We start from the raw sequence: 72,089 nt of genomic DNA, 5'->3' as shown, positions 1-72,089 counted from the left end.
ATTACACAACAGTGCAAATTTCGGGTCAACAGCTATTTATTTGCCTCCAGTTCCCTTGTGTCCGCTACATTTCTTTAAAACAAGCAGAACTGCTGGCAAATGATATAACCGCAAAACAGATCAGAACTCAGGTACATGGGTGGTCCACATGCTAAGTTATGCAGGAAATACAGCTAATGTGTGGTGTTTAGGTAAGCAAAATTAATACATGGTGCAAAGTCAAAGGTCAACTCTGCTTATTTTCTACTGTCTGCAGCACTGTAGTTTATAAATGTACTGTGTGATGGTAAAGCAGAGAAGGTGGCGGATCGTGTTCCAGTTAGGAAACCTGTGCATGTAGTCCATGAGTTTTATATAATATTATAATATTTCCTCTAATGGTTATTTATTAATTAAATAATGTATTTGTTTTAATTCAAATTCAGTTTAATTGACTGCAGGTTGAAATATACATCTTAAAACAGTGATAGATTCTGAAGAAACTTAAGTAGGCAAACAATTTTGCTAATGTGTTAATAATAATAATAATAATAATAATAATAATAATAATAATAATACATACATACATACATACATACATACATACATACATACATACATACATTTTTATTCATAGGTGGTAAAGCTATATTTGACAAAACCAAGAGTGTCACATTTAACACTCATTACAACCTGGTATCAGATTGTGGATAATTCAGACTCGACAGTACTGACACCCCATGTATTGGAAGAGCACAGATCCTCCTCTATGGGAGTTCTCACGCACCTGGGATATCTCATACGGAGTCAAATTATTTGCTGTAAGAAAAGTATTTGGTAAGTTCTCTGCAACTTTGAGATCTGTTTTATTGTGTTTCATTTGCATATAAATTATCGGGGTCACAGCATGTGTAAACATTACTTAAACATTGTATCAGGAATACAGGAGGAACGCACTGATTGCTTGATTATTGAATGAAGGTCATGTTGTAACTCCTCTAATCCCTTAATTTATTGCTGAAAATGTGGGAATGTGTAAAGCAATCTATACATCTATTTATTTAAACGTGTGTGCATATTGGCCGTTATACACCATCAAACTGACATTTTAGGGTTTGTATTTATCCCCAATATGAAAAGAAAAGTAAACAGAAATGCTGATGAAATCTGATGTCAAACTGCATGTTGGCATGACCCATGACTCATGTATTTATTCAACAAAAGTTAGCTTTCACATACTCCTCTTTGTGTTACAGGAAAAGGACTCCAGGCAGTGATTGGTGTTATCCACTCAGACTGTAGGTTCTTCACTATAAAATGGGTTATATCTGAAATCTTATAAAAGTAACCTATTGTATGTATCCGGATGTATGTACAGTACTTTTTTTGTTAATAGCTTTCAGTGGAGCACTGTGGAGTGGGTTTTGCCACTGAATGTTTCCTATTATTTCTTGAATCGGAAATAGTTCTCAAGAAAAGCTGTAAACTGGAGTTCAGTGCTGTGGGCACCCATGTCAGGAAATTGTTATGACATGATCTTAAAATGAAAGGGTTCATCATCATTCCTCTTGTAATTTTCAGTACTGTAACTGCTTAACTGGATATAGCAGATTGAATGTGATTCTTTTTAAAGATGCTGAGCTATATTTATAAATATTACATTACCAGTAAATGAAGTACAAATGTGAAAACTGTGTTATACTGTATATACTGTATACTTTTTCAAAAACTAGGGAGTGTATTGGGTGTTTAATGAAAAATAAATCTCCTGAGTGTACTGCATAATCACAGATAGGTGTTTTTGCCCAAGTCCTCATAGATACAGGGGTAGGTTCATATATTTTTGGGGTACACCAGTCAAATTGTGAAAGGAGCTCTGTTTTCTGCCCTTACTTTCAGTTCGTCATGCACTTCCGTGGTTATTTCACCCATTTAGCTCCTTATTTTCTGTCATCCTAATGACTGACTTGTTTTGCAACCAATGACCCCTTAAGCACCGCTGAGGTGAAATGACCTAGAAAGTGAAATGGTAACCGACAACTAGAAAAAAAAGATAAGATAACCTACTAGTGTGGTACCAGATTGTGACGGGGTGCACCCCGTCCCTTTGCATATTATGTTTTATATTTTGTATTTTTTGTATTATTATTTAAAAATGTATTGATTAATTTGTATAAACTACAATGTTTTGTTGTTGTCGTTGTTTTTGAAGCATGGACGGGGTTAAACTTCCCCATCCATGCTAAACCCGTCCAGAATGTGACCGTCTCCAGATTGATTGATTAATTTATTATTATTTTGGAGATGGTCACATGCATATATACCCGCAGCTTTGGCTGATTGGGGTAGAGTGTGTTCAGAGTGGAGAACGGGAGAGACGTGAGTGAAACAGAAACTAAAAACATAACAGTTGCTGCCCGTGCTGGATTTGGACCAGCACGATGCTTGTTTGTTCAGTGTTTGTTTGCTGTATTGTCTGTTTCTTTTGGCCAACGTGCCGTTTTGTTTTGTATCAGTGTTTTGTTCTGTTTAAACCTTTTCTTTTATTTAATAAATACACACATCAGCGCATTTTATACCCCAGTCTACTCTTGTGTCGATTTTCTTCCTGGCCTGACGTCATCCACAAAGCCATCATCTGCCACACAGATATAATTTACTAAAGGAAAATAGATTTGTATAACATTTACTTTCCTTCAAAACACACATTTGAGACCTATTATTAAACTGAATTCATGGAATGATTTTGTTTGCTAAAACTGTTTTAAGCAGGTGGTTTGGTGCAATATTTTGAGTGCCCAGTTGGTTGCTATAGAGATATCAAAAACTGTCAATGTGGTACTGTACGATATGTGTTAACCCTCTAAAAAAGTGATTGATACAATTTCAAAGACTGTGGGCTTTATTTAAATGATATTTCATAACACAGGTTAAATATATATATATATATATTGCACCCTTTTTACAAATGTATCGTATATTGTGTTTTTTGATAGTACATGATGCATGTTATACAAGAGTTGTAACTCACAGCAGATTGTGCACATACTTGTACTAGCACATTGCATTCAAGCTTCATATCCACCTATCTTATGACGTAAAAAGACTTTCCTCAGTTTACATTGGTGGCATTTACAGCTCAGAAGAATGGCATCAAGTAGAGTGAGAAGCCATCAAAACAAGTTCTTTCCATAACAGACACGAAAAGCGGGGTAAACCAAGGATCAATTGCAAATAAATTCCATAAATAGCTAACAGTCTTGCTGACAGTGTACACATTGATATACTGTGCATAGATTGTGTTGATTACTGACTTTTTAAAAATTTGTTTTAAGCATAGTAGTACAATAATGACTACAGTAGATATCATATTGATGGATTTTTCTCACCAAGTTTAGGGTCTGTAAATATGTACAAAATGGCATGCAATTCATTGATAACAAGTCTATTTCCTCATCTGTATCTTTAACACATAGTGAAGTTGGACATGAAATGCATTTAACTTTAAAATATGTTCTATGTGCCAACTTGTTTTTCTATTTTCGTTTTAAAGTTGTTACATAGTATTAAAACAATGACAGACTGTGACAGGCTGACCAAGGTAAGGAGACTCAGAGTCAGGATGTGCAGGGAAAATAAAAGACTTTTAATTAAGCAAAATAAAAAACAAAAGGCACGATGACCAACCAAAAAGACAAACACAAAAACAGGCTCTAAACAAACTATACCAAAAATATCCACTCTCTCACTCTCTCACTCTCTCACTCTCTCACTCTCTCACTCTCTCACTCTCTCACTCTCTCATACAGGTCTTCTCACTCTCACAAACACTCACCAACTAACATACCCAACCACTCCCTTTTATACAGGTGCCGGGGCTAATTGGACAATTCGCACCTCATTAGCCCAGGCACATTCCACACATTCCTCACACAAACTTACTCACTGAACCACACCCCAATCTCACTCATATCCACTCTAAACAATACAAAAAACACAAAACCACCACAAAATAGGCTGCACCCCATCACACAGACTTTCTTATTTTCTATTGTGTAATATACAAGTAATATAAAATGCATGAAAGACCATTCACCATTTTTCACAGGCGTAAAGGTTCTTGTTAACCTGTCTTCATAAAACATATTGATGCTTTGTAATAAACTGGTATTTGCCACAAATCCAATTCTTTTGAAAAGGACAGAGTGTACATTTTGAAAGGGCTTTCAACTTTGAGCGTTCAGTTGTAGTTCAGAAAGTAAGTGTAATTTCTGAGGGAGCATGTTGGAGCTAAGCGAGCGACATTGATAAATTTCCTCTACCAAGCAATCGATAAACCTCACTCAATCAAACCATACTCTCCTCCCCTTTAGTCCAGGGACATAATTACATTGTCAAAAGATCTTGCTGTGTGGATTGACCACAGCCCCCTACTAAACTGACATTTGACTGGCAAGCAGTTTACGAGTGGCTTGGTCTGAGTGACAGCTGTGTTAGCTAAAGCCAAAGGCAACACTGAAACCCCTGAATCTGTACCAACCACTCCAGCTCGGTCTGTCACTCACTGGGAATTCTGGGACCTTGCTGTCACATTAACATATCAAAGTGATCTTCTGAAAGGAACACTAAACAGTTTTAACTCAACCGTAGCCAGGAACATTTCAAACTTAGTCATGATAAAAAACAAATAACATTTTTTAAAAAAAAAATTCTGAGAAGGTCCCACCTTGTTTACTTAATGATTTGTAACAGTGATAAAGGAAAAAAAAAATGACATGAACCACAATGTGTTTTAATGTAGTTAATTTCTATGAAATTAAAACCAGAGAAATACAATTACATCTGACTCACAAACTTTGATCTCACCGCAAACATAATTGATAGTCACAGATGAATTGGTTCTATTTAGGCACATATTTCCTTAATGCACTGTATACCAGTACATGTTGAACTGCATTCAAATGCAAATATCCAGTGATTGGAAGAGGTGTGTTTCAAATATTATCGTTTGCTAAAAAAACCCCACTTTATCTCATTGTGTGCCTTTCTTGCACGAAAGTAAAGAGGGGCAAATATTTTGTTTTCACTAGAAATGAAAAACATACAAATTGGTTCTTTTTGCATACATCTTTGATCTTTATTTTTATTTTTTTTAAGCTGGAGATACAAGATAATATGTTAGTGTTAATAGAAATACATTTTGGCTGATAATTCCAGGAGAACATTTTGTACCATACCCCCAGTCGACCTCTCCGCTCATCCTGCACTAGAAGACTGGCTCTACCTCCTCTACGCTCCCCTGCCTCCAGAGCCCGCTCCTTCTCCACCCTCTTCCCGCAGTGGTGGAATGACCTTCCTACAGATGTCAGGACTGTCTAGTCCCTGACCATCTTCCGGCGCCTCCTCAAGACTCACCTCTTCAGACAGCACCTGTAGAACTCCTCTTTTCCCTCTGGACACTTATCACTCTTCCTTAAATGCGCTTTACTTACTCTTATCTGCTACCTATTTTACTGCATTTACTCCTGTACTTTAGAGTACTGTAATCTGTCAAGTGTTATTTAATCTGTAGTATGTTGTGTTTAATTATATCCTGATATAACTATCACTGACACTGTTATCTGCTCCGTTATTGAATCGTATTTTGTCATATACTTCTACTTCCTAGAACCAAAGTCATTGTATTTTATCTTGCTCTTAATTGTATTAATACTTGTACTATGATTCTTGAAATGTATTTTTGTTTACGACTGTAAGTCGCCCTGGATAAGGGTGTCTGCTAATAAATTAATAAATAAATAAATAAATAAATAAATAAATAATAATAGAAACAGAAATGAGAAACAAACAGTTCATGTATCAGTACAAATTGATGAATAATAACCAAATGCAAAGAAACCTTTTTTATATACAGTATCTATTTCCATGGTGGAAGGGATTCATAGAAAGGATTTTGTTTTCTTACCATAGTTTGTGTGCCCAATGTGACTTTTACACAACTTCATGCTCCAGCGATGATGAATGATAACGTCTTAGTCCTAATAGAGCCTGTTGACTGGCAGACTGGAGTGGAAATTGTGATCAGTGGGCCGGGACTTGGAAATACAGAAACACAAGAAGAATTGGTCACTGTGGAGGCTGTGAATGGTTCTGAAATTTGTATTACCCCTCCAGTTAGGTATGATGAAAACAATTATAATTGCTGAATTTTTTAGGGTTAGTAATTTGATACTGCATCAGCACTATGCCATTGTTATAACTAACTGGCAACACAACTGGCTCAACAGACATGCAATAAAGATACTGTAGCATGCACGGGGGTAGTGGTCAAAGCTGGTAGGTGACGCAATCAAATATGAAGACATAAGCCCGATACCAGCTATTTTGTACAGCGGTATCGCCGCTATGCTTCAGAGAGGGAGGTTCCGGGTTTGCGTCTGAGCTCCACCTATGAGAAGCCCCTGCCTGCGAGAACCACAGTTCCCCACAATACGTTCGATACCTGTGGTTTTGACAGCTTTATATACAGTAATGTCAAATATCCAAGGTTCTTAGAGATATTTAAAAAGATATCCCTTAACAAAAAAAAAACAACCCTGTAGTTGTTTACAAGCAATGCAAAGTAAACTTACAATAGCTTCCAGCATAGGCAGCATTTATTTAATAGACAAAACTGCAGTGACCCCTTAACTCTACATTTTAACTTGCCATTTAGTAGTTCTCACGTGCCTAAATAAATTAAATCTGAACACGTAAAAGACAGGATTTTACAAGGAAGGTAAACTGATATTTCAAATTTATGAGCCACAAAAAGCTAGACTATTTGTTGTGTGCAGTCACTAAACAAGCTAATAGCTGTGAATGTGCTTGTCTATTTAAGAATGTACAGCTGAATTATACAACAACATTCTATCCATAAAGTTAGGATAAGATACGAGGTAGGATAAGATACTCAGATTTTGAAATCATGTTTCCCAATATACCCGCATGCTTGTGCTGTGTGTTTATTAAAAATGCAGCAAAGCTACTTGCTTACTTGTTTTAGACACACCAGTTTCCACATCGCTGGTTGAAAATACAATTGCTTTCTGTTAATCTTGCACCTCAACTTTATTTTTATTTCTGTGTTGCACATGGTTTAGAACTTTTATTGATCAAAAATTATATTGATAATATACCAATACATGTTTTACCAAACCAGTATTTTATGAATACTGATAAATGCAATGCCTTTCTATGTCCAGGTTTTTTAATACTACTTTCAAGTAGTATTGTGATTAATTTACTAAGAATGAAAATATTAAATCCTGAATAAGAAAGTCGTGAATTACCCTTAACATCCATACACATGACTGTGATATCTACAGCACACTATTTTCATTATGGATTTGGATATATGGATTATGGATATATCCTATGTACCATCCTCTGACTACCATAGCAGGATTTTAGTGCCTGGGATCAACATTGCAGAAAATATAGCTGCACTTCTGCATTTTCTAGCTTATTAGTGGGACACATATACCCACAGGTGAGTTGTACCGTATCATGTTTTTTTTTCTGTTAGAAAGTGTTTATCTTTATGCAATAATTCTTTCTTTTTCTTTCAGATGATAAATGTTACCTAACACAGTAACATGGTAACCTGGTTTACACTTACTGTACCAGTGGAGACAAAAACTTGTTTTGATCTCATATTAGTTCATTTAATACTGTATATAATACCTACATTGGATGACACAATAAAAGCTGAATCTGCTACTAGTCCCAGCGATACCGTTATAGAATAGGCATTATAAGTCTCTCTCTATGGGCTTTAAACTGTATCCCTCTTTATATATCAGGTTGCAGGCTCTATGCCAGCAGGACTGAAGATGCCAAAGAGATACCAGCTATTTGTTGCCAACACAACATTTGTGAATTTTGATCTGAGACGTGGCAGTGGAATTGTTACATGGCTGAAGGTATATGCTTTTGTGTGTGTGTGTGTGTGTTAGGCTGTAATAACATACTGTAACCCAATAAACACAAACACAAAATCTGTATCAGTGATTTAGAGGATGCTTTTAGGTACACAAGATCATACAGTAGAGCATATGCATTATACATGTGCTCAAGGTGAAAACAAAAAATAAATAAAAAGAATGTCATTTGTAACCAACTGTAAACATGTTGCCAATAACATAGTTCTTAAAAATGTCACACACTAGATTGTCTTTTCTTGATATCACACACTAGTTGTCTTTTCTTGATGATTTGAAAGATATTTACATATTGAACTGCACTTAAAAAAAATAAGATCATTCACTCCATTAACATTCATAGTTAAGCATGGGAATGGAAATTTGTACTTAAAATCACGGAGCAGTCACTGTAAATTCGTTCAAAATCACGGAGGAAGGGGGAAATGGTTTCCGAAGTCACAGGGATGAAAATTCAAGTATGTTTTTTTTTTTTTAATACAATATACCGACATACAATATACCTATAAGTAGGAAAAAGGGAAAATTAATCTAAATCATTTTTTATTTATTACAGCAAACAAAAACTGTAGGTTTTACATGCCTTTAAAAAATAATGTTTGAAGTTCAAAAGGAACGTCTCAGTGTGCATTTGTTGCTTCTGCTGTTGTTCAGTTTGCAGTTATTTTACTTTGTTTGTTTGTTTGTTTGTTTGTTTGTTTGTTTGTTTGTTTACATACTATTTTGATACAACATGTTGTACATTTAGAGGTTTGATGCTCTTAGAGTGCCGATCATCCCAAAGTACATTTTTGTATGCAGAAAATGATCTTTCTGCGTCAACACTATTTACTGGTACTGTCAAGCACCTCACAGCAATTACAGGAAGAGCTGGGAATCTCGTTTCCATGTTTTTCCAGAACTGGTAAACTGGTTAATTTTTTTGTAGTAAGCACGGTATTCACGCTGTGCTATACATCCAGAACTCTGCTGCCCGCCTGGTGTTCTCTCTGCCTCGCTTCGCCCACGCTACTCCACTACTCTGCTCGCTCCACTGGCTCCCGATCACCGCTCGCATCCAGTTCAAGACTCTTGTACTAGCCTACAGATGCCTTGACCAGACTGCACCCAGCTACCTCCAGACCCTCATCTCTCCCTACACCCCCACTCGACCTCTCCGCTCCGCCTGCACTAGAAGACTAGCTCTACCTCCGCTACGCTCCCCTGCCTCCAGAGCCCGCTCCTTCTCCACCCTTGCTCCGCAGTGGTGGAATGACCTTCCTACAGATGTCAGGACTGCCCAGTCCCTGACCACATTCCGGCACCTCCTTAAGACTCACCTCTTCAAACAGCACCTGTAGAACTCCTCTGTTTGTATCCTGGGACACTATCACCCTTCATGTAAATGTGCTTTATTTTGCTCTTATCTGCCCCCTATTTTACTGCATGTAATCCTGTACTTCAGAATACTGTAATCTGCCAAGTGTTTAACCTGTAGTATTTTGTACTTAATCATATCCTGATGTAACTATCACTATTATCTGCTGTATTATTGAATTGTGGTTTGTCACACTTGAACAAAAGTTATTGTATTTCTTGCTCTTATTGTATTACTTGTATTGTAACACTTGAAATGTATTTGCTTACGATTGTAAGTCGCCCTGGATAAGGGCGTCTGCTAAGAAATAAATGATAATAATAATAATAATAATACAGTCATCTTCAAACAGTGGAATGGCCTCAAACCGTTTCCCTTTCAAGTCGAAAATAACCATCAAGGTATGGGATATTGCCGTCAGGCAGTAGGGATTGGCTGAGCTTTATAGCAAAGTTGCCGATAGGCCTCTGCGTGAGCTGCCGTGTAAGCCCGCCCCCCTGGGAGCTTACTATACTCAGCGCGCAGAGACTCATTTCCTCTTTTGCCTTCAGCATCAGTAGCGGTAGGACGTAGAGCTTAAATAACTGTCTGTACTCCATAAGCTTAGGCTTGAGAAGCTGTTTTTTCCCCTTCTCTGAGTTGATTTCAGTTATATTCCTTGTGTTTATTATTATATTTGTGTCGTAGGATTATATATTGTTTTACTTTATATTTTCCTCTCGTGTTACTTAGGCATCGCTTTTCTTTGTTTCGTTAAAAAAAATTACGTCTGTCCTCTGTTAATTACTATATAATTATTCTTGTTGTGTTTTTGGGTTATTTCGATATATATATATATATATATATATATATATATATATATATATAAACAACACCAGTTGTGGCGTATATCAACCGCCAGGGCGGATTGCGATCCCCCAGCCTTCATCGGATGGTAACACAGATGTTGCTATGGGCACAACCGCATTTAACCTCTTTGCGTGCAGTTCACCTACCGGGCAGAGTCAATTACGCAGCGGATCTCCTATCCAGAGGAGGCCCTCTTGCGGGTGAATGGCGTCTTCACCCTCAGGTGGTAGAGCGCGTTTGGGAATGGTTCGGGTCAGCGCAAGTAGATCTCTTCACTTCGTGAGAGACCACGCATTGCCCCCTGTGGTTCTCGGTGAAGTACCTCGACAGCCCCCTAGGAGTCGATGCACTGGCGCACGAATGGCCGCCAGGGCTCCTATATGCATTTCCACCGATTCCGATGCTCCCCGCCTTCTTAGAGAAGGTCAGGTTGTCTAAACAACGCTTTTCCCATTGGATAGTGGATGCTATTAAATTAGCGTATGAATCTGCAGGCCTTCTGCCACCAGGGCAGTTGAAGGCACATTCCACTAGGGGTATGGCGACATCCTGGGCCCTCTTTAGAGGGGTGCCGGTGTCTGACATTTGCGCTGCAGCCAGTTGGGTTACACCACATACTTTTACGAGGTTTTACCGGTTGAATGTACTGGATTCCTCTGCTCCATTGTTTGGAGCATCGGTGCTACACTCTATGACGCCTCAGGATGCGGACATATAGAGTGGTTGACAATATGATGTTGACTGTTCCACCTTGGGACAGGTGTCATTGCGAGCATAGACGCTGAGGCGCGGCTCCGCATATGCGTAGATGTATTGCCTACGCAGTTGCGTTATGACGTAAGTCTGTCCTACTGCCGAGAATCCTCCCTCGCGACGGCTTGGGTACACTGTTCCCATACCTTGATGGTTATTTTCGACTTGAAAGGGAACTATAAGTTACGGATGCAACCCCGGTTCCCTGAAAGAGAAAATAACCATCAAGCCGTGAGGTCGCTCCGGAAGCCTTCTCGGCCTGAAGAGCAAAAGAGGAAATGAGTCTCTACGCGCTGCGTATAGTAAGCTCCCAGAGGGGCGGGCTTACATGGCAGCTTTGCTATAAAGCTCAGCCAATCCCTACTGCCTGACGGCAATATCCCATACCTTGATGGTTATTTTCTCTTTCAGGGAACCGGGGTTGCATCCGCAACCTGTCGTTTTTCAGCGCTGTCAATTGATTTAAAGTGTGACCGACTACATTGCAAAGTAAGGCAATGGAGCTGGTTCAACATTATTACTGCAATTGTGAAAAAGCATTTCACGGAAATCGTGAAAATTGTTAATTTGAGCAAAAGTCTGTGAAATCTTGGAAATGGATGTAAAAACACATTTGATCAGACACTTCCTTCATTTTCTTTCAAAAATGTAGTACCTCTGTCATGCACTGAAAATACAAATCTGCAAGTATGTGTAAATTCTTTGGTTTTGTATGTACGCATCATTTACGTGTAGCTATATAGTTGTATAGCACTTTTTATACAAAAGTATTACAAAGCACGGTACGGTACATTGCAGAACAAAAGAACTAACCACAATACATTTATATAGCATGTCACACATACAACTGCCACAGTCAGACCATGTAAATAACAGTATACACAATACAAAAGCAGCAATTTTAAAGTTACATTAAAACCCACTAGATAAGAAATGTTATAAAAGTGCAGTTTTAGTCTTGACTTGAAAACAGTAACGGTCCCAGCTTCCCTGACAAACGAAGGCAGAGCATTCCATAATTTAGGAGCTCTACAAGAAAAAGCCCTACCTACCAGCAGCCTGCATCCTGTGATCTCAGAGTGCGGTTTGGAAGATACAGATACGTGGTCAGTAACTCTTGGAAATAACTAGGTGCTAATCAATTCAGGGTCTTGTAAATTAACAGCAACATCTTAAAATCAATTCTATACTGCACAGGGAGCCAGTGTGAAAACAGGGGGAATATGTTCACTTTTCCTGGTTTTAGTCAGATTTCTAGCGGCGGTATTCTGAACAAGCTGCAAGTGGGATACCACACGTTTTGGGACACCAGAAAAAAGTGCATTACAATAATCAATTCTAGATGAAACAAAGGCATGCATTAGTCTCTCGGCATCAGATACAGAAATAATTGGTTTAAGTTTGGCTTTATTGCTCAAATGGTAAAAAGATACTTTAGTAACTTCCCTAATATGAGTGGCAAATGAGAGATCAGGATCAAAGATGATGCCCAAACTCTTAATTTCTAGTTTAAGTTTTGACGAGAGACTGCAAGGTTCAAGCTCATATAATCCCACATTTCCTTTTAGTTGGTTCTGTGAGCCCACTAGCATAACCTCTGTTTTATCTGAATTCAACATTTGAAAATTCTGTGACATTCAATGCTTGATGTCTGTAAGGCAAGTAGCTAATATCACCCAGGCAGAATAAATTCTGGCTATAGGGACAAATATAGTTGGGTATCATCAGCATAGCAATGGAAGTTTACTGTATGTCTGCGGATAATGTCACCTAACGGTAGCATATATAATGAAAACAACAAGGGACCTAGAATGGAGACCTGTGGAACACCACAGACAACTTCCAATAATGCCGATTTTACCTCAATAGAGACAAACTGAAACCTATCAGAAAAATAAGATTTGAACCAGGACAAGGCCAGACAGTCCTACTGTGCTTTCAAGACAATTCAGTAGAATGGAATGGTCTACAGTATCAAAGGTTGTGAAAAGCAATAGTCTTTATATTATTGGTTTTGGTGTACTATTTAAAAGCTCTTGTGTATGTTGGTGTAGCTAAAACTACATTATTTGGTGACCTTTCCATGAATTCTAAAAACAAATTTATCGCCCGTGAAATGTACTAAAAATTACCGTGCTAAAATCTTAACCACTGTGACTTAGTGTATGCACCCTCTTTATTTCTGTCTTTTACTCTCATCATGTCAGGACAGTGCTAGAGGGGTAGCTTGTACAAGACAGGACCGGAAACTCACACTCTACATGCAGTGTTTGGGTTAATTTAATAGCAACAGTGTTTATTTAATCTGAAAACAATCATTGTGTCTAAGTACCAATAATGCAATGCAACTTGGTATCTCTATCTGTTGTGGGTTCCCTGAACTAGGACAGTACTTTACAACTCGAAACATATGCATCAAATTTAAGGCACTATGGAATACGCCTGGGGGCTATAAGTAGAATGAGTCTGTAAATGTTTTTATTTTTTCTAGGTGGTTTTCCAATTACAGTTCAGAGTCAGCAGTTCATAAATGCCCCAAATCAAGTTGCTTTCCCATTTTCACATGCTGCCATAATGGATGATCTGGATGGATTACTGACAGGGATTATGGGAGACTGTGTCCTTCCTTCCTTTATCTTGTCACACAATACATCATCTTAGTCAAATTGTGTATGGTTCTGTCTGAGGGAAAATACCTTTTCCATCGACTGTCCAGTAGATTGTAAGTATCGGTACTTTAAACCCTTACTTTGTTACATTCTTCTTCTGACAAATATGTTTTCAGTTTGGGTGTGAAAGATGAATCTGCTAGTGTTGATGACAACAGTAACCTTCAAAACAGCTACATTGCAACACTTTTCCCATTTTATTTTTAGAGAAAAGTCCCCAGAGGCAATGTGAAGTTTGAGCATAACCATCAGCAACATCAGTTCAACTACTGTTGCAAATACATTACCTAACCTGTATGTCTGGTGGCCCTTCTGTTGGATCAGAACATGTACACATTGCAGTTTAATACTGTGACTGCAAGCAAAGATTAAGGTAAGACTGTAATGTGATCCAACAGTAATTGTTTATGGATTTGCAATACTATATCAATTATGTCAAGTGCAAAGTCAAAAGAAAAAAATCAGAGAGAACAACAACTAAACTGTTCCTTTCTGCAACTGACTATAGGATCATCTTTTGTTATGGTGATGACACTATCCTTATTGTGGCTTTAAATAATACCAAGTAATAAAAACTATGATATTGTATATAGTTATTTAATGCTAGCAGTGCATAAAATGCCAAAGTTATCTATATCCCAGTTGTTTGTTGATACTTTTTAAAAGCCTTTATAAGGATTGTGTAATCCTAGATTAAGCTGTCTCTTGTTATTTTTATATGATTAAATATATTTGTTTACCCCAGACAATTATAATTTACACTTGCTTCAAAATTGGGCCCATATTGCAATAACAGCATGTATACAGCAGAAAATCTGAAATTTTGACCCCTCAATAACTTATCTGAAAAACACTAAACAATGTTATCTCTGTTAGTATTCAGGAACATTCGATAAGTTCAGTGCTGGTAACTATCTGCTGATGCAGCATAGGGATATACCAGACTCTCACAATGTCAACATATTCTGGGATTGATCAGTGGACAGCAATATGCATCTTCCAATACCAGGAAACAGCAGCGGGTGTGACTGGTTTTACAACACCAATACAAGAACCCTTACATATCTGGGTTGGTATTTGTATTTCTTAAATTGGCTAACAGTATGAGCTTTTTCTTCTTTGGAAATATTATAGGTATTTGAAGAATAATTTAATTCAATTTATAAAAAAATATATATAAATAAACAGAACCAAAAAATAAAGTGTAATTGATAAGTGTGCAATCTACAGTAACTGCTACAATTGCAACAGTTTTATTATAGTATGTAAAAACATACTTCCTGTAATTATAAATCACATATCAACCAATTACGGCTTTATAAGTACGTCTTATAATGTGTATGGATGTCATCCTTTACATAGAACATACGGCAAAAAACCAATTTTTGCCTTTAATATTTTTATATATAGAGTTGGACATCTCTACTAGATGACATTTATATTACCATAAGAGACACCCAAAACACAAAGCATTGACTTACAATATTGCATTATATAAAATGAAATAACAAATTAAAAAAGAAATTGAGGTTCCCAGTGGAGACTTCACAAGCACAAACAGTCACTAATGACTGAGACTCAGCAGCAAGGTTGTTTATGACACCAATGTCCAAAACCAAAGTTTCCTGCCAAATGTACAGTATGGTGTACTGAAATATATCCAACTTACCCCTCCCCTGCACATTCAAAAACCTAAACTTGCCAACGTACCTTTTGCAACTTAAGAAAGGGTCGCCACACATGTCTTGTTTACTTGTCCATTAGCTTTCTTTCTCATGGCTTTTTTTGTACATGCATGTACACTATTTTGGTCAATGAAGACCTTTTGTATTTAAAACAGAGCCAATGTATGACTGAGCAGATGAAAAGGGTCATTCTTATTTTGAAATTACAGCACATTTTTTTAGACATATGTTTATGTTGGCATATTCAAAGAATTAGCAGTATATTCCCTGCAGAAACAATCCTTTCCCAAGCAATAAAATATCACTAGAGTGCAGATTTTTGCCTCATTACATTATTTATGGATTCTGCAAAGGTCTTTGCATAATATGACCTCGCACATACATACTTTTTCTTTGAAATTTTATTTAAGTGGTCAGATTACTCTTTGAAAAACTGCTTTTCTCTGGGGCTTACAAAACATTTTAAAATATTTGTGTGCAGACATACATGTTTAATAAATAGCAGCAGATAATTCAAGCTTGATTCATACCGGTAATGTATTTTGCAGTCACAAACAGCAGGTTTTCATAAGAATGCCAATGCACTAACTTGTAAAGCTGCAATCCCTTAATAGTTTTTGTAAAAAAATGTTCTTCAAAACAAAATGGGTAATATATGTCATGTTTTTTTTTTTTTTTTACTATGAAATTTGCTGCATTTTTTTTGTTAAGAAAACAAATATGAATCTTAGTAAACAAGTAACAGATTAGTTTAAAGACTCAAAGGTTTGACTTTGTTATTTATTGCAAGTTAACATTAACAGTTTGTTTTCTTCTTTCACAAAGAACCGGTGCAACATTCAGTGTAAAGGCCTTTGTACTGTATATCTGGCCCAGTATGTCTCTGGGGTTTTGCTCTCCATTAGCAGGCTCTATACATTTCGACCAGACCTTTTTTTTTCCTCGAACAGAAAGACATTTTAGAAATACAATATTGTTCAACATGCATGCTTCAAGCCACACAACAGTAAGCTTACACATAACTCACCTCAAAAAAAAGATTTTTAAGATTAAGAACAACTGTAGAAAACCACATATAACCTACATTTTATTTTAATGTTGAAGTTATTTTCTATGTAAGTCATTTGAAACCTTCTGCAAGATTCCTAAAATGCCTCTCTTGGACATAGGCCCTGTTTTTAATTCATGTGACTTTTTTTATTACGGTACCACAGTTTGAGACTTCATCTGCTGATACCATACTCTTTGTTTACTGTGTAATTAAAAATTACATGCTTGGCCTTATTTGGATTAAAGAACAGGGAACTGCTGTTTAGAGAAATCTTCAAAATTCAGGCTGCCACACAAAGAAGGTCTTTCTTAAAAGCTGGATCCTGCTTCAGCTTCCCTTTTTATTTTTATTTTATTTTTTACCAATGGAGCAGCAACAACATCCATTGAAAACCATTAAATGATGGCCGTATGAGAAGCAACAGCATATCAAAAGGGTATGTTTGGCTGGAACAATAAGCTGTACAAAAAAAAAAAGCAAGGAAAAAAAAGCTTGTACTTCAAAGGAAAGATGGGTCTGCCTCGTCAGCAACCCAATAAAGCATCATTTGTTCTCATTTGACTTCTGCAAAAGGTCTGGTATGTCCCCGTCTTGCAGACGCAACTTATACCCCTGTCCCTCTTCGAGCTCGTGTGTCTGTAGTTAGGCAGCTGGGCCTAAAACGGCATCAGTCAAAGCGTGTAATCTCTTGACTCTCTCTCAACAATGGCTACTTGTAGGGGGCTGGCGGGGAGGTGGTCCCAGCGACAATAGGGAACACAATTAAAGCAGCTGCTAAGAGAGCAATAATTCTACAGAGTGAAAGCAACAGGCCCACTGAGTGGAAGGACACAAGTTTATTATTCATAATCAGACCATTTTTTAAACACTTTGCTGTATCGGCAGGGTTCCAGCAGCTGCCAGTGTGCTGCCCATTCCTAATAATTGTACATTCTGTTTGGGGTCAGCTTACTTTTGACCTTCTCCATTGTAGTTGTTGCAGGCTTGAGGACTGACTGTTGAGATTCAGCAGGAGTGCATTAAACTCTACATTAATGGCAATAAATTCAGATGTGAAGGCCATTCATGTGAAAATTTGGAACGAGAACTGCACTATTTGTTCTGCAGCATTATAGATTATTTCCATGTTTAAGTTCCATGCATTTCACTTACAAAGAAATACATTAACATCTGTTAGTAGATATTGTCTTATATCAGTCTATGAAATATAAAGTGTTATGCATGCATAATTAGATTATGCATCTCAGCTGGGCTTTTAGAAGTATATCACTTTTTACCATTGATCATGACTTCCTCATTATGTTTTCAAATATTGTATTAATTTATTGATAACTTTAATTAATGGGTTCTACTAGCAGACTTTACTGTTTGACAACAGAGCTAGCTTTTTAATTGAATGACAATACGTCCATCTCTGAGGTTCACAGTTCACGTGCTGCCCCTACTTCTCCATTTAATCTCAATGTGATTCCAATCCATTTCATTTAGCTAATACCGATGATGAATATGTTTAAAATATATTACTTTTAAAACCCCTTTTTTAGTCCTATCCCAACACGTAAAAACTTTAAAAGCTGAGAAAAAAACAAACAAACCAACAAAATAAAACAAGAGGACCTGTATTTAGGGCACAACATACCCTTGTTCTATAGTGAACCTGAAAATTGTCTTGTATCTTGAGAATTCCATGTATTTATGTCAGTTTTGTTTTTTTCAAATCACTTCTTAGCCAAAAATATCAATCTATAGTTTTGGATGGTTTAAAAGGGAATATGTGGTTTAACATCAGACCAGCCTTAACTGAGGTTTGGGAGAGTACCAAATACCACTTATGTAATTTTGGAAAGCAGAATGAAATGTTCTAGTGATAGCCCAAATTACCTTAATCAGTTACAGAGACTATTTGTATGTGTTAATTAGTTATAATTTAAGTAGCTGTTTATCAGCTAAACGTCAATGAATTAGTGACTTTTGTTAGTTAGTGAGTTAAGATTGTTAACTCTATTAAACACACAAATGTAATTACAAATAACAATACAGTGAAATGCTTTATCCACATTCATGTAAACAACAGTAAAGAGCAAAACTGATGTAACCGATGTTACATAAGCCTGACAACTGATGTTGTCAGGCTTGTGTAAAACCACAAAAGGGAGGGTGTGAAAAGTAAAGAAGGAAGGATGTTTGATTAATGTAGAGTATGAAGAGATATGTGCACCTTTATTTGTCTTATAATAAATATGTATAATATGTCAAAATACAATTGAATCACTGGTGTTGTTTTAATGTAGTCTGAGGAAAATAGAACAAAATAAAAAGAAAAAATATATAAACGGTCACAATCATTAAAATTCCCTTAAAGACCGATTGATAAATCAGTGTGTCTGGTTCAGTTTCAGGAGATGGTCAAATAAAAGTCAGCTTTATGGCAGACAAAATACCCATTAAAGAAACACGCGAGTTAGAAACATGATTTAAATATAACCATAGTGTTCCCACATGCAGTAAATGCCATTCATATATTTCTTTTATTGTACTTCATTGTGCAGTCATAAGCTTGCATTAAATTTAAACACCCAGGGACACAGGTCTGCTCATTTTTAAACATTTATAGTGTGTGGGGATTTAAAAAGATAAAAATAAAAATAACTTAAAGTAATTTTGCTTTTGTAGATAATCAAATAAAGTAAAAAAAAAAAAAAAAAAAACAACAACAATAATCTGGCCTCGAGGGTCTAGTAAGGGCTTGGTGACACTAGGCTAATTCACTAACCTTTCACCTTGTAGGCATGGGGTAAATCGTAGTTCGTCACAAGAGTTTTGTCTCAACTAAGACAATACCCACAGTGTTTGGAGATTCTGATAATACCTTTATATCCCTAACCTTACAAAAGCAATACAAATTCACAAGCATCATTGTAAAGGTTTTACAATTCTTTTACATATACTGTATTCTTTGAATGATGTGGTTTGTAGACAAGTAGTATTAGAAAGCACATGACAGAAAGCACTCACAAGTAAATACGTACAGTAAATAAACCATCCTGAAATTCAAAGGGAATCCAGCATTAGTTTTCATTTAGAACCTTGTTATATAACAAGGAAAACAAACCAAAATGATAAAATATCCCCTGGAGAACAAAAATAAGCTGTCATCATGTCGCGTGTTATTCTGTGATGTACACGCATACCTGTACTGGGAGAACAGATTCATCCTTTGTCTTTCAATGCAGTAAAAATGATGTCGTTTTTATTAATGTAATACTAATAATATTGTAACTTTATTTAACCATTTTAATGGTATGTTGTCCACAGTGCTTAACACAACCAGCTGTAACATGTAAAATACAAGTAAACAAATAAATATACCTTACACTTTCCACTTTCAGTGTATGAACTATAACACACACACACACACACACACACACACACACACACACTACATCCAAATACAACATGCATGGGTCTAGTGCTGCATGGGCATCCCATTATCACATTGTCTTGAGACTGAAAAAGTCAATACTGTAAACCTGAAATGCCATTTTTCCACAAACACATGCTAATGTTACAAAAGCTATACAAATACAAGGAAAAACTGTTATGGATTCATAAATATATATGTCTACTTCATATGTCTTTATATAGAAATATTACCTGAATATTTTCTTGTGTTTTTTTTTCTATATTATAAAAACAGCCCTGCCAAAAAGCATTGGTTATGTTAGGCTTTGTGTTCAATAAGTTCATTCTGTAAATAAATATGCATGTTATTCATGAATGTAGTTATGCTGGGGGGGTCCAATGTAATAATATGGGAACACCATTTGTTTTGTTACAATTCTTATGGGTTTGCAGACATCAATACATATTTTATTAAAATCAAAGCACTGTGGTGCTTGCTTAGTAAAACGTGGCCCTACACTTCATTATATTGTTATCATGTTATTCTATTCAACAAAGCACTGCATATCATATTAATGTATTTTTTTTTCGTCCCACTTACCCCTGTAAGCAACAAAAACAAATGGTCCCTCCCTCATTCCTGGAAGGGTGTGGCAGAGGGCTGGGGTGGATATAATCTGTCCCTTCCCAGGGTGACGACATCATCATTTAAGTAAGTACATTACTCACATGAAGATAAGCAAGAAGGAACTGTTTTTGTTTGCCAATATGGGATGAACACATTCACGATAAGGTTAAAGGATGGTGAATGTCTGTGTATGAGGGGAATATCAGCACAGAAGTGAACATACTAAGGCAGAAAGCCATGAGTATCAATATAACATCAACCGTACCGAGACAGAGAATTGTCTGAAAGTTCCTCTGCAGTCTATAATAATGCTAACACTTAATGTTTCATTTTTGTTTTATTCAAAATGTGCTTTAATGCTTTTTAACTTCGGAATTTATACAACAAAACAAAAATATGCTTTCTCCTGAGTCAATGTATTATCTTAATACACTCTAATACAGAAAGTCTGTTAATTAAGTCCAGGTGCCCAACTTTAAACATGCTGTCAGGATACCTTCTCCATTTAATGGCATTGTAGTGCCCAATGAGCGTCCCTTAGAAAGCACAAACAGATGTGTTGAGCTTTTTCCTTGAACAATACATAAATGAATGAATAAATTAATGCAAACATGTATACAAACATGTATTATTATTGTTGTTGTTAATGTTATTTATGTATTTATGTATGTATTTCTATTTACTCCAATTTACATATTGTAAGTATTTACTACTACAAAAGTGTATTTATTGTAGTGAAATATTCTGTATTATTATATTAGCCTCCAGTATTGTATTGACACTTTAAAAAGCACTTAGAGGTTACTTGGCTTCATAATATTCTACTGCATGATACTCAAAATACCAGATTCCTTTCTCAAAGCAAACAAAATTGAGAGATGATTTGCGAGGGATTTGAAAAAAGAATTTATCTCTGACAAAAAAAAAAAGATACTTTGTTTTTAAGCTAACAAAGGGATTTTCTTATTAAAGATAAAAATGTGAAGTCATGCAGCCTCTGGCACATTTTTTGAAACCAATGGGATTTTTTGTGTGATTTATTTTTGGTTTTCTTTTGAACTTTACTCCACAAAGGGATGAAAGTCAAACTAAGAACTGTCTCGTGTAACAGTGGTTTACATTGAATAGCATGCAAGGATGGTTATTATTATTATTATTATTATTATTATTATTATTATTATTATTATTATTTATTTATTTATTTATTTATTTATTTATTTATTTATTTATTTCTTAGCAGACGCCCTTATCCAGGGCGACTTACAGTTGTATACAAAAAAATAAATACATATCAATAATTACAGCACAATTAAGAGCAATAGTCACCTTGGACCCCTGCCTCTCTTATTCCCAGCACATCTCCACTCTGGCACACGCTTTCCGATTCTTCCTGAGCAACATACGAAGAATCCAACCCTTCCTCACCAACTACGCCACCCAGCTCCTGGTCCCGGCCCTGGTACTCTCTCGCCTAGGCTACTGCAACTCACTCCTGGCTATCCTCCCTGCGTCCGCCACCCGTCCGCTCCAGCTCATCCAGAACTCCGATGCTCGCCTGGTGTTCTCTCTACCTCGCTTCTCCCACTCAACTCCAGTGCTCCGCTCACTCCACTGGCTCCCGATCACCGCTCGCATCCAGTTCAAGACTCTTGTACTCGCCTGCAGATGCCTTGACCAGACTGCACCCAGCTACCTCCAGACCCTCATCTCTCCCTACACCCCCAGTCGACCTCTCCGCTCCTCCTGCAATAGAAGACTAGCTGTACCTCCTCTACGCTCCCCTGCCTCCAGAGCCCGCTCCTTCTCCACCCTCGCTCCGCAGTGGTGGAATGACCTTCCTACAGATGTCAGGACTGCCCAGTCCCTGACTACCTTCCGGCGCCTCCTCAAGACTCACCTCTTCAGACAGCACCTGTAGAACTCCTCTTTCCCCTCTGGACACTTTATCACTCTTCCTTAAAGCGTTTTACTTGCTCTTATCTGCTCCCTATTTTACTGCATTTAATCCTGTACTTTAGAGTACTGTAATCTGTCCCAAGTGTTATTTAATCTGTAGTATTTTGTATTTAATTATATCCTGATGTAACTATTACTGACACTGTTATCTGCTTGTGATGGGGTGCTAGCTCGCCCCTATAAATTTGTGTTTTGTTATTGTTGTTGTTTTTACTGTTTTCATTATGGTTTTTGTGATTCTTGGTTTGTTTTGGATTGGCAGGGAGGGGGTTAAATTCCTCCCTGTAAAATGCATGTGAGAATGTGGCTGGAGCCTTAAGTGTATAATTGTTAATTATTAGTTAATTGGGCTCCAGCCACAGACTATAAAAGACAGCTGAAACCCTTTGTTAGAGAGTTCTAGAAGGAGAAGCAAGAGTGTTTTTGTGTGTGCTGTTTTTCTGTTTTGAAACCAGTGAAGGCAACGCCCAGCCTGGAAGCTTTATTTTGTAAGTTTTGTTTTGTGGATTGTTTTGTGTGGTTGAAACCTTTTTGTTTGGCCCTTGTGCCTATTTATTTTTGTTTATTAAAAACTTTATTTTTGAACTTTATACTGTCTCTGAGTCTCAAACCTCGGTCAATCCTGTCACACTGCTCCATTATTGAATCGTATTTTGTCACATACTTGTACTTGCTAGAACCGAAGACATTGTATTTTATCTTGCTCTTAATTGAATTAATACTTGTACTGTGATTCTTGAAATATATTTTTGTTTAAGACTGTAAGTCGCCCTGGATAAGGGCGTCTGCTAATAAATAAATAAATAAATAAATAAATAAATAAATAATAATAATAGATCGATAAAAAATACAGTGACTTCAGTCCTAATAAGAGCAAATACAAAACACTGTACGATTTGATATCGGGGCAGTTCAAGAGCAGATAACAGTGTTAACAGTGATATACAGAATACTACAAATTGGGTTAAGTGCAGGATTAAATGCAGTAAAATAGGGAGCAGATAAGTGCAAGTTAAAGTGCATTAAAGGCAGTGGGCTATATTGTCCAGAAGGGAAGAGTTGAGTTTTACAGGTGTTGTCCGAAGAGGTGTGTCTCGAGGAGGCGCCGGAAGGTGGTCAGGGACTGGGCAGTCCTGACATCCATGGGAAGGTCGTTCCACCACTGCGGGGCGAGGGTGGAGAAGTAATAAGCTCTGGAGGGAGGGGAGCATAGAGGAGGTATAGCCAGTCTTCTAGTGCAGGTGGAGCGGAGAGGTCGGGTGGGGGTGTAGGGAGAGATGAGGGTCTGGAGGTAGCTGGGTGCAGTCTGGTCAAAGCATCGGTAGGCGAGTACAATAGTCTTGAACTGGATGCAAGTGGTGATCAGGAGCCAGTGGAGTGAGCGGAGCAGTGGAGTAGCGTGGGAGAAGCGAGGCAGAGAGAACACCAGGCGAGCAGCGGTGTATCTATATACCCTGAATTAAAGCAAGCCAAGAACCAAAAAAAAAAACCAAAAAACATTCAAAACAACAAAAGGGGACCAATGATAAAGTTGCTAGTGATAAAGACAGGCAAGCAATAGATTTTCAAGAGGCAAGACAGGAGTACCTTTTATTTAGTAAATCTGTACAAGCAGTACTTGTAATAATCCTATAGTGTAGTAATGGCTTTCTGCATAAGGTATTAATCAGAGTGCTGTAACAGGTTGAGGTGCTGTGCAGTGTAGATGCTCAGAGTGCTGGAACAGGTTGAGGTGGTGTGGCAGTGTAGATGCTGAGAGTGCTGTAACAGGTTGAGGTGCTGTGCAGTGTAGATGATCAGAGTGCTGTAACAGGTTGAGGTGCTGTGCAGTGTAGATGCTGAGAGTGCTGTAACAGGTTGAGGTGCTGTGCAGTGTAGATGATCAGAGTGCTGTAACAGGTTGAGGTGCTGTGCAGTGTAGATGCTGAGAGTGCTGGAACAGGTTGAGGTGGTGTGGTAGTGTAGATGCTCAGAGTGCTGGAACAGGTTGAGGTGCTGTGCAGTGTAGATGATCAGAGTGCTGGAACAGGTTGAGGTGCTGTGCAGTGTAGATGCTGAGAGTGCTGGAACAGGTTGAGGTGCTGTGGCAGTGTAGATGATCAGAGTGCTGGAACAGGTTGAGGTGGTGTGGCAGTGTAGATGCTCAGAGTGCTGGAACAGGTTGAGGTGCTGTGCAGTGTAGATGATCAGAGGGCTGGAACAGGTTGAGGTGGGGTGGCAGTGTAGATGATCAGAGTGCTGGAACAGGTTGAGGTGGTGTGGCAGTGTAGATGCTGAGAGTGCTGTAACAGGTTGAGGTGCTGTGCAGTGTAGATGATCAGAGTGCTGGAACAGGTTGAGGTGCTGTGCAGTGTAGATGATCAGAGGGCTGGAACAGGTTGAGGTGGGGTGGCAGTGTAGATGCTCAGAGTGCTGGAACAGGTTGAGGTGGTGTGGTGGTGTAGATGCTGAGAGTGCTGGAACAGGTTGAGGTGCTGTGCAGTGTAGATGATCAGAGGGCTGGAACAGGTTGAGGTGCTGTGCAGTGTAGATGCTGAGAGTGCTGGAACAGGTTGAGGTGGTGTGGTAGTGTAGATGCTCAGAGTGCTGGAACAGGTTGAGGTGCTGTGCAGTGTAGATGATCAGAGTGCTGGAACAGGTTGAGGTGCTGTGCAGTGTAGATGCTGAGAGTGCTGGAACAGGTTGAGGTGCTGTGGCAGTGTAGATGATCAGAGTGCTGGAACAGGTTGAGGTGGTGTGGCAGTGTAGATGCTCAGAGTGCTGGAACAGGTTGAGGTGCTGTGCAGTGTAGATGATCAGAGGGCTGGAACAGGTTGAGGTGGGGTGGCAGTGTAGATGATCAGAGTGCTGGAACAGGTTGAGGTGGTGTGGTGGTGTAGATGCTGAGAGTGCTGGAACAGGTTGAGGTGGGGTGGCAGTGTAGATGCTCAGAGTGCTGGAACAGGTTGAGGTGCTGTGCAGTGTAGATGATCAGAGGGCTGGAACAGGTTGAGGTGCTGTGCAGTGTAGATGATCAGAGTGCTGTAACAGGTTGAGGGGGTGTGCTACTGTAGGTGCTGAGAGTGCTGTAACAGGTTGAGGTGCTGTGCAGTGTAGATGATCAGAGTGCTGTAACAGGTTGAGGTGGTGTGCAGTGTAGATGATCAGAGTGCTGGAACAGGTTGAGGTGGGGTGGCAGTGTAGATGCTCCGGGTGGTAGTGCTGGCTCTGTTGCTTCAGCTCCCGATCAGAACTTGCCTGCCAAAACAAAACTAAACAATAACACAAACACAGCGCTCTGGCTTGTCAGTGTGTCAGCATCAGCGTAAGGGGTCCGTACTCACGTAGCTGCGTTCCTTTTGTATTGCTAAACTTCTCCCTGTGATCAGTACGGCACCACGCTCTATCCAATTGCAATTGATAACATTCCCCAACCACAATACTCCCTTAATTGTAATTTATCAATCTGTTTGTACCACTAAATCACAGAGAAATTACAAATTATGATGAGAGGTATTTGTTGTGAACTTTCAAGGTTACTGATGGGGAACCAAAGCAGCCACTCTGTGTTGTTGATTGTGGCGAACTCTTGTAAAATAATGAGATGATGCTGTCACATTTTCAGTGTGAAAATCTGCTGTAATGGGGTAGGTCTCTGTTTTGCAACAGCCGTTTAAGACTGCACATAGTTACTGGTACATCTGATGGTCCCTGCTGGAAACACTTGTACTTGAGATGAAAAGGTTGAAAACCACTGTAATAAAGTATAGTGCAAGTATCATAAAGCACATATAAACATTGTAAAGCCCAGAGAGGTCTGGTAAAGCATAATAAATAACATGGCAGGCCATGGTAAAGTATGATAAATGCATCGTATAACCATGGAAAAAGCAGAAGAAAACTAGAAAATTACAGTGCAAAATTCCTGTGGTAAACTTTTATAAGCTGCAGGCTGTGCTGTGGTGCTACTGTGTATGCCAAAGTAAAAATGCCTGCAGTCTTTACTTTGCTAGAAGAGTACACATCACAGTGTACCAGTCAATTTCAAAGTTAACATAAGGGCATATATATATATATATATATATAACATTTTTAGACTTACTTCACTTGGTATATATTCAAAAATGTTGTGTTAAAAAATGTACAGTGCCTTGCGAAAGTATTTGGCCCCCTTGAACTTTGCGACCTTTTGCCACATTTCAGGCTTCAAACATAAAGATATGAAACTGTAATTTTCTGTGAAGAATCAACAACAAGTGGGACACAATCATGAAGTGGAACGAAATTTATTGGATATTTCAAACTTTTTTAACAAATAAAAAACTGAAAAATTGGGCGTGCAAAATTATTCATCCCCCTTAAGTTAATACTTTGTAGCGCCACCTTTTGCTGCGATTACAGCTGTAAGTCGCTTGGGGTATGTCTCTATCAGTTTTGCACATCGAGAGACTGAAATTTTTGCCCATTCCTCCTTGCAAAACAGCTCGAGCTCAGTGAGGTTGGATGGAGAGCATTTGTGAACAGCAGTTTTCAGTTCTTTCCACAGATTCTCGATTGGATTCAGGTCTGGACTTTGACTTGGCCATTCTAACACCTGGATATGTTTATTTGTGAACCATTCCATTGTAGATTTTGCTTTATGTTTTGGATCATTGTCTTGTTGGAAGACAAATCTCCGTCCCAGTCTCAGGTCTTTTGCAGACTCCATCAGGTTTTCTTCCAGAATGGTCCTGTATTTGGCTCCATCCATCTTCACATCAATTTTAACCATCTTCCCTGTCCCTGCTGAAGAAAAGCAGGCCCAAACCATGATGCTGCCACCACCATGTTTGACAGTGGGGATGGTGTGTTCAGGGTGATGAGCTGTGTTGCTTTTACGCCAAACATAACGTTTTGCATTGTTGCCAAAAAGTTCGATTTTGGTTTCATCTGACCAGAGCACCTTCTTCCACATGTTTGGTGTGTCTCCCAGGTGGCTTGTGGCAAACTGTAAACGACACTTTGTATGGATATCTTTAAGAAATGGCTTCCTTCTTGCCACTCTTCCATAAAGGCCAGATTTGTGCAGTATACGACTGATTGTTGTCCTATGGACAGAGTCTCCCACCTCAGCTGTAGAGCTCTGCAGTTCATCCAGAGTGATCATGGGCCTCTTGGCTGCATCTCTGATCAGTCTTCTCCTTGTATGAGCTGAAAGTTTAGAGGGGCGGCCAGGTCTTGGTAGATTTGCAGTGGTCTGATACTCCTTCCATTTCAATATTATCGCTTGCACAGTGCTCCTTGGGATGTTTAAAGCTTGGGAAATCTTTTTGTATCCAAATCCGGCTTTAAACTTCTCCACAACAGTATCTCGGACCTGCCTGGTGTGTTCCTTGTTCTTCATGATGCTCTCTGCGCTTTAAACGGACCTCTGAGACTATCACAGTGCAGGTGCATTTATACGGAGACTTGATTACACACAGGTGGATTCTATTTATCATCATTAGTCATTTAGGTCAACATTGGATCATTCAGAGATCCTCACTGAACTTCTGGAGAGAGTTTGCTGCACTGAAAGTAAAGGGGCTGAATAATTTTGCATGCCCAATTTTTCAGTTTTTTATTTGTTAAAAAAGTTTGAAATATCCAATAAATTTCGTTCCACTTCATGATTGTGTCCCACTTGTTGTTGATTCTTCACAAAAAATTACAGTTTCATATCTTTATGTTTGAAGCCTGAAATGTGGCAAAAGGTCGCAAAGTTCAAGGGGGCCGAATACTTTCGCAAGGCACTGTAAATTAAATATTGGTTGTGTATATGTTCTGTGTTTAATAATTGGTGCTTGCACTCTAGGACACAGCTGAGTTTCTAGATTACGTTACAGTAATTAAATAACAATACACTTGTGGATGAACATGAATGAAAAGCTCATATCTCATTCTGTTTTATTCTACTTAGACAGGACCATTCTGTGACTGCCTCCACTAAGGGGATTGTATATATTAAGGACCCTGGAATTCCCTGTTACCAGGAGTAACATCCTTAGTGCTGCCTGCATCTTGGTTCTAGGGGGAAGCCTTTTTAATTGGCAAGGAAATACCTTCTATTATTATTATTATTATTATTATTATTATTATTATTATTATTATTATTTTTTTAACAGGGAAACTGGCACTACATGTAAACTGGAAACACAATCGCGTACTTCGGTTTTTAATTTTCACTTTCAGAAAGTCTTAATTATGTTGATTCTATTTGGTCACTGAAATCCTTCCACTTAAATATTAGTATTATTGTTTTTAAACAGGGACTCCAGAAAATCCAGTAGAAAAAAAGCAGAAGCTCCAGATTATCCTAAGAGAATCAGCGGGAGTTCACTGTGATCGTATGAATGGTATCAACGTTGATCCTGGCTCAATGGGTAAAGATTGTTGAGTTATTTATCAGGGCTATGTAAGAAAATAAAATTATACAGGTTGTATACGTTGCACCAACTTTCTTTTCAAAAATGATTTAAGAATATTTTAATAGGACTACTTCTATTTTTAAATTATTCTTTATTATGGTATGACATAGTAAAATGTTTAATTATTGACAATTATTGACAATCATTGACAATTATTGAAATATTGCGTACCAAGATTAGTTTTTCATTTTCAAAATAATTAGCTCAATGCATTAGGAAGTTTTAACGCCATATATAACCTTTTCACACAATAGCAATACCACCACTACTTTTGCATATGCCATAACACCGTGTAACAATTATTATTTTTTTTTTTGGTTCCTGGGTAGTAAGTGTTATTTCCTAATTGCTTACGCCTCAAAAGTATAGAAAATGGCTATTATTCCCCACAAACTTTGCTTTTGTGACCAGGACAGTGATATTTTGAAATTTACCTATTTCCAATGAGAAAATGGGTGAATTTGTGTCTTTTCGTTCACATAAAGTCAGAAAAAAACAACATATGAATCCAAATTAACATGTATTTATACTAAAGTAATACAAAAATGACTACAAAAGATTTAGAAGTGAGTAGTTTTTCGAGATTTACGATTATACTGTAAATCACTTTCACGAATCAGCCCCCAAATGTAGTCTCCCGTCATGTTCTCGTTATACTGTCCCTGGTAGCGCCGTTCAAAGCCCAGTATATCCTGGTGGAAGCGCTCGCCTTGCTCCTCCGGGTATGCTCCCATGTTCTCCTTGAATTTATCAAGATGAGCATCAAGGATATGGACTTTGAGGGACATCCTACAGCCCATTGTGCCGTAGTTCTTCACCAGAGTCTCAACCAGCTCCACATAGTTTTCGGCCTTGTGATTGCCCAGGAAGACCCGAACCACTGCGACAAAGCTGTTCCACTAGTGAGCTTCTTGGGGAATTCATTGCACTCCAGGATCTTCTTTATCTGTGGTCCGACGAAGACACCGGCTTTGACCTTTGCCTCAGACAGCTTAGGGAAGAAGTCTTGAAGGTACTTGAAGGCTGCCGACTCCTTATCTAGAGCTCTGACAAATTGTTTCATAAGGCCCAATTTGATGTGCAGTGGTGGCATCAGCACCTTCTGGGGGTCCCAGCCGTACTCATCATACTTCAAGGCGTCCAGCAAGGTCTTGATGCTGTTGTAATCCTCTTTGAGGTGCACCGAGTTAGCCAGGGGAAGAGAGGGGTGCTTGTTACCATTATGGACCAGCACGGCTTTGAGGCTCCTGGATGAGCTGTCAATGAAGGACAGTATAACGAGAACATGACGGGAGACTACATTTGGAGGCTGATTTGTGAAAGTGATTTACAGTATAATTGTAAATCTCGAAAAACTACTCACTTCTAAATCTTTTGTAGTCATTTTTGTATTACTTTAGTATAAATACATGTTAATTTGGATTCATATGTTGTTTTTTTATGACTTTATTTGAACGAAAAGACACAAATTTGCCCGTTTTCTCATTGGAAATAGGTCAATTTCAAAATATCACTGTCCTGGTCACAAAAGCAAGGTTTGTGGGGAATAATAGCCATTTTCTATACTTTTGAGGCATAAGCAATTAGGAAATAACACTTACTACCCAGGAACAAAAATTGTGTTACACAGTGTAATCATATAAAAATAACTAAAACTTATCAAAAGATAACATATACAACTTATACAATTGAATCATCTGTTTTTCAAATCTCCTGCCCTACTTGGGATTGGTGGCGCAAATCTTTGCTGCACTAGCCTTTCCCCTATGAAGCCTTGTGTACTTTTAAATATACATAAAACAAGGCCACACCTCTCCAAAAACCAGCACAACATAGGCACATTTGCTGGCAGTCTCAAAAAAAAGGCCAAGGGTTGAATGGGCACTGAGACTGAACAGCTCCCTCTCTTCCTAAGAGAGTGAGTTCTCCAGGGCAAGCTTAAGGTATACCCACGGAGCAATGTGGCAGAGATTACGTTGCCACCGCTTGTGCAATCCCTCGTTTTTGCAATTTTTGGATGAATAAGCACCAAATGCATGCAAATTTAAAATATTTATTGTCAGATGTTCTTATTATACAATTCTTTTTCATCTCTAAAAGATAATTGATATGGAAAAAAACACACAAGGAACAGCTTGTTAGTAGCAGATGAAGCAACTTAATTATTTCTATGGGAAGATCAGGGGTTCATGTCCCCTAACGTTCCCTTTTTGAGATTGTTACAAGTTTTGACAGTTTTTTCAAAAAACCCAAATAAATTCAAATTAAATTCTAATTAAAAGTATTTTGTCTGTTTCTTTTTTACTTCAACTTTTTTTTTTTTTGTCAGGTTCATTAATGTGAGTAAGAGCTTCATGGGGTGCCTGGAGTCTTCACTTAAGTATACAGGTTGCACAACTGATTAAAGATGCCCTGGTGATAATTGCTTCTTTGTGCATTATTCGTTAGATCAAAACTGTATTAATGACACATGCTGCTAATAAGTTCTTAAGTAATGCAAAAGAAGCCTTTACTTCAGAATAGGGGCTGCAAAAGTCTTTATTAATGATCTATATGCTTCTCATAAGCTCTTAATTAATGATAATGAAACCTTATAGGCATGTCGTATGCAGACAGGCTAAAAGAATTGAATCTATTCAGTCCTGAACAAAGAAGACTACGCGGCAATCTGATTCAAACATTCAAAATCTTAAAAGGTAAAGACAATGTCGACCCAGGGGACTTTTTTGACCTGAAAAAAGAAACAAGGACCAGGGGTCACAAATGGAGATTAGATAAACGGGCATTCAGAACAGAAAATAGGAGGTACTTTTTTACACAGAGAATTGTGAGGGTCTGGAACCAACTCCCCAGTAATGTTGTTGAAGCTGACACCCTGGGATCCTTCAAGAAGCTGCTTGATGAGATTCTGGGATCAATAAGCTACTAACATCCAAACGAGCAAGATGGGCCGAATGGCCTCCTCTTGTTTGTAAATGTTCTTATGTTCTTATGTTCTTATGTTCACTTCAGAATAGGGGCTGCAAAATAAATAAGCATAAGTCCCTAACAAACCGTTATTAGGAGGCTATACATGATGTATTATGTGCTAATTAGTCACAAATGAGTACATAATAAATGCCTAATATGCAGTGCTTAAAATAAAGTGTTACCAACGTGGCTATAAAGATTGCTATTGTCTGTTTTCTATGTTCTCTGATGTTTTTGGCAACATGAACATTTACAGCAGAGTTACCCAGACATAACCTGAATTTACCTCAGAGTTGATATGAAAGGTAGGGGAGATTAGAGATCTTATTGTATCTGTTTGTTTTTCATTCTGTTGATATAACATTATTTTAACACTTGTATATACACTGAGTGTATGTAACCTGTTAAATCCACTTCAATCAGTGTAGATGAAGGGGAGACAGATTAAAGAAGGATTTTTAAGCCTTGACACAAAATTGAGACATGGATTGTGTACTGTATGTGTGCCATTCAGGGGGTAAATGGGCAAGACAAAAGATTTAAGTGCCTTTGAACGGGGTATGATAGTAGGTGCCAGGCACGTCGGTTTGAGTGTGTCAAGAACTGCAACGCTGCTGGGTTTTTCACGCTCAACAGTTTCCCGTGTGTATCAAGGATGGTCCACCACCCAAAGGACATCCAGCCAACGGCAGGACAGTGGTCGAAAACGGCTCATTGATGAAAGAGGCCAAAGGAGGCTGACACGAATTGTGCAGAGCAACAGACAGGCTACAGTTAGTCAACTGACAGTCCAGTACAACATTGGTGCTGAAAGACCCATAAAAGAATGCACAACTCGTCGTACCTTGACACGAATGGGGTATGGCAGCTGACGACCTAACAGAGTTCCACTTCTTTCAGCAAAACACAAGAAACTGCGGTTGGAGTGGGCTAAGGAACGAAAACACTGGACACTGGAGGATTGGCTGGTCTGATGAATTCCAGTTCCTGCTGTTTCACGCTGATGGGAGGACTAGGGTTTGGAGAAAACCACATGAGTACATGCATCCATTCTGCCACGTATCAACATTGCAGGCTGGTGGTGGTGGTGTGATGGTGTGGGGTGTGTTTTTATGGCACACATTGGGCCCCTTGATAAAAGTGGAGCAACGTTTGAATGCCACAGGATATCTGAATATCATTGCCAATCAGGTGCATCCCTTCATGGCAGCAGTGTATCCATGTGCTAATGGATTTTTTCAGCAGGATAATGCCCCATGCCACAAGGCTAGGATTGTCCAGGAATGGTTCCACGAACATGACAGTGAATTCAGCTTACTGCAGTGGCCTGCTCAGTCACCAGATCTCAATCCAATTGAGCATCTGTGGGGTGAGATGGAACGAGCTATTCGCAGTAGAGATCCACTACCAGCCAACTTGACACAACTGTGGGAAGCATTGGAGTCAACATGGGGAGAGTCAACGAATTGAGGCGGTTCTGAGGGCAAAAGGGGGTGCAACTCAATATTAGGAAGGTGTTCCTAATGTTTTGTACACTCAGTGTATATATATTCAAAGATTTCAAATGAGCACATTTCTGAGGCTTCTGCTTTTCAGCTGACAAAAACTTGTATTTTTAACATATTGAGTGTCTGAAGTTGATATTAAAAAAAAAAAAATCCAGTAGTTTCAGATTTGGCTGATCGAATACAGATTGCATACTTACTGTTATTGTTTATTGAAAATTATACCTGTAATCTTCTGGCCACAGGGCTCTTTTCTTTATCTGTGGTTTTACAGAAAATGTTACCTGGCACCCAGGGGACAGCATTGTGATTGCTGAGTTTTTAACAATAGAAGAAGTACAGGGTCAAAGCATTCGACTTCTTGAGCAATTACGCTACAGACACTTGGGTATGGATGTTTCAGTATTGCATGTACCCTAATTTGACATTTGCTTAAATTAAGAAGACCGAAAACTGCTATTACTTTTTAAATTAAATGACAACTGTGTCTGTGTACAAAACATTCAGAGGTCTGTAAAATAATTGCTAATGACGCTAAGGTTATAAGATGGCTTCCTCTGATATGTAAAAATGTGATTCTCTGTACGGTAGGACCGGAGACAAAAAGAAGCAGATCTTTATTTCATTGTGTCACCCTGTGGTGGGGTACACCTGCCCCTGTGCGTATTTTATGTTATATGTATGTATCTAGTGGTGCACGGAGTGTGGGTTATGTAGCACTGGTGATTTAAAATGTATATTTGTGTTTAGGCACGGGGATTGCACACTTTACGTGCAGGTAAAGTGTGTATTTGTATGTTGCACAGGGATTGCCCAAAATCAGTTCACGTGCAGAATGTGCTGGGATTCAAGTGAATGATTGATTAGCAAGTGAGCCCCAGTACAGCTGTAGATAAAAAGAACACAAATCAGTCACTCAGGGTTGGTGTGCTAGAGGCGGAACGAGAGTCAGGAGGTAAATAGAAAGAATAAATAATAAGAAAACAATTGCTACGTGTTCTGTTTGTCTGTCTGTTTTGGCCATCGTGCCGTTTTAGTTTCTTCAAGCTTTTTATTTGTTTATGTACAATAAACTCATGCAACAGCGCTTCCATACCCCAGTACTGTGTCTGACGCCTCCTTGTTCTAACGTCATCCGCAAGCCATCTTGCCACACACCCGTAATTGATATGTTATTATCAAGTTAGAAACCAAGGATCATACTGATTGGAATCAAATAATGTTTTATGTCGTTCAAATTCAGGTCATAATGGAGTCTGATGTGTAAAGGGTAATTATCAAGTCGTTTGGACACTGCGCTGTAGATGTGTGAAACACTATTAAAACAATGAAACTTGGTGGTGAAGTCACAGATCATAGGCCTTAAATTTGTTGAAATGAATCTCACACAAGTCATTTCCCACATTTTAGAGAGTTGTACACACAATTAGAAATACATAAAATAGTGTTCATCAGGGTCAAACCATCCATATATCCTAATTTGTGTTTTTAAAAACTACGTTTACATTTTTTAATAATGTAACATCATCCTGAAGTGGATCTTGGCAGCTATTAACGACACTTATAGCCCATTAAGTTCCCAGGCATTGCTTCGGGACCCATACAGGATCTGCCAAATGAGGTCATTACTACCCTGCAGTGCCAACATCACCGAGTTTGAATTTGACAAATTTTGATCATTTCAGTTTCACAACATTCAATATATGGCGAGGTTCATAACACAGTGATGTATTATCTGACTGATACGACCACTAACTGGATGTATTTTCTTTATACTTTAAATTCACGGGAAGCGATTATACCATAGGAAAGGGTAAAACTGTTCACATGACTGCGGAAGTTGCTCTTCTGATGAGGAACGTCATCTGACAGAAAGTGTTTTGGAAATGTTCATGTTGGACAATTAAAAAATAAGACAAGTGGGGAACTGTTGTCAGGTATTTGTTGAATTTATAGATATAATTTTATTGAGATTTTACTGCACACAATGTAGAGTGTGGAACATAAGAACATAAGAACATAAGAACATTTACAAACGAGAGGAGGCCATTCGGCCCATCTTGCTCGTTTGGTTGTTAGTAGCTTATTGATCCCAGAATCTCATCAAGCAGCTTCTTGAAGGATCCCAGGGTGTCAGCTTCAACAACATTACTGGGGAGTTGGTTCCAGACCCTCACAATTCTCTGTGTAAAAAAGTGCCTCCTATTTTCTGTTCTGAATGCCCCTTTATCTAATCTCCATTTGTGACCCCTGGTCCTTGTTTCTTTTTTCAGGTCGAAAAAGTCCCCTGGGTCGACATTGTCAATACCTTTTAGAATTTTGAATGCTTGAATCAGATCACCGCATAGTCTTCTTTGTTCAAGACAGAACAGAGCCTGTCTGCATACAATATGCCTTTTAAACCCGTGATAATTCTGGTCGCTCTTCTTTGCACTCTTTCTAGAGCAGCAATATCCTTTTTGTAACAAGGTGACCAGAACTGAACACAATATTCTAGATGAGGTCTTACTAATGCATTGTAGAGTTTTAACATTACTTCCCTTGATTTAAATTCAACACTTTTCACAATATATCCGAGCATCTTGTTGGCCTTTTTATAGCTTCCCCACATTGTCTAGATGAAGACATTTCCGAGTCAACATAAACTCCTAGGTCTTTTTCATAGATTCCTTCTTCAATTTCAGTATGTCCTTATACAAACCCATTAATATAGTAAGTGACAGTAAGTATCCATGCAATATCCTTTTGAAGATACTATCCTGATATGCCCTAGCAAACACATCCCAGCTGCTTGGAGTATATATATACATACACACATACAGTTGTAGTCAAACGTTTATATACCCCAATGGAAATTTATAATTTCTAGAAATTTCTCGAAAACAAATAATTATAGGAAAAATATTTTGTAGCAAAAGTTTTGCTACATAGTAGGGATGTGCTTTTGGTAAATTTTTATGAACGTTTAAATACTATGCAGGTGTCAGCTTTTAAATGTTTAAACCATATCTACACACACACACACTCTTTATATTACATTCTGATGTATACCGACAGCCCTGCTTAGTATTTTCTAAGCAAATAAACCCTAAATAAGCAAATAACGTTTTACAAAGACTAAACTACAAAGTAAAAAAGGAAAAAAGAAGAAGAAAAGCTTACACATCAAAGTATATATTGTAATCAATTCAAATTTTTGATAGGTTAATTTATGGGCATTAGCTGATTAACCGGTAGATTCATTGGTAGCTTTATCCTTACACATTTTTAAGAAAGGTAACAATCTTATAGCGGCTGTCCTGCATGTAATACAAAAAAATCAATAGAATAAAAAAACAAACAAACAAAAAAAAACAATGGGAATTTGGTCTTTTTTAAAAGTATTTGTTTATTATTTTTATCTTAGTAAATGTCTCTCTTTGTATTTGTACTGCACTATTGAGATGTACCTGTGCTGGTCCTGTGGGCACAAAGTGAATCAATCGATCAATCAATCAATCAATCTTTATTTTACAGAGGTGGACCACCATCACAAAGCGCTTTACAAGATGCAGTAACAAGAAAATCCATAATACTTTGAATACAGAGAAATGCATACTACATGATATCATACAGTAAAAAAAAAAAACAATGCATAATTATTATTATTATTATTATTATTATTATTATTATTATTATTATTATTATTATTTATTTCTTAGCAGACGCCCTTATCCAGGGCGACTTACAATCGTAAGCAAATACATTTCAAGTGTTACAATACAAGTAATACAATAAGAGCAAGAAATACAATAACTTGTTCAAGTGTGACAAACCACAATTCAATAATACAGCAGATAACAGTGATAGTTACATCAGGATATGATTAAATAGTGATAGTTACATCAGGATATGATTAAATACAAAATACTACAGGTTAAACACTTGGCAGATTACAGTATTCTGAAGTACAGGATTAAATGCAGTAAAATAGGGGGCAGATAAGAGCAAAATAAAGCACATTTAAATGAAGGGTGATAGTGTCCCAGGATACAAACAGAGGAGTTCTACAGGTGCTGTTTGAAGAGGTGAGTCTTAAGGAGGCGCCGGAATGTGGTCAGGGACTGGGCAGTCCTGACATCTGTAGGAAGGTCATTCCACCACTGCGGAGCAAGGGTGGAGAAGGAGCGGGCTCTGGAGGCAGAGGAGCGTAGCGGAGGTAGAGCCAGTCTTCTAGTGCAGGCGGAGTGGAGAGGTCGAGTGGGGGTGTAGGGAGAGATGAGGGTCTGGAGGTAGCTGGGTACAGTCTGGTCAAGGCATCTGTAGGCTAGTACAAGAGTCTTGAACTGGATGCGAGCGGTGATCGGGAGCCAGTGGAGCGAGCAGAGTAGTGGAGTAGCGTGGGCGAAGCGAGGCAGAGAGAACACCAGGCGGGCAGCAGAGTTCTGGATGAGCTGGAGCGGACGGATGGCGGACGCAGGGAGGCCAGCCAGGAGGGAGTTGCAGTAGTCTAGGTGGGAGAGTACCAGGGCCTGGACCAGGAGCTGGGTAGCGTACTTGGTGAGGAAGGGTCGGATTCTTCGGATGTTGCTCAGGAAGAATCGGCAAGTGCGTGCCAGAGTGGAGATGTGCTGGGAATAAGAGAGGCAGGGGTCCAGGGTGACTCCAAGGTTCTTAGCAGAGGAAGAGGGAGAGAGTGTGGTAGATTCCAGAGGATCAGAGATAGAGAGATCAGAGGAGGGGGAGGAGGAGGGAAAGAAAAGGAGGTCAGATTTAGAGAGGTTGAGTTTGAGGTGATGCGAGTGCATCCAGGAGGAAATAGCAGACAGGTAGAGATACGGGAGGAGATGGTGGAGTCAGAGGTGGGGAAGGAGAGGAAAATCTGAGCATCATCAGCATAGAAATGGTATGAGAAACCATAGGATGCGATGAGGGGGCCCAGGGAGCGGGTGTAGAGAGAGAACAGGAGAGGACCCAAGACTGACCCTTGGGGGACTCCAGTTAAGAGAGGGTGAGGTGTGGAGGTTGCTCCACGCCAGGTTACCTGGTAAGTGCGGTTGGAGAGGTAGGAGGAGAACCAGGCCAGAGCAGTGCCAGAGATCCCCAGGTCAGCGAGAGATGATAGTAGAATAGAGTGATCAACAGTGTCAAAGGCAGCAGAGAGGTCGAGGAGAATTAGGACAGAGGAGAGAGAGGCAGCTCGGGCACACTTAAGTGAGTTGGTGACAGACAGGAGGGCGGTTTCAGTGGAGTGAGCAGAGCGGAAGCCAGATTGGAGAGGGTCAAGCAGAGAGTGGTTGGACAGGAAAGCAGAGAGCTGGCGGTGTACAGTCCGCTCGAGGGTTTTGGAGAGGAAGGGTAGGAGGGAGACAGGACGGTAGCTCTGGAGGGAGGTGGGGTCGAGGGTAGTTTTTTTGAGGAGGGGAGTGATAGAGGCTTTTTTGAAGGCAGAGGGAAAGATACCAGAAAGTAGAGAGGTGTTGAGGAGATGAAGGGGAGTAGAGCAGGAGCAGCAGCTTGAAAGAGGTGAGTGGGGAGGGGGTCCAAGGCACACGTGGTGGGTTTGTGACCCTGGAGCAGGGAGGAGAGGTCAGAGTCTGAGAGGGGCAAGAAGGTGGAGAAGGAGGGCGAGTTAGTAGCGGATGTAGTGGGTGTAGGGGTTGGAGCAGGAGGGGGTGCGGGAGAGGGAGAGGTGTTAAAGAGTTTGCGGATATCTGAGATTTTAGAAGAGAAGAAGGAGGCAAAGTCATCAGGGGAGATAGAGGAGGGAGGAGGAGGGGGAGGGTTTAGGAGGGAGGAGAAGGTAGAGAATAGTTTACGTGAGTTGTTAGTGGAGGCTTGGATAACAGATTGGAAATAAGCACATTTAGCAGAGGAGAGAGTAGAGGAGAAGGAGGAGAGGAGAGTGCGGTAAAGGTCTAGGGCAGCAGGGAGTTTGGTTCTCTTCCATTTCTTTTCAGCAGATCGCAGTGTGATTCTTGCCGAGCGGAGCGTAGAGGAGAGCCAGGGATGGGGAGGGGAGGGGCGAGCAGGTCGGGAGGTGAGGGGACAGAGGGAGTCGAGGGAGGAGGTGAGTGAGGAGAAGAGGGTGGAGGTAGCAGAGTCTACAGAGAGTTGTGAAAAGGAGTCGATAGGAGGGAGGTGAGAGAGAGCAGTGGAGGCAAGGACAGAGGGGGAGGGAGAACGGAGGTTACGATGAGAGGTGATAGTGGGGGTAGGAGGAGCAGGGAGAGGGGGGAGAGACAGAGAAAAAGAGATGAAATAGTGATCAGAGAGGTCCAGGGGGGTGACAGAGAGGGTGGAGGGGCACCAGGCCCTGGAGAAGGTGAGGTCCAGTTGACGGCCAGCTTTGTGGGTAGGAGGGGACGGAGAGAGACAGAAGTCGAAGGAGTGAAGGAGAGGGAGGAATCCAGCAGAGTGGCTGGGGTTGGAGAGATGGATGTTGAAGTCATAATACATTAAATACAGTGAAAAATGCATAATACATGATATACAGTAAAAAGGGCAGCAGGAACCGAGCCAGAGTCCAGGGACAGGTTGAGAGTGTGCATAATGCAAGGAGCAAGATCAGACGCACAGAGGCGGACAAGGTTAGTTCGCCAGGAGTCCAGGGGACACGTGGCAGTAGTTGATTTCAACAGTAAGCCGGAGACATCAGCAATGGAGCGAGGAGAGAAAGAGGAGAGGGCAGGAGGGGCAACCGGAGGAGAGTCAAGGTGGTCAAGTAGTAAACTGGGTTTGTGCCGGGAGAGCAAAAGAAAGAGGAGAAATCATGACAGGTAAGAGAGGAGGATGAACAGGAGATGGGTCTGTCGGTGGAAAAATGCATAATACATTATAGTAGCATAATACATGAAATAGTAGCAACAACACAGCAGCTAATAGCAGATATCAGACTTAAAGAGCATGGAAAGCAAGAGAGAACAGGTGGGTCTTGAGAGTTGATTTAAAGCGAGCGACGGTGGGAGCATAACGCACCAAAGCTGGGAGAGAGTTCCAAAGAGTCGGAGCCATGAAGCTGAACGAGCGTTCTCCAAGTGTGGTGCACTTTTGCTTGGGGATAACAAGCAGGTCAGAGTCGGAGGACCTCAGCTTGCAGGCAGGGACATAGCAGGTAAGCAAGTTGAGGAGGCACTCAGGACCTATGTGATGAAGGGCATTGTAGGAGAGCAGGAGAGTTTTGAATGTAATCCTGAACTTTACAGGTAGCCAGTGCAGCTGGGCAAGACGGGGGGTGACCCTATCTGTACTCTCTTAGGAGTTATAAGCAAGATTGGTCTATGTCCATCTTGGATTGACAAAAACTCACAATTTTAATAACTTTTGATGCTCTCATGTTTAATAAGATCCCTGGAAAGTTTCAGCTCAATCGGTCCAGCAGTTCTGGAGGAGTTGCATTTTAAAGCTAAAATGTAGAAATAAAAAATGGCGACTACATGTCACGTCACATGATATGTGTAATTGCACACCCCTCCTCAACACATGTGAGAAGTTTGAGGGCAATAGCAGCAATGGTTTTTGTTGTTGTAGTGTCTTCAAAATGAGTTACCAAAAATACAAAATCCAATATGGCTGCCAAACCATGAGACCTATTCGCTCCATTCTTTTTCAGGGTCAACTAGCCATAGTCATGTACCACCATACCAAACTGCGAGCGATTTCGTGCAACGGTTTTCATTTTATGGGCTGTTAAAGTCCTTGGCAGACGATAAGAAATAACAATAGTAATAATCCTATCATAAGAGAGGTCAAAGGTCACGGGCAATGACTGTTTTTTATAGAACACATATGGGTTCCTATATATGTTCCATTGTAACAGTGGCCCTGCATTCTATAAGGAGTTATCGACTACTTTCACTTTTTACCTCTGATGTCATAAACATGGCCGCCATTGACGAAAACTTTTTCTTTGAATAATAATAATAATAATAATAATAATAATAATAATAATAATAATAATAATAATAATAATAATAATAACCGCAGGGAGATTCAGGTCACTCATCACTGTATTTTTTTCCTCATAGCTTTCAGATCAGGTGACACAGGTTGAAACGTCATTAAAGAAAATGGAGGGTTAGGCAAAGATGCAGCTCTCCTTTCTTGTAAAGGTAAAGTAAATGGTTCTGTAGTTTGACGTTTCTGTTGTGGGGGTAGGGGGCTAGCGGTAAATTGTGTAAGTTTCAAAATGAAATCGTATTCAGGGATATATTTGCATTCGGTAATAAAAATACTATTAACTAAAAGGCTCAAAACTATAGATTGTGCACGTCCCTTGTAAGTAGCTGCCAGTCTGTTTTTCATTCGACAGTTTCCTTCAAATTTCTTGACAGTTTTTGTAGGATTTGGTATTCGGTTTGGTATTCCGCCAAATCTTTTGAGATGGATTCAGCGCACCCCTTATATATATATATATATATATATATATATATATATATATATATATATATATATATATATATATATATATATATATATTAACACAGCAGGGAGGGGGTTGTAACATAGCAGGGAGGGGGTATAAGGGGTTCAGTGCACCCCTTATATATATATATATATATATATATATATATATATATATATATATATATATATATATATATATATATATATATATTGTAACACAGCAGGGAGGGGGTTAAAATCCTCCCTGCGTAAGACATGTGCGCAGGCACATTTTTGTTAGTAGTTTATTGTTTTGCTTTATTGTCTAATTAGATTTGTTAATTGTTTTATTATTAATTATCCCCTGCACCAGGTAGTTATTGTTAAATTAGAACCAGGTGCAGGGTATTTAAAGAGGGCTGTCAGTCTGTTCGTGGCTGCTGTGTGTATAGTCCGCTTGCGAGTGTGTGCAGGCATACCAAGTGAGTGATTGTTTGTTTGTGGAAAAACTGTGTGTTTTGTTTTGTTACAGGTAAACGGCTTAGTCGTCCTGTTTATAGTTTAGGTTCCTGTGTTGTGTTTCAGTTATTGCTCGAAAAGACCTAGGTGTTTATTTTGTGTATTACTTTCTTTTGTTTATTAAAAATAGCAAGTCAGCACGTTAAAAATCAATTTCTGTGCCTGGGTCAGTGTTTTTAATGGCAACGAACCGCAAGTGGATGCAATTCTGTTACAATATATATATATATATATATCCCTCCTAAAGTCCACTGCCTGAAAGTGGCAGGAGGGTGACAACAGGTTCTCAAGACAAAGTACAGTGGGGTCCCCTGACTCTGGCAGGTTCAACCATGCTGTGAAAGGTTGAGTAACATACTCAGCCAAAGTAGCAGAGGCACTCACCAACCCATCTGGCCAGCGTGGTGAGTTTTGGCCAACCCCCCACATGATGAAAGCACAGACAAAAACATGGCCCTCATTCCCCAGAGGCTGGATTGCCAGCAGCCGATTAGGCATGAAGGTACAGGGTGCTAAGAATCACTGGGTTACGATTTTAGGCTGCCACAGAACACTGACCCTGGTCACGTACAACTGCCGATTTCTTTCAGGTGAAGCAAGACTTCAAAAGTTGGAAGAATAACTTGGAAGAATCAAGTGGGACATCGTAGGACTAAACGAAGTATGGCAAAAAGACGAAGAACTACTAGAACTCAAGAGTGGACATCTCTTCTACCGAGGCACTAAAGATGGACGAACAGGAGGCGTTGGATTCATTGTCCACAAGAGAATCAAGAATAACGTAGTAGACATTGACAGTAAATCAGAGAGGTCCACAAGACTGATAGTGAAAGTTTCAAGGAAGTATGAACTTCAGGTCATCCAAGTATATGTACCAACAACAAGCTATTCGGATGAAGAAGTCGAAGATTTTTATGAAGTGCAAGAACTACACGAAAATGGGAAAAGCCACTATAAGTTCATCATCGGTGACTTCAACGCCAAAATAGAGCCCAGCAAAAAAATTTGCAGAGAACAAGAACCTATTCATCATGAACACCTTCTTCCAGAAGAAACCCATCAGGAAATGGACTTGGAGAGGACCCAACGGAGTGAAGAATGAAATTGATTACATACCAACTAACAAGAAGCACACCATACAAGATTTCTCGGTACTAAACAATTTTAACACAGGAAGTGACCACAGGCTTGTAAGATACATAATACACCTAAACACAGCACTGTAGATAGAAACTCATGATGACAAAATCCAACACAATCAACATAGAAATGCTCCAGAAGCAAAGCCTGTAGCTGAAGCCTGTAGCTAAAGTGTTTCAACTAGAACTGAAGAATAGATTCAGCGCTTTTCAAGATCTGCGAAAAGATGAAGCAATCGAGGTAAACAAAATCTATGAGGAAGTGACACAAGTTATTGCAGAAACAGCAAAAAACATTGCTGGAACACAGAGCACAAAATGCATCCAGAAGATCACACAAGAGACAAAAGACCTCATGAAGAAAAGAAGGGAAATGAAACAAACAGCTGCTCTGAAGTTAAAGATTGAATACATTGAGCTCTGCAAGACAATAAGAAAGCGCATTACTGAGGATACATGTTCAACTGAGGTAGAGAAAACTATTGAAAACAACAGAAGCATGAAGAAAGCAAAACCAAGACTGATCATTGGGAAAAAAAACAGATTTTAACAATTAAACAAGAGGACGGGACAGTCATCAAGAACAGCGAATTGATTTTGAAGAGAGTCGAAGACTTTTACAGAAAATTATATCAAGATGAAAAGAGCAACGTAGCAGATGACGAAGACGAGACGGAAAAAACGCAAACCTGAGGAAGAAGTTCCAGACGTTCTACCGGAAGAAGTGAAACATCCAACAAATTTGAGCCACTTCAAAATTTAGATGATCAAAACCAACAGCAAGAAAACGAAAGGAGCAACATCCAGGGCCACAGTGCTGGCCAGGCAGCAAAAAGAAGGGAGGTAATGATTGTTGGGGACTCCATATTGAGAAACACAGCAAGTTCAGTTCGCAGTCTGGACCCCCTTCCAGGAGCCTCTGTCACGTACATCACTGAGAACGTGGACAGGCTCCTAGATCGAACAGGCGACGACCCGGCAGTACAAACAACATTGGAAGAGACAGGCCATGATCCCTGCAAAACCAATTCAGAGAGCTAGGAAGGAAATTAGAAGACAACTGTGGTATTTTCTGGGATTCTGGGATACTGCCAGCACCTTCCAAAGGAGCATACGGACAGCTGGAAATACATAATCAAAATGCATGGCTGAAATCGTGGTGCACACAGGAAGGCTTCACCTTTCTTGAACATTGGAGCACATTCTACAAGGACTATCTATATAGGCGGGACGGACTGCACTTTAACAAAATCTAACCAATCTACTTGGAAAAAGGATCCTTGAGGAGGTTCAGAAGCATTTAAACTAGAAAGGAAGGGGGGAGAAAACAAAAAAAAACAGAAGGTTGACCACATCAAAACCAGGGCAACAACTCAGGTAAGACAGCCATTAAATGTATTTATCTAAATGCTAGAAGTCTCAGAAACAAAATGTTAGAACTTGAAGCTACTGCACTAACAAGTAACTATGATGTGATAGGTGTTACAGAAACTTGGTTGTCTGAGAGTGATGGAGATGAATATAATATTAATGGGTATACACTGTATAGGAAAGACAGGCAGGACAGAAGAGGCGGAGGGGTAGTGCTATACATAACAAATAGTCTTGAAGCCCAGGTGTTAAATCTGGACTCAGAAAATTATGCCGAATCAATATGGGTCAGAATAATGGACAAAAATTCAAAGGGCATAATAATAGGCGCATGCTATAGACCGCCAAATTCAGATGGCGAGCAAAATAATCTGTTATACAATGACATTAGAAATGCGTGTAGCAAAGGAGAAGCCATACTAATGGGGGATTTCAACTTCCCCCATATAAAATGGGAAAACCCGGTGGGGAGCATGACAGATGAAATTGAAATGGTGGAAATGACAAATGACTACTTCCTAACGCAATTTGTCAAGGCACCGACTAAGGGGAGGCATGCCTTGATTTAGTCTTTTCAAATAACGAAGACATAATAACTAAAACAGAGGTCAACGAACCATTGGCAAACTCAGACCACAATATGGTCTCATTTGAAGTGATTTTTAAGACCCAAAAGTAATGACTAAAGCTAAGGTTTACAATTTTAGAAAAGCAAACTATAAAGGTATGAAACAGAGACTACCAGAAGTAGCTTGGATGGCTGTTTTTAAATGTAGTACTAGAGACGCAAAACAATTACATCCCAAAAGTAGACAAATCTAAATCTAAAACAAAATGGCCAAAATGGTTTAATAGATCAATTAAAAAAAATATTCAGTGAAAAAAGGCACTTTACAGAGCGTTTAAAAGGGACCAAAAACAAAGTACACAGAAAGAGTACTTGGAACTGCAAACACAAGTCAAAAAGGAAGTTAGAAAGGCCAAGAGAGAGATAGAAATCAATATTCCTAGGAGTTTATGTTGACAATGTGGGGAAGTTATGAAAAAGGCCAACAAGATGCTCGGATATATTGTGAAAAGTGTTGAATTTAAATCAAGGGAAGTAATGTTAAAACAGTACAATGCATTAGTAAGACCTCATCTAGAATATTGTGTTCAGTTCTGGTCACCTTGTTACAAAAAGGATATTGCTGCTCTAGAAAGAGTGCAAAGAAGAGCAACCAGAATTATCCCGGGTTTAAAAGGCATGTCGTATGCAGACAGACTAAAAGAACTGAATCTATTCAGTCTTGAACAAAGAAGACTACGCAGTGATCTGATTCAAGCATTCAAAATTCTAAAAGGTATTGACAATGTCGACCCAGGGGACTTTTTCGACCTGAAAAAAGAAACAAGGACCAGGGGTCACAAATGGAGATTATATAAAGGGACATTCAGAACAGAAAATAGGAGGCACTTTTTTACACAGAGAATTGTGGGAGTCTGGAACCAACTCCCCATTAATGTTGTTGAAGTTGACACCCTGGGATCCTTCAAGAAGCTGCTTGATGAGATTCTGGGATCAATAAGCTACTAACAACCAAACAAGCAAGATGGGCCGAATGGCCTCCTCTCGTTTATAAACTTTCTTATGTTCTTATGCTATCAAACATATGAAGACAGGAAAGGCACCCGGAGAAGACGGCATAACGACTGACATTGTGAAAGAAGGCGGTGAAGAAGTGACAAAAATACTGTTGCATGTGTTTACAGAGTGTATAACGCAAAATAAAGTGCCAAATGTATCGGTGATACTTTTACATAAGAAAGGAGATAAAGAAGACCTCAAGAACTACTGACCTATTAGCTTACTTCCTATAATCTACAGAATTTTTACCAAGATAATCACCAACAGACTTCAAGATAGATTGACTCGGCACAATCAAATGAGCAAGCAGGATTCACTGTGGATTTAGCACAATGGATCATCTTCATGTTGTATGACAAGTGATTCAAACCAGCAACAAGTACGAACTACCACTTTGCTTGGGATTCATCGACTATGAAAAAGCCTTTGACTCTGTTTACACAGGATCTGTATTAAGCTCTCTGAAAAAACAAGGAATTGAGAAAACGTACAGACTTGATCAGCACCATATTCAAGAATGCAACATCCACAGCCACCCTAGAAGACATTTTCAAAACACTGGATTGGGAAAATAAGGGTCTGAAGATCAATGGAGTCTACTTGAATCACCTATGATTTGCTGACGACATCCTCATATTTACACCGTGCCCAGAAAAATTACAAACAAGAATACAAGAACTACATGAGGCTAGCAGCAAAGCGGGTTTGAAAATGAACCTGAAGAAGACAGAAGTCATGTTGAATAAATATACCACTCCACAGGCAATTGAAGTCAATGGGATCAAGCTTGAAGAAATCAGTAACTACATATACATAGGACAGTTAGTTTCGGCAACGGAGAACCAAATGTGCAAAATAAACAGAAGAGCAAAAATGGGTTGGAGTGCCTTTGGAAGATTAAGCATGGTTCTGAAAGGGAAACTACTCTTATGCCTCATGAGGAAAGTCTTCGACCAATGCGTGCTGCCAGTGCTAACTTAGGGATGCAAGACCTGGATCCTCAATGCAAAAATGACTCAAAAATTACAAACGACTCAATGGAGTATGGAAAGATGCATGCTGGGAATAACAAGAAGAAACAGGAAAAGGAAGGAATGGATAAGACCGCAAACAAAAGTATGCAATGTTATTATAAGAGCGAAAAAACTGAAATGGCAGTGGGCCGGTCATGTAGCAAGAAGAAAAGACCATCGCTGGACCAAGGAGATACTAAACTGGATCCCAAGAGATATAAAGCGACCAAGAAGAAAACCTCCAGAAAGTTTAGCAAGATGAAACACGCTGGAGTAACGTGGATGAGGAACGCAGCAGACAGGCTTTTGTGGAAGAATCTTGGGGAGGCCTTCATCCAGCAGTGGATTGAAAAAGGCTGAAGATAATGATGATACAGTGCCTTGCATAAGTATTCACCCCCCTTTGGACTTTTCCACATTTTGTAGTGTTACAACCTGGAATTAAAATGGATTTAATTGGGATTTTTACCATTTGATTTACACAACATACTTAACACTATGAAGGTGCAAAATATTTTTTATTGTGACACAAAAGTTAATTGAACAAAAAAAAGACATTTGTTGGTTGCATAAGTATTCACCCCCCTGAGTCAATACTTGGTAGAAGCACCTTTGGCAGCAATTACAGCTGTGAGTCTTTTTGGGTAAGTCTCTACCAGCGTTGCACATCTGGATCCTGCAATTTTTGCCCATTCTTCTTGGCAAAATTGCTCAAGCTCTATCAAGTTGGATGGGGACCGTTGGTGAACAGCAATTTTCAAGTCTTGCCACAGATTCTCAATCGGATTGAGGTCTGGGCTTTGACTGGGCCATTCTAAGACATTCAGGTTCTTGTTTTTAAACCACTCCAGTGTAGCTTTGGCTGTGTGTTTAGGGTCATTGTCCTGCTGGAAAGTGAACCTCCGCCCCAGTCCCAGGTCTCTTGCAGACTGAAACAGGTTTTCCTCTAGAATTTCCCTGTATTTGACTCCATCCATCTTGCCCTCAATCCTGACCAGTTTCTCAGTCCTTGCCGATGAAAAGCATCCCCATAACATGATGCTGCCACCACCATGCTTCACCGTGGGGATGGTGTTCTCAGGGTGATGAGCAGTGTTGGCTTTGCGCCACACATAGCATTTTGCGCTAAGGCCAAAAAGTTCAATTTTGGTCTCATCAGACCAGAGAACCTTTTTCCACATGTTTGCTGTGTCTCCCACATGCCTTTTGGCAAAATCCAAATGGGATTTGATATGGGTTTTTTTCAGCAATGGCTTTCTTCTCGTCACTCTTCCATAAAGCCCAGCTTTGTGGAGCGTCCGGGTTATAGTTGTCCCATGAACGGTTTCTCCCATCTCAGCTGTGGATCTCTCCAGCTCCTTCAGAGTTACCATTGGCCTCTTGATTGCTTCTCTGACTAATGCCCTCCTTACCTGGTCACTGAGTTTTGGTGGACGGCCTTCTCTAGGCAGAGTCGCGGTTGTGCCATATTCTTTCCATTTTTTAATAATGGATTTAACGGTGCTCCGGGGGATGTTCAAAGTTTGGGATATTTTTTTAAAACCCAACTCTGATTGGTGCTTCTCCAGAACTTTATCCCGGACATGTTTTGATAGCTCCTTGGTCTTCATGATGCTGTTTGTTTAGATATGCTCTCTAACAAACTCTGGGGCCTTCCAGAAACAGGTGTATTTAATCTGAGATCATGTGACACTTTAATTGCACACAGGTGTACTCCATTCAATGAATAATGTGACTTCTGAAGGCAATTGGTTGCACCAGAGCTTATTTAGGGGTGTCACAGCAAAGGGGGTGAATACTTATGCAATCAAGACTTTTCAGTTTTTTATTTGTAAATAATTTTGAAAAATATGTAGATTTTTTTTCTCACTTCAACATTATGGACTATTTTGTGTAAATCAAATGGTAAAAATCCCAATTAAATCCATTTTAATTCCAGGTTGTAACACTACAAAATGTGGAAAAGTCCAAGGGGGGTGAATACTTATATATATATATTAGCTCAAAGAGCCAGCTGCCCATATATATATATATATATATATATATATATATATATATATATATATATATATATATATATATATGAGATACCTTATATTGTGTCTAATTACAGGTTCGCTCCATCTCAACAATACAGAAGTTCTGAACCTAGGGCCGGTGGGATTTTTAGCAATTGAATTTAATAGTACTACCTATGGCTCTTTGATAATGTCTTCAAGTATCCATCACAGTTGCGGAGGAGGCATCCATTCAGTTGCCAGAAGTCATATTTTATTCTACAGTAATATTGTGTACAATACCACGGGTCATGGTATTGCTCTAGAAGGTCACAATCACACTATTATCAATAACCTTGTTGTTCTCACTTTTCATGGAAGCCATATTGGATTTGAAGACTGCCCCAAAATTGCAGGTTTTCTGTTATATAAAAACATATTAAAAGCACTGTGATTATTGAGAATATTACTCTTGTTGACAACTAGGTGGATGTCCTCCCCATAGTGTATGCATCAGCAACTGAGGAAAAAAAATATGAGAAAATATATTGAGCTGAAGAGCTCAGTGATTGTGGCCACAAGCTCTACCTTTGATTGCATTAAGGACAAAACCAAGCCAGTCTCCTCTGAGTAGACACATCATGTCAAAGCTCCACGCAGTTTAACACAGGCTGTATAGGAATCTTGTGGCCTGCCTTTCTGAAACAGGCCAATACCCTAATAGACCATGGCATAAAACAACAAGCAACCCAGCCCGTTGTGGATTCTTGAAGCTCATAGGTAAGCTCTGAATCAGTACAGTATATGTTTTGTTTAGGGCAATAATGTTAATTATTATTAATTGTGAACTTTCCTACTCATAGCAGATTAAAACTTACATTATTATGCCTGTTTTTTTTTTGTTTTGTTTTTTTAAAATTTAAATTTAGTCGTCACCAATTTATTATTATTATTATTATTATTATTATTTATTTCTTAGCAGACGCCCTTATCCAGGGCGACTTACAATCGTAAGCAAAAACATTTCAAGCGTTACAATACAAATTTATTTTATTTTTACCCCGGTTTTCTCCCCAATTTAGTATGCCCAATTATTATCTGTATCCTCGGCTCACCGCTCACAACCCCCCTCCCGCCGACTCGGGAAACGGCAGCTGGAGCCCACGTCCTCCGAAACATGCTCCTGCCAAGCCGTCATTTTTCGCACTGCGGATCCACATTGATGCCAACAGATCTATAGTGCTGGAGGACATCACAGATCTGGTTGCTCCACTGCAGGACCACAGGCGCCCTATCAGCCACAGGGGTCGCTGATGCGCTGATTCCCCTCCCTACCCGGGCAGCGCTCGGCCAATTGTGCGCCGCCCCCTAGGAACTCCCGGTCACGGTCGGCTGTGACATAGCCTGGATTCAAACTTGCGATCTCCAGGCTATACGGCACATCCTGCACTCCGCGCTGAGCACCTTTACTGGATGCCAGAAATGTCAGTGTCTTAACTAGATTAAAGTCTGTATAAAGGAAATTAAAATTTTGTGTAATGTTAGTAATTTGTTCAGCAGTAGAACTCATCAAAAGTATACACTTTGGATAAATATAAACTGAAAACAATACACTTTAATGTCAGTGACACATTTATTTATTCCTGAACAATATGGAGTGTGTGTATATATACACACTTGCACTTCATTGGTCATTTTATCTGGAAATTCAAAACATTCTATCAAACTGAGTGCCTGATAAAGACTTGAGATATCAGCTGCAAAAAAAAAAAGGTGGGTAGGCATCCAATATCCTCACAGTCTACTTTCATAAAGGTAGTGATAGCAGGAAGGCAAGACATTTCTATAAATAAAACCTACTGAGAAAAGTCAGACTTGGCAGTTATATTGACACAAACTTCATATATATATATATATATATATATATATATATATATATATATATATATATATATATGCTGACCTGGCAGAGCCTTGGGCAATCAGGTAGTGTGTGTTATTTTACAACAAACAACAAGCTGCTTGTGTAGTTTAAGGCAATAACATTGAAAATACTTTACTAAAAAGCAGCTCAGGTTTTCTATATTGCCCAGAGCTAAAGCCCCTTAGGCAGTATTCTTCTTTCTTGCCCTGGGCACTCGCTCTGGTTTTATGATTCAATTTCTTGTCAGGAAACATTCTGCCTGTATAACAGAAGTTCATGTTAATAATGCAATGAAGTTTAGAACAGATTGGATTATAATATCTGTATGCATCACATTACTGAAGGAAAATTAGGACAGCCTACAAAAAGACAGATCAGTTAAGATGGCAAACCCACTGTAAGCCTTTCAGGGAATTAATATACTTTGATATTTTTTGCTGTGAAAAAAGTTTGTGATTGATCTATTCTGGATGTGAATAAATTATAAAATTATAATAAATCTGGTTTGGTTCAATCATTTGCAGATTATTTTAATACCAAGTTTAATTTAAATGTGAGAAATTAAATTATGCTTTAATTTGGTAAAAAGAATAACCAACATGCATTTTTTTTTATTTTTTATCAAGCAGCTAATTTAACATTTTAAAATTCATATTAGTGCGGAAGATGCAGGTAATAAGAAAGCATGCCTTCAGGCTAAATGTGAAGGGGGAAGAAAAGCTATCCTTATGGACCTGGATGGAAGTATCTTGGGCCTAACAGCTTCCCAAATGAGACCTTGAATGGAAGCAGTTTTGTTCTTAAACAGGTAAGGCATTTGAGAATGCTATTTTAAGGAGTGAATCATCACTACCTGTCTCTCCCCTTCTACATATTGGAATGAATTGGCATCTCAACCCACTGAATTGAATAGAAAGGTAAGAACGACATGAACTGCAAACCAGAATGTTCAAAGATGAACGTCTTTAACATTCAATTAAAGAGCAAGCTGTGTAGTCGAGAGGCAAGGATGTGCCTTATGCGGATGTCAGTACAGTTTTATTAACTCATCAGCATCTAAGTTGATGATGCCCAGATCTTCCTGTCCTTTCTCCCTTCTGACCGACATCTCCCGTATCTCTACCTGTCTCTCGGCCATCTTCTCCTGGATGCACTCGCATCATCTTAAACTCAACCTCTCCAAACCTCTCCTACTCTCAGCACATCTCTACTCTGGCATGCTCCTGTTGCTTCTTCCTCAGCAACATATACAGAATTTGCCCCTTCCACACTACCTCCATGCAAATCCTAGTTCAGGCCCTGGTACTGTCCCACCTTGACTACTGCAACTCCCTCCTGGCCGGCCTCCCTGCCTCTGCTATCTGTCTGCTCCAGCTCATCCAAAACTCTGTTGCCTGCCTTTTCTTTTCCCTTCCTTGTTTCTCCCATGCTACACCGCTGCTCCACTCCCTCCACTGGTTCCCTATTGCCACTCACATCCAATTCAAAACTCTTGGAATCGCCTATCGCTGCCTCGACCTTTCTGCTCCCTTCTATCTTCAGACTATTATTTCTCCCTACACCCCCTCTTGCCCCCTCCACCACCGGCAGATTAGCTGTACCCCCCCCCCCCTCCCCCGCCACTCCCCCGCTTCCCGCTCCTTCTCCACCCTTGCCCCTCAGTGGTGGAACGACCTACCCACAGATATCAGGACAGCTCAGTCCCTGACCACCTTCCAGCACCTACCCAAGACACACCTGTTCAGACAGCATCTATAAACCTCAACTCTCAACTAGAATGACCATATGTCACTCAACTATAGCACTACATGCATCATCTTGTACTTGCGCTGAACTGCTCTGTATTTTGCCGTATTCCACTACTGCTCTTAATTATAACTGTTTTCTGTATTTTGTACTTGATTTTACTCTTAAAGGTATTTTACTCTGAAATCGTTCTTATCCATTTATAGTACTTAATATGTACCCTGTTGTGGCAGCCGTTCCCAGTCTCATTTATAGGAATCATTAGAAATCCATATGGTTCAATTGGAACAAGTGAAAATCCACTTGATTCGCATCACTGATTGAGAGTGGACAACAAGTTCTCCCTACATCAAAAAGTCAAACTCACCAAACTTACCAGCAAATAACAGCCTTTTCAACAATTACATTTTTTAATTCATATGACTATAGTGGATTTTTAATTACATTATCTTGAGCTACCTGACCATATGATGCTATACCCACAAATATCAAGTTATCTTTTGAAATCTTACACAGCTTGTATTCACTGAGTTATAGGAACTGGTAAGCAAAAAAATACTTAATGAAAAAAGAAACTATTGCTTACCTGTTAAAAATATAAACGCCTGTTTGTTTTAGAGTAACCCTGTATGTATAGTAACTGTCTAGTTTGTATTGAGTCTAAACCTGATGACAATAATAAGACTATTACTCAAAGGACTAGGTCGATTTCCCAGTTAATGTAGTAATGACCTGCGAAATGAAACACCAGACAATTGTTTGTTATTTTTTTTTTCTATCACAAACTGCAGTTCATACATCATTAACTTACCATTAATTCGATATGAAGGACAGTTAGTCACAGGCACCATAGGGTAGTTTTTTTTTCTGTCAGAGGAAATGATTCGGCATTTAGTGGTATTAAAACACTGCTGTGTACTGAAGATGTAGGCATGTGGTTAATAGTTGTGCAGGTTAAATACCGCTAATGTTAATGATTATGGTTACAATGGATGCATAAACCCCATGCCTCAAATGACCACACAGTGCACATCCATAGCTGGGAGTTTTTGGTCCAAAAGAAATGTAAAAGAATGATTAACTTCTGGCATAGTTTGTGCTTTATTTTTTTATTTCAGGGTTGCAGTAATACGCTTGATATGTTGACTTACATTACTGCTTGTTGATTAAACTTACAAAAGTGTAACAAAAAAGCTGCCATACATGTTTTTGGAACAATTTCATTGCATAGCAATTTAAACATTTTCATTTGTCTTCTAGGATTTAAAGGCTTAACCCTGCTATATTTTCTAGACCAAAGTAATAAACTATATATACATTTTTTTATTTTTTTTATTTCATAAACTGACTTATTCGTAAGCAGGCAGACAATCAGTAAGGCTTCTAGTCCTTCATATATTAGTATTTAATGAAATGCACATTTACTCCATTTGTTTTGAAAGTCTTCCAAAGTTTGCAAACACCAGAATCCCAAATATTATGATATGTTTTTTATTAGTTTGTTTTCTTTTCATTCTTTCTATTTTCTCTTTTAACATTTTGGAAATCCTATTATTGCAAACTCTATGAGCCAGCTTGAGAGCAGCTTCAAAAGGGTGTAGAATATTGGAGAGGCACTGAGAGATTCTTAATACAGATGGTGTTGTCAAAAACAGGAAATTGGAGAACGCTTTGACAATAACAGAACCTAAACTTCAGCATGACTTACTGTACAGTAGGATAAGTATGGACGCAGATGGTTTCTTTGTGGTACTACTCTGCTGCAGTTGTTTCATGTATCACTTCCTGGTCATTTGCATAGTAGCTAACATCACTGAAGGACTTGAAACTATTGGTTCTTTTTTAAAATAACACTTTTATCCCAAATATATGGATCACCTTTATTTATTTATTTTTGATAATCTTCATTCTATAGTTGTTTAAACTAAGTCTGCAGATAATGGTTCTGGTTTAAAATTAGGGTTTCTGCTTTGTGGTTGCTGTTAATATGTTCTGTCTTCCCTGAAAGAGTTCTAAGATTAGGAAATAATACCAAAAGAAGTTTCAGGGAAAAACATGACCTAAAAAATTTGAATTATTGTATTCCATCCTACATACCCCACCTCAGTCAAATATTCACCCACAGCTTTGGGTTTGAAGGGATAAAACTGTAAAAAAACGGAATCCTGAAGATATTTCTTCCGTTCACACTAAGATATGTATATTTTTTCAAGGTTTATAATTAGAGAAAAGTATCAAATCGGCTTATAGGGCCTAATTGATCAACCTCAACATTTTAACTCATGATGTGCTGTTTTGCATTTGAGCAAATATATATATATATATATATATATATATATATATATATATATATATATATATATATATATATATATATATAATTGTTGTTGAATGTGTCTGTATGTTAAAAACAGTATTTTACATTAGCTGATCTGGATAAAAAAAAAAACTAGCTTACTTTTAAAATTAAGGTGCATAAACGTTCAAACCAGAGAATAGGTCACATACAGTAAGTGCAAAATGAAAGGCCCATTTTATTCTAGTGAGATACAGAGCATGAAAAACAGGAATAACATGCTTGTTCAATTTATTATGTTAAATGATCTAGGTAGCAAAATTATGAATTAACAAGTAGTCTGCTGACTGTAGCAACCATTTGTCCAATGAAAAATGAATTACAAATCCCAGTTGTAAATACAGCATCAGACAGAGAGCTGCACAGATCTAACACTGGCAATATATATGGAGTACTGTTGTTCAGGCAAAGGCAATGTCTGTTCTGCTTGGAGATAGCAATCATAAAATACAATATAAAAATGAAAGTTCTGCTTTTAATAAGTTTTTTTTAAACCAGACTATTGTTAAACCCTGTGTTCCTTGCCAGAAGTTTATAGGATTCTTATTTTCACGTTAGCATATCTGTAAGTCCAGATCTATACTAATACAATATGTGGCAGAGTTCGAATGTGTCTGCTGAGTGCTGTAAGGATTTAATAATAATAAAACAATACAGCGTGTACTCTGACTGTTGTGGAAAGCTATATCACTTTAAATGCAGGGCAGACTTGGTAGCTTTCTATTGCTAGTGACTGGCAGTCTTTTTTTATTTTTTATAATGTAATTCTTATATCTTACTGTCAAAAATCATTGCTGTGCTTGTGTTCTATACAGTACTTTCCCATTTCATCTTGCTCAAATGTACAATATGGACATCTGCAATGAGCACACATTACTTGTAATTGTTATGATGTTTGCTGTCAACTTCATTTATTTATGCAACTGCATTAAAGAGCCTGAGGCCTAGCAGCGGCCATGAAAGATTTCAGAGTCACGGTGTGGGGTCAACGGAGAGTTAAAAAAAAAAAGGCCTTCACTAGTTATGTGAAAGGAACTGACACAGGAAATGGCCACATATGGCAAAGATTTATTGTGTCCACGACTTCCCATTCAAATCTCATTATATTTGCGTCTCCAAGTGGCTCCGTGGCAGAACCACATTCAATTTGAATTCTGGCTCCAGTAAAATTAACATCCTGGCTTGAGTAGACATGGTAAATGAGATAATGGCACAGAAGAATAAAGGAGAGGACCTATATAAAAGCACGTGTCTTTTATTGTTTTGTTTTGGGTATTTTTTTCTTTTATCAAAGGTGTGTTAACCTTTAATTTTTGAAATATTAAGAATTTCAAAAAGGATGAAAAACTATAAAGGTTATATGACTCTGACATATTTCCACTGTCTTGTGATACTAAAGTTTTAGTGTTCACCTTTTATTGTGCTTCCTCATAAAAGCATTTCTGGAATGTATATCAAATTTAGAAAATGGCAATGGAATAATCAGGTCTATACAATGAGCATTGCCTCATTGAGGGTTCTGTTTTATCCACGGCTCTATTACAAATAAAATGAGTCCTGGAATCACCAGCATTTTTTTTTTTGATGGCATGGCATTTTAATTAAACATTTGCTATGGTAACGTACAATGCTCCACCAAGTCTCTGTGTGCTTTACCATGCTTGCTTGCTTTACTGTGCTGCATTGTTGACTACACGTTGCCAAGGTCTTACCCTGATAACGGAAAAACCCAGGTTCTGATCTACAGTAATTAAAACCCTAGGTACTTGGTGTGTTGTCTCTTATTTGTCACAGAATAAAAATTTGAAATGCAGCATATCTGCACTGTGCTGACTGTATAATTCTTGTAGAACCCAAACACAGCTTTATTATAAACCTTAAGTATCATCTCAGCCAATCAGGATATAAGTGGTGCTATGGAACTCAGTATCAGAGAGTGAAACGGGAATGAAACTTGAGTTCCGTCCCATTCTGTCCCATCATAACTTTTCCTGTCCCATCCCATTCCATGAAAAATGTTTCAATGTAACTGTTGTTCCCACCCTGTCCTACCAGAATTTTTCCCATCCCGTACTGTTTTTTTTCTTTCCCGTCACATCCCATCTTGTCAAAAAATGTCCTGTCCCATCCAGTCCTGTGATATTTAAGAAAACGAGAAGAGATGAATTTCTTTTAGCCTCTTGCTGTATGACATACCTTTCAGGCAGGCTATTTTTTGGGTTACCCTATTTTTCTTATGTTTTTCATTCTCATCCTGTTCCCAGTTGAATTTTTAAAATGTCATTCACTACTGCCATATTACCTAACACAAGAATAACAAGAATCACACAAACCTACTTCAGCCGTTTTATTATGCATCATGTGTTGATAACAGAAAAAAAAAAAAACACTTGAGGGCCACAGTCTTTTGAGTTTCACTCGAACTTGAACTCCCAATAAGTTTAATGAATCCCATTATTTGCTGAGGTTGACATATTTAAAATTAGTTTAGGTATTTTACAGTTTCACTGTAAATGTTGGTTGTACAATGATAGCAAGATGCAGTGGGGTTGAATTGGATGGGTGAGCCAGTGACATCACTAAATGGGGTGTACCAATTAAAATGAGTGTCGTTGACACAAGGGTTATAGTGTCTGTCTTGGTAAATATATGGATAAGCAGAAGTCTGAGTATTCATTTGATTGGTTTAATTTTACAACATCTAAAGTTCTTGTAGCTCGTCTGACAGACTACAGTTTGGTTCTGTACTGCTCTTCCCGCAGCCTTCAGTCTTGCTCCCACCCATCCCCGCAGCCTTCAGTTCGGCTTCCATCTGTTCCCGTGAGATTTAAAACTTTTTATTCCCGGTCCCATCCGTTCCTGCCAGTTTAATTATAGTTTCCATCCATTCCCGCAAACATAAAGAGAAATGTATTCCCGTACCATCCCGTCCTAATGTCACTTATATTCTTATGTTTATATGTTCACTCTGTACTCAGTATGCATGCCAGTCTGTTGATTTTTTACCATGTTTAAACTAATGGTTCACATATATTTTAATATATAGGGATTATATGAACATTTAAAATTGTAAGTCAATTAGACAAACATTGTACCTTGTAATGTAACATATGTATATTTGTTTTACATTTGTTCAAAATCTAAAACAGTTTTTGTAATGGCATTTACAGGAATAGCAATGACATTTATGACTGTATTCTATTTTTTTCCCCATAAATAAATTTACTTACACAGTTGCAGTTGCACACATGTCCGCTACGTCCCTGCACGCAAGCTGAGGTCCTCTGACTCTGGCCTGCTGGTTATACCCAAGCAAAAGCGCGCCACACTCGGACAGCGCTCTTTTAGCTTCATGGCCCCGACTCTCTGGAACTCTCCCAGCTTCAGTGCATGCAGCTCCCACAGTCGCTCACCTCAAATCAACTCTCAAGAGCTATTTCAGGTTTTTTACTCCATCTTATTCATATGATTCTGCTTGACACATGCATCCACAATGTTTAGAATTCACACCCTAGCCTTTTATTTAATGTACTATGCCCTGTATTTTACTGTATTTAATGTATTATGCATTGTTTCTAACTGTCTTGTAAAGCGCTTTGTGATAGTGGTCCACTATGAAAGGCGCTATATAAAATAAATATTGATTGATATTGATTGAATATATATATATATATATATATATATATATATATATATATATATATATATATATATACATATATATATATATATATATATATATATATATATATATAGCATAGTTACTCTGTAAGGACTGTAAATGTCAAAAGTAAAATCAAAGGTTAAATTAAATAAGAATTGCCCTTGAACAGAAAAGATTAATAATTGGTTTATAGTTTAGCTTATATCTTCTTGAGTCAAAGGATGTTCGAAGACATAGCAACCCTATTCTTGTTCATAGTTCTGTTTACCCGTAATTAAAAACACAATTGTTTTTACTTTTCAATTCCTTGTTTTCAGCCCTTGTTTTTCCCCCAGGCATTTCAGATGATTATCTATACCTGTTCTTATTGTCAAGTTATTGTTTTCTTAATGTCCTTCAAATGTAGTGGTTTTTAGTTCAAACAGTACACAATGTTTTTATACATGGTTAGTATTTACTGAAATATAATGTAAGTATTGCTGTTTTTAATTTTTTTATTTATAAATTGATGTATATTTTGTTTCATGGGTATCCTGCTACATTCTAGCCATTTTGGATTTTAGCCATTTCTAAATAGATATAAATTTTTAAGGAATAAATACTTCTACCAAAACCCATTTTGAATTCTGAATGCTGAATTTATTTTTATATACCATAGCGTGATATTGCATCTTTGAACTCTGAATGTCAAGTTAGCTAAATATATATATATATATATATATTACAATCAACCCAAATAGTCTATGTCAGCCAGCTTTCCAGCATAATATTCAGCGGTCACTCACAATTTATTAAGTCCTAGACCCTGGTGAACACATCCTCCTGACCTAGTAGGCCTGGGGCATTTTGGTTTGTGACCCTGACACACCATGTCACTTATCCACTCAGTTTTATTATGAAAGTCAGCTGTGGCCAGGCCTTTCGTTTGCCCCTTTTGTCAGTCATCTTGCAAGCACTGCTGCTTGGGTTTTCATAAGGAAGTAATCCGATTAGGCTCTTAGCTGTGAGTTCATATGGAGTTCTCTCTTTCAATGTGTTACTAACTGAATAAATGTGTTTTATGGTAAATTGTAATGACATTATGATTGTAAAGGCCAACACGGGTTCTGTTTCAAAGTGGTCAAAATTACAGATCTATACAGACGAAGAAGGTAGGAGTCTAAAGAAGGAAGCCAGCATGTTGGGAATAGGTTGCTATAGTTCAGGTTAAAATACAAGTGAACACAACAATAAAATAGTAATATTTTAATAATAACTAGGCAGGGGGTCACTTTATAGACATTTTTAGAGCGTATTGTTTCTATTCCACTATTCGTCACTTCAACTGTGCTTAACAGCAATACTATAATAGTTTTTTAACTGCTTTGGATTATTCTTTCAAAGGCTCAGTTTCCCATGAGAGTCTGTAATATTATTTCTTAAAGTATCCCATTGGTTGACTGTGGTATACTTTTTTCAGGACATAGAACTGGACTCCAGGCTGGTTTCTTTTTTATAGCAACATCCTTTTTCCTTGTTCCTTTTTTTGAAGCACTTGCTTTGCTGCTGCTGTGCCTAATAGTGTTGCAAACAATCCTAACTACATTTTGATTACATTTCACATTGTACACTTATTGGTAAATAAGTGCTTTTAGTGTTTTAGTATCTTTTGGCTCATTTGCTGTATAATCTTCTTAAAATAGAGCATTTATCTTCCCTTTACAACCAGTTTTCTGTCCTTATTTATAAGTAGCTTTTTTTTTTTTTGTAGTGCATGGAGACTGTTTTCAAGAACGCATCCCCGGAACCACATTTCCTTATCATATTAGTTGATATAACAGATATATTCCTATTCATATTTTCCAGTGGGCATATGTTGAGTCTAACCCTTGCATTCAATTTCTAATTACTTATAACAATTGAATATTTTTTTATTAAACTCAATTACAACAATCTGTTGTTTTTATTTTCATCAAAAAGACACATATACATACATTATAATACATTCATAACTTGGTTCTTGGTTCAACTCAGCTTCAGCTTTTTAAAGACTTAATATCAAATTGATTTTGATTTTCAAGCCTAGTGTAAATAAAGTTGGGGGAGTGGTTTAAATTATAACAGACTTCTATTTAATTATATTTCCGCTCCCGTCAGCTTTCCTTCTGCTCCATTTTCCTTTTCTTTCTTTATTTCTCTTTTTTTCAAACCTGCAGTTCCTGTTTGGAGTCTCTAGGGATGCTATCCCACTATTGACACCACATGTGACAGGGTAGTGTCACTGGCAAGCTGTTTCCACCAGGAATGAGACTCTGAGACAAGGAAGCTGCAGGTTTAAACACACTAATGCGCACTTTAATCCACAAACGGACATGAACAAAACGCATTAACAAAACAAATGGCACGAGGGCCAAAACAAAAGGTTATACAAAACACTCATGATAATACAGGATGAGACAGCATGGAACGTAAAACACACCTTCACCTCTACCAGCATTTACCTTAACCATTCTAACACCTGTGATCACACTATTTATATAACCTTGGCCAGAGCCTAATTAATCATTTAATCATTTATCACTTGTCCTGTTTTGACAGGCAGCAATTTAACCCCCTACCTGCCATTTAGAGAAAGCCTTGGGAATTCAGGTAAATTTCAGTGGCAATAGCAGAATCCATCCCACCACCTGGAATCTACAACAGTGGGTATGTAACATGCATACAGGGTATATATGCATCTTCATCAGGCTATCCTTAAACTGTTGGTTTGCTGTAACCCAGCTCAGGTTTCTAAAGTTGGGTTGGCTGGTATGATGACAGCTTAAAAGGTTTGCTGTATGAAGATAGTTTTCTGTTTCTTGCTCTGTGGATCTCTATATTTGCAAAAGAATATTCATGTCTGCTGGAGCACTTCAGATAATTGGTGAACTTACCTTTTCCATATGCTTTTGCCTTGACCATTGCACAATATGGTGACCATTGTGTCCTAAGCGATCTGAAGTAAAATGTGTTACCACTGTATAACATTTACCTAGTAGAGAGTATTAAAAAATACTATGGAGACATTACAAATTTCAGCTTTTTTGGTTTTGACTATTTGGTTGTGAGTGCCACAATTTACTATTCAACAGCTTTTAAATACTTCAAGAAAAAAAATATGAAAAGAAATTGATGTTATTGTAATTCATGGACAGGTTACTTGCCACCCCAAGCACTACAACCTTGAACAAGTAATTTCAGTCAAATTAGTATTCATGCTTAGCTTAGTTTTGTTTTTCGTTTATTTTAATAACCTGTTCGGCATTTTAATCTCAGTCAAGCTGGTTAAGTAATTATGATTCTGCACGAACAAATTCAACCTTGCATACTAACAAAATAAAAAAAAGATCTTGAATCATAATAATCATATAAAGGTTTCAAATCCCATTCTCAAGCAAATGTATGGGTTGCTTATGTTTTCCAAGAGTTCTCAGGGAGAAAAAAATACTTTACAAGAAATTTACAAAGACTTTACAAGAGACTGCTGACATTTCTCCTGGCCCAGTCCCAAGGACTTAATGATTTATTTATTAGGTCCAAAGCAAAATAAACAGTAGTGAGAGGCCTTACTTCCCTACTGTAGAGCGGGTGAATGATCAGTCCTGAAAGCACACTTCTCAGCCAAACTGAATTTACCCAACATTCCACTCTGCTAGCCTTGAATAGCATTAGAGTTTTTTAACACACTCCACAGACTCTCGTCTCACCGTCCCTAGTGACATAGTCCAAATCAACCCCAGAAAATATTGTATTTGCCTTTTTTGTCCCCGTGGAAGGGTGGTGGGCAATTCACTGACACACAGTAGACAGAAGGTTTTATTTGAAACACCATACTGGTGCCCAGTTTTATTTAGGTAATTTTATTTTTATTATTTGTCACCTACTGCTGCAACTCCCCTTACACAAACAATGGTAAATAGGGGTTGCACTTGTATCCGTCAGCACGCACAGGTGCTCTGCAATAATAATGAAAACCAAAGGCAAAATGAAAAGAGAAAATAAAACACAGTAATAAAATTACAAAATAAAGGTTCTGCTTACGCAGTGCCCCCACTGCCGCTAAGCCAGTCAGTTCGGGTCTCCGTCCTACGCTTGGCTATTCTCTATACACTGGGGTGAACAGAGTTCCCTGTATATCTACACACGTCCCCTCGGGTATGTAATTATTTATTTTAATTATTGTTTTATTTGTTTAAGGCGGGCTGTCTTCCTCAGCTGTACTTGCCTGTTTTATTCTCTCTTCAACTTCTGCCGTTCCTGCCTGGTCTTTGTTTACACTGGCGTCTTCCACCAGAATCAGGGGGTATCCCCTGTCAGGCCACTCGAATGCATAACCAAGCGCAGTTCTTATGGGCCGATCAACTCCCCAAGGCCCGCCTCTCAACCACTCAAAGGGAGGGAAAGCCAACATACCTTCCTCCCGACCTCTCCGTGTCATTGCCATGATTGACAGGCGGATCTTAAGAGGCTGCTGCCCTCTTCTTGCAGAAGCATGCATGCGCCAGACAGTCAGCATAGATCTCCCTTGTTACATGTCCTCCCCCTCAGAATGGCACCACTGGTCCATTCGAAAATCTTACACCCCCATGCCTTCCCGAGAGAAAAAATCTGCATTTTGGTGCAGTTTCCCTGCTCGGTGGACTACCCTGAAGGCATAGGACTGCAAGGCCAAGTACCACCGTGTGATTCTAGTGTTGTTATCCTTCATCCGGTGAAGACATGCTAAGGGGGCATGATCTGTAACTAGGGTGAAGTGTCGCCCCAGGAGGTAGTACCGGAATGACTCGACTGCCCATTTAACTGTGAGACACTCCTCGATGGTACTATAGTTTTTCTCACAGGAAGGAGCATCCTGCTGATATACAGGACCGCTACCTTACACAGATGACTCAGCCAATCCTCACAGTGGATAACCACGTCATGTACGTAAGCAGCGGCATACTGCTGATGTGGCCGCAAAATGCGATCCATCATCCGCTGGAAAGTGGCTGGTGCTCCGTGCAACCCAAAGGGCAAGGTTCTAAATTGGTATAACCTGAAGAGAGTTGAAAATGCTGTCCTCTCCCTGGATTCCGGGGTCAGGGGTATCTGCCAGTACCCCTTTTTTAAATTCAGCGTCGTCATAAAATGAGCCGTGCCTAGATGCTCCAGCAATTAATCTACCCGGGGCATGAAGTCAATGCAAAACAGAGTTGACCCGTCTGGCTTATCCACTAAAACAATCAGACTGTTCCAGTCACTTTGGGACCTCTATTACTGTCTGAGCATCTCATCAATTTCCGCCTTTATTACCTGCTGTTTACGTTCAGGTATGCGGCACGGCCTCTGGTGAACTGGCGCCCCCGGCTCAACTTCAATGAGATGTTGGGCTACTCGAGTCTACCCCGGGATGGGAGAAAACACATCAGGAAACTATTCCACCAGCGCCTGACATGTCTGTGTTGGTGTCAGATTATCTGCAATCTGTACTGACCCTTTCTTCGCCAACACAGAAAGATCAGGTCCCAGGTCTGTGACATCATCTGCTTGCGCCACTAACGCCTCCTGTTGCAACCAGGGCTTCAAGAGGTTAACATGATAAATGTGCTTTTCTCTCCGTCGCTCTGGCTGTCAGATCTCATAATCCACTGTCCCAATCTGGCGTGTAACCTCAAAAGGTCCTTGCCCTTCGCCAGAAGTTTAGACTCAGAACATGGCAATAATAGAAGCATTTTATCCCCCTGCTGAAACGTGCGTAACCAGGCTCCTCTGTTATATTGGGTCTCTTGTCTGCATTGAGTCTGCAACAAATTGTCATACACCCACTTTCCCACAGACTCAAGACGTTTGCGCAGGTCCAACACATACCGGACAGTATTGGTTGAATTGTCCTGCTGTTCCTCCCACATCTCTTTGACCAGATCAAGCACACCCCAGGGTCTCCGCCCATACAGCAGCTCAAATGGAGAAAACCCTGTAGAAGCCTGAGGTACCTCGCTGATAGCAAAGAGAAGGGGGGGAATCAGCTGGTCCCAGTAGCACACGTCACTATTAATAAATCTGCGCAACATGCTTTTGAGAGTCTTATTAAAATGCTCCACAAGACCATCGGTCTGAGGATGGTAAACCGAGGTCCTAATGGTCTAATCCCCAAAGGTTTACATGTTTCGCGGACTAGCCGGGACATAAAGTTGGTGCCTTGATCGGTCAGTATTTCCTTGGGGATCCCCATCCGGGAGAAAACCTTCACGAGCTCATTGGCAATAGACTTAGCAGACGCAGATCAGAGGGGAATGGCCTCTGAATAACGCATAGCGTAATCCAAAATGACCAACAGGTGTGTATATCCCGCCATACTCCTTTCTAGGGGTCCCACTATATAAACTCCAATACACTCAAACGGAGCTTCCACTAGTGGCAACGGCACCAATGGGGTTTGTGGGATGACTCTAGGGCTAGCGTTCTGACATTCCCCACAACGTTCGCAAAAACGCCAGACGTCACCATCCAGCCCCAGCCAATAGAACCGTGTCACGAGCCTCGCTTTGGTCTTGTCCCTTCCCAAGTGACCAGACAGGGGAATAGCATGAGCAAGCCGCAACAAATCCTCCTTAAAGGGCTGAGGAATGAGCAACTGGTGACGCAGTTCCCCCGCCTGGGGTAATTTTTCAACACGGTACAAAAGGTCTTGATTAATTTCAAAGTGAGGGTACATGGAGGCGCGTCTGGGCTCGACCACCCAACCATTAACCACAGCTGCAGCACGTTGACATGTCCTTGCTCGAGTCGGAAGTCATGGGAGTGAACTAAAAAATCAGCTCCCATGGTTTCTAGCTCGGGATCGGGTCGTCCTGAGCTGCGCTGGCTCCGCGGCCCACCCCCAGACTCTTCACCAATCACCCCCACTTGAAACTTCTCGGACTCCCTCCATTGCCAGCCCTCATTCTTAGTGGCCTGGCATTCCCTTTAATTTTTCCGGGGTTTAAATCTATGGCAATACCAGGCTGGGTCGCGAAAGGGGAAAATCTCTCCAATGACTTCCTTTTTCTTAGCCAATAGGGAGGACGGGGCCGTCACAGCAGCCAACCAATCTTTGAACTGCTCGCAGTCCTGCCCCAGAACTACAGGCATCGAGAACACAAACCCAATTGCACTCGTGTGACCTACTGGCCAATATTTAAATTCACATACATCTTGGGATAAGTGCGCACATCCCCATGAATACATTTAATATGCACCTGTCCCATTATTTGCTTATGCCCCAGTGAGATTAAGCTCTCTTTTATTAGGGACTGACTACACCCTGAATGTAAGAGCCTGGGTTTGTGTATCATCCACTGACACAGGAATAACAAAACCCATCTGCTGGAGTGACTGATGGAATGGAACAGTCTTACCTGGTCGGATGAGGTCACATCCCATAGTGATCCCCATATATCTACACACGTCCCTGTTACAGTCGCTCATAGATTTAACAAATCGTTGCAATACACTGTCTAGTCACAAATCCCAAAGCTTGCTATTATTTTCTCTGACAATATGTTATATGCTACTGATTATCTTAAAAGATAAATAATCCTTCCTCTGATGATAAACAAACAAAAAAAAATCTAAAAATAAGTAATTTCAAATTTTCTGAATACAAAATAAGAAAAGTGTTACTCCGGTATTAAAAAGAGACATGGAAGTTATTACTGAACACAGCATGTGCTTTCAGTAAGTAGTCACTTTTCACTTCCGTATGTAAAAGAAGGAGCTTTATTCACAAGTTTTCAGGTGTCTCTGCAAACAACTTGTGTAATAAGGGTATTTTTATTGTTATTTTGTTGTTGTTGAAATTTAGTTGTAGCTCTTCCTGCCTGCAGGCCACAGTAACATTAGCAGTTGCAAATTGGATAATGAAGGTACAATGACAAATCCATGTTGCTTGCAATAAGGTACTGTTCCCCTCCTTTAATATCAAAGCACCATGTAACGATGTTTGGACATCAGTTCAGTTTACTGAAGACCCAAGTGGGGCTGGCAATATAACCTTACAATCATCTTAAAAAGAGGTCAGGTGACTCTCGTCACCGTGGCAACAGACCCAGGAATCTAATATTCGCTCCATCCCTTCCAGGACCCAATAAGGCCTAGATTGTATAAGCGGCCCATCACTGTCTGGGTAACTTGAATCAATTAGTGTTAATTCAAACAATGCTATGATGTATCATGATCTCTTTCATTTTGAAGGGGAGAAATGGCCATAATTCACCTTAAATGAGGTTGTCCAAAAAGCTAAAGTATTAATTGGGTGTCCATATTAAATGTGAAATGAGAGACACTGTAAAAGAAAAGTGGATGAGTAACTCTCTTGGCTGCTGTTGACCTATGAGAAAAAGACAGTACCCTTTCCCTCTCATTTTACCTATTACAGTTTTCTCTATTGCCGTCAAGTTGATTGATTTGAAAAAAAATAATTTGCTGACCTTTCACCTTGCAGCAGATTAAACAATTTCACTACAATGGTGCAATAAGGGGGCTCTCAAAATTTTATGATAATTTCTGAAGAAGGCCAGGGAGATTAGATTTTAAGCTAACAGATTTATTGTACTATTACAACACATAGTAAAAAGATTAAACCACCAAGAGGATGGTGTGAGGACAGAAACAGTTAAAAAGACAAAGAGTAAATGTCGCAGGGAGGACTCTGTCGCTGGTTCTTGTGTGGATGTGTTCCTTTATGGAAGTAGTTGGGACGCGCAACAGGAGACCCGTTACTAGGTAACCAATTGAGCAGGAAGGCTCACCTGGTGCTGAGCTAATTGGGAGGTCCTGATTGGCTTGGGGGCGTGCCTGCTCGCAGCTCAAAAAGTGTCTGCTCTACAGCTCGAGGCTACTGCACTCTATGCTGAGATGCATACCCAATATTGTTGTTCTGACAACTCTTATTGATAACCCTGGAGGGATTACTGATTAACAATGAAAATGTGTAATTGCACCCCCAGGTGCAATTTAACCCAGGATTCCTTTGAAAAAAGACATTAATGCTAAAACAGCAATAATATTTAACTGTTTTAGGGAATAAACCCCAAGGTACAAGAACGAACAGTGTTTTATTGACCCATACATTTTCTTACTTCGAAACTCTACCTTGGCCTGCGCTGGAAGGCTTGTGTACATGCATCCTGATTTCATTTATATCCTGACCCAGCCATTGGATGGAGTTGTGGACAAGCTTCTTCAGGCACAGCCTGTAGTCATCTTTCTGGATAAAGAGGTACAATCAATGCCATTCATTTAAGGAGAATCAGATCTAAAACTTTAATGAAGCGTTATATGAAGTTTAGAATAATTCAATTAATGTGCAAGTTAATTGCGTGGAGCTTATCATTTCAGAATGATTTAAACTATGCAAATCAAGTTGGCCAAATCGTATTAAAGAGACAGTGGTTTCATTATGTTGCATTATGTGCCAATGACAAGGAACATCCATTCCTCTTCAGCTGTAAGCATCATAGCATTTCAGAACATTTACTAAAAAATTGAGTTTTCATTACATTTTTCTCTTATTAATATACCTGAAGTATTTTTTTTTCAGTTGGAATTAAATTTCATTTTCTGTTTACAAAATTAATATATTTTAAATAACTATTAAGCAGCATAGAACTGCACAATGGGCCAGCATTATCTCAAAACATGTATTAGTGTATTACTTTATTATACAGTACAAACCATTTGTAATATATTTTTAACATACACAACTATTTGTTTTTGACAATTTATTGAAATACATATCACATAGTGTATATCCCTCTAAACACAGCTAGTTAGAGACAGCATGCACTACTCTAAGAAATGTATAAAATCTCCCTGGCACAGCCACAGCACTTCAAAACCCCCAATGAAGCCCAAGTAATCAAACCACACACAGTGACCTTTCCTAAAAGCAATAACTTATTTGTCCCCACAGGAAAGAACCGTAGAACCCTGCTGGGTTTCATCTTGGGGGAAACACTGCAGGGGATATGGAAAGCTATGTTCCAAGGATCTTTCAAAACTAAACTATTCTAAACACCTGGTAATATGATTCAGAAAGATTCAAATGTATGAAGTTTATTTTAAAGCAGTTTGTACGTGTAGTATAATGTATAATGTATAATGTGTGGGATTTTCAAAAATAGGTAAAACGCAAACACGCTGAGTGCGCCACAGACATGGCACCACAGCTAAGTCTTAAAAAAAACTGTTATACATTAAAATCCACTTTAAAAAGTATGATTTGTTTTTATGCTGAATGTAATCTAGGTGAATTGTACAATCCAAAGAGTGACATTTTGTGAGCTTTATATAATATTTTCAGAAATTATTATTACGATTAATGACAGGTTTCATTGTCTTTTGCAATATGTAGTGACTTTAGTGCTCTGTAAACATAAAACCACTCAAACATACTTAAATATTTTAAGACAGACGTGTAGTGGGCAAAAAGTTTTATTACAAATATGTTTGTTTTGCAACTGATGATTACTAGGATAATCTTACATCAATATCAAAACTGCTGCATTCAGAATTCACACACACTGTCCTCAGAGGATGAACCCGATCACGTTCTGTTCGTCCACCCTACTATTAGCCCTACCTTTTTGTTGATATATGTGTTTCAAATATGCGCTATATTTAGCCTCAGACAACTCAACTAATGTTGAGATATGTATTAACAGACTAAAATGATAGGTAGACGCATTTAAAATCATGTAAACGTATAAAAAGTTTACCTTTTACCATACACTACATGCAGAACAGAATATACAGTACATAGTTATAAAATTATACAGTATCAAATGCATTTTTTTTTTGTAATAACGATTAATTGTTTTAAAATGAATTCTTGTCTCATAATGTTCTTTATACAGCATAACTAGTGTAAAAATAAAAGATGGAAGGGCACATTTTACCAATCTGGCTGTCAAGTTCAGGAACTGGTTATTCCCTCATCTTTAATATCTCCTCGCCTTCAGGTACCTCTTCAACTTAGATAATTGCATTTGAGTGAAATCTAACAGAGACCAAATCAAGTATTGTATCTCCTCCAATCTGAAACAGCGAGGAGTGTTCTGAATTCCTTATTATATATAAGATGGGCACTATTGTGACCTTCTTGTTTGTTTTGAGGACTATGACTTCCTGGGTTTGACCTTAGGGCAAGTCACTTCACCTCATTGTGTATCCTGTCAGCTGTAAGAATCAATACAAGCAGGACCACTGTGGAAACCACATGTGACTTTTCAGTAATACTGGGTATGGATCATTTTAAAATGATGCCTAGGTTTATAACCTCATTACATTAAATCAATAACTGCAATCCTACAATGACACAATTCTTACTAATAATAATAATAATAATAATAATAATAATAATAATAATAATAATAATAACATCAAAACAATTGTCTTTTTTTGTAGTAGTCTGTTGTTTATTTTACTGCTTTGACTAGTGGCCCAAGGAAATCTGGTATTGCATTATTGCCTAACACCCTAAATAAAGACCCCCATCATAAAGTTTAAATATATTCTTTAGTCCTCATTTTTGTTGAACCAAAAATTAAATTGAGAATAATCTTTTTTTCTTGCAGGTGCCAACTTTACAGTATGTTCCAAAACATTTACCATTTTTCCAGTACCCACAGGAGAGCCAGTTAATACACTACGTGCTGCAGTGGTTACGCCCTCCATCTGTGTCATTGCACTGACTGTTTTCATAGTCTGCTGGTACAAGAAAAAGAAGAATGTCAGTGAGTAAACAATATTCAAAAACCACATTCAGCAGCTTCAACTTAAAAACAAAAAACAAACAAACAAAATAATAATAATAATAATAACTACCTTCTTTAGCTTTTTACTAACTGGAATCAGCTGTATTAATAACATTTTCCTGACTTTTTGTAACAAGAAGGAATGTTAGTGTAACAGAATGTCTGGTGTCTGGTTCAATCATCAGATCAAGGAGCTGATATGTCAAAACTCCAACCCAACTATAACAAACACAAACTTTCCCACCCATTCCCATTTGCCAGCTGACACATCAGGCCCCACCATTTACCATCTATTTCAGCAAATTACACACACTACCAGCTAACCTGCATACATGTAACATGGATGACATGTAATAAGAATCAAACTAAATTCAAACATACACATGCAAATAAATGTTACATTATTTTAAAGTAAAGCTCATACACTTTTAATGAGCACCTGTAAGATTCATCTGAATTATAGGTAACAGCGGCTGGCAGAGCCTTGTTTATTCTCGATTTTGAGGGAATGTTTCCTCGGCTGTGACTGAGAATTTATTTGTCCAAGATTCGTGAAAATCCTTGCGGTAGTTTTGAAGTTACAGAATCGCTAAAAAATGTGTTTTGACAAATTAGTCTGTTTTTTTATTGCGCTAAAATAACTCAAAAACAGCTGCTTGTTTAAACACCATTTCGGGCAGGCAGATGGTACTCATTGGCTAGGAGTGCCTTTTTTTGGAACCGAAAAAATTGATAAAGTATTTAGCGAGTTATTTTATTTTTTCTTACATGTTACATGTTTTAACTATATACATATTTTTTTATTAAACATTATCCACTTTTTTAACATTTTGACATAAACTGTCCTCGCACAGAAAAATAATTTAATGGTAATGTACAGTCCCTCAATTTTTTTAATTAACTGCCTATTTACAGTAAATACTGCCCATGCCCTCTTTAAAAATACAGTAAGATCAAATAATATATATATATATATATATATATATATATATATATATATATATATATATATATATATATGTACACTGCCCTACTATTGTGGGGCTGTCATAATAATTGCACATACAACAATCTACCATTAAAAAAAGATAGGAATTGTATTTCAATCCCATTGCACTGAAGCAGGACTCCAGTATACAAAAAGCTTGACATTTCTCAGTATTTAAACACTAAGCAAAGCAGATTCACCCATTCCAATTCATTCAAAATTAAAACCGCATTTGATCCGGTGCAAAGTTTGCACCACTTGAAATAAAACAGAATTAGCATACTAATACAAAATATAAGCAAACAAGCCACATTTTCCCCAAAAGGAAAAGGAATAAACAGCTAATGCTTAATGACGGTATCTTCCGAAGCGACTCGC

This window comes from Acipenser ruthenus, chromosome 5 (assembly GCF_902713425.1).
Source record: "Acipenser ruthenus chromosome 5, fAciRut3.2 maternal haplotype, whole genome shotgun sequence".
Classification (NCBI taxonomy): domain Eukaryota; kingdom Metazoa; phylum Chordata; class Actinopteri; order Acipenseriformes; family Acipenseridae; genus Acipenser; species Acipenser ruthenus.
The sequence above is the reverse complement of the archived record's forward strand: the minus strand, read 5'-3'. Positions refer to the sequence as shown.